At 42.8% G+C, this 72089-nt stretch overlaps 1 protein-coding gene across 4 annotated transcripts; it reads right to left on the minus strand.

Annotated features, from left to right (window-relative positions):
* Nucleotides 1-13618: 13618 nt before the first annotated feature.
* Nucleotides 13619-52579, minus strand: Zkscan1 (zinc finger with KRAB and SCAN domains 1). 4 transcript variants are annotated; one of them, XM_013509464.1, is made up of 9 exons: nucleotides 52453-52579; nucleotides 45573-45765; nucleotides 44109-44619; nucleotides 43547-43700; nucleotides 40609-40700; nucleotides 40195-40321; nucleotides 37177-37997; nucleotides 17532-17535; nucleotides 13619-14612 (listed from the first exon to the last, which is right to left on the minus strand). In XM_013509464.1, exons 3-9 carry the CDS (start codon nucleotides 44529-44531, stop codon nucleotides 14008-14010), a joined length of 2226 nt encoding a protein of 741 aa, XP_013364918.1. In that variant the 5' UTR covers nucleotides 44532-44619; nucleotides 45573-45765; nucleotides 52453-52579; the 3' UTR covers nucleotides 13619-14007. The 4 variants fall into 4 exon arrangements, with proteins under 4 accessions (XP_013364918.1, XP_013364917.1, XP_013364915.1 ...); XM_013509461.1 differs by lacking the exons at nucleotides 13619-14612; nucleotides 17532-17535 and having other exon boundaries at nucleotides 31035-37997; nucleotides 45573-45761; XM_013509462.1 differs by lacking the exons at nucleotides 13619-14612; nucleotides 17532-17535; nucleotides 45573-45765 and having other exon boundaries at nucleotides 31035-37997.
* Between the last annotated feature and the right edge of the window lie 19510 nt (nucleotides 52580-72089).

Consider the following 72089-nt stretch of genomic DNA (forward strand, 5'->3'; position numbering starts at 1 on the left):
CTCAGACAGGATACAACTTATTAGCACAGACATATTATATGTTTTAGTCAGCTTAGTCTGAGTGATTGGTTAATTAACTGATTTTGGTGGTGATGCTGGGGTTTGAAGCCAGAGCCTTGCATATGCTCTACCACTAGGCTACCTGCCCAGCGCAAGCCTAGATGGCTTTAAAAATAGGTTTAGTGCATGCAGAACAGACATTTCTGGGAGAGGAAGCCATTCTCTGTAGTCTGAGCGTGCCTGAGCGGGTAAGTGAAGGAGACAGGCCTGAGTTGTTAAGGAGTCAAGTTGAGGTGCGAGTTCCAACACTCAGGCAAGGCCCGCATGATTTCAACCTCTGGCTTCCACCAAAGATGGGGCACCAGGTTTCTTAATCAAAGACTGAGGAGAAAGAGGACTTAAAAGCTATCAGTAGTCACACACCAAAAATCTAGTCAGGGCACACACTTGTAGTCCTAGCTATGCAGGAGGCCGAGGCATGAGGATCAAAAGTTTAAGGCCAGAGCGAGACTCTGTCTCAAAATAAAAAGGGCTGGGGATGCAGCTCCGTAGCAGAGCACTTGCCTCACATGTTCAGGCTTAGCTTTAATCCTCAGTAATGGGAAAATAAAAACTAGTCAGACTGTTCAGTATGCATTAAAAAATCCAGAATTGTGGTGTGGATTTGGGGGCAGGGTTAATTTGACAAGCTGATGCTACAATTAACACCAGAGAAACATTGAAATTTTAAAATTTAGGAAACAAATAAGCAATTTTGTGGTCAGAAGTATTAAAAAGAAGTGCATGAAGAAGGAAAATCCTCATGAAATTTAATACCTGCATTTAACCTCTCTGTCACTGCCATTTGAGCTGCATGTGGTGGCACACGCCTGTAATCCTAACACTTGGGAGGCTGAGGCAGGAGGATCGCTGAGTTCGAGGCCAGCTTGGGCTACATAGTGAGTTTAAAGCCACCTTGAACTACAGTGAGACTTTTGTCTAAAAAAAAAAAAAAAAAAAAAAAAAGCATCATTGAAATCAAAGAGAATCATAGTAAACACGGGAAAATATATACCAACACAAGATTCAGGTGTACATTTGAAATAAAAGGAAGCCAGGATCATCTTCAGAACAGAATGGGACCCTAATGTTTGCTCAAGGGGTTAAAGCACAGTGAGAATGAAAAGCAAATACTGAGAGAGGCTTACAACACACGCGTCTGACAGTTCACAGACCTGAACTGCAAAAATAAATCTGGCCTGGAAGTCCAGGCTCAGCCCAGCTTCTTACTAGAGCTTTGCCTCCCATTTGGTTCTTAGTTTTGTCGCTCTATACAATAAGGGGATTGGGTTACAGGACTGTCAAAGGACTATCTTGAAACAGTAATTATTATCTAATTATGAAATGCCCATATTTATGAGTATTGTTCCCAGTTGTGTACTGTGGATAGTGAAAGTTCTACAGGGTCACATTGCAGGGAATCAAATCTTTATTCTGCCACTTACTAGCTGGGAGTATTTATTTATTTATTTTTAAATTTATTGGTGAGAGTCTGTAGGGAGAATACTTACTTTCCGCATGAGTGTTTCTTCATCATAAAATAAGGAATATCAAGCTGGGCATGGTGGTACGCACCTATAATCCCAGTATTCTGGGAGGCTGAGGCAGGAAGACTGCAAATTCAAGTCTTATCTGGGCAATTTAGCAAGATCCTTTCTCAAAATAAAAAAATAAAGAGGAGTGGGGATGTAACTCAATGATAAAAGCCCTGGTTCAATCCCCAGTACCACACACACACACACACGGATAATACTAAATCAAATCGTGTAGATAAAGTGTTTAGCACAGTGCCCAGCACCTAATAAGAGCTCAAAAGATGTCATTTTCATGTCATCATAATTATTACTACTGTGAAAAAGGATTATTTCCATTAAACGTATAAAATTGGTGCTCTGTGACTTTTTTTCACTAATGTCCCATCTAATATTTTTTAGAAGAAAGAATCTTGAAAGAAGGATCACTGAGAACTTGTCATCTGCTCTTTGGTCAAAATTCATATTTTCTATTTATAACACTTCTATGCTGAACATTAAGCACTGGCCCTGATAGACAAAAAAACATTTTGAAGATTCATTTTCTCTTTATGGAGGCCTATATAACCTCCTCAGTAAGATGCTTAAAATATTAGTTTCTGTGGTTTTCTTAAGTGATTTCCCCCGAAATATAAAGAATTTCTACTTAACAGACATCTGAAAGGGAAAATAGGTAGATGCCCAGGTAGGCAATTTAAAGGACTGTGAATGACCAAAAAAAAGTATCAAAAACTGCCCAGTCTCAAAAGCAAGTAGGAACACAGAAAAGGCAGTCCATTCTATAATCATCTAGAGCAAAAACTATATAAAGTCTGGCAGTAGGTGGAAGGAAAGGTAAGCTGGAACTACAGTCACGGCCACACAGGCCTGTGCTACTTGTGGATCCCCAAGAGACACGGGAGACAGCCTCTGGGGGAGAAGGAAAAGGGTAGTCAAAGCTAGCTCAGAGCCGGATAGAGGCGCCTTCCTTCTCAAATCTCTACCTCAACATGTGCAAGGGCTTTCACTGCAAGGGAGAGGGATGGAATACAACGAGACAATAGACAAGTAAATTCCTGCCCTTGCTTTATCTGCCCCCAACCCCTTCCTGTGGAAACAAAACTGGCCCCTGACCTCCTGGGGCAGCATCTGCATATTCCATTCAGACAGATACACTCGTTTGCTAACAGAGGCACTACTTTCTGTCCATACAGCTGAGCTTAAGAGATGGGGGGTGGCAGTTTACACTCTCAGATGAGTGAGTCTGGGGAAACAGTTTGTCTCTAAAAAAAAAAATTCTAATTTTTAAACATCCATTTTACCCCCTCAGTTACACCATCGCTCTGAACAGGCGGGGTACTTACCTAAGCAAACCGAAGCTACTCATGTGCTGACTTGTCCAGCAACTGTCCTCAGTACTACAGACACGCAAAGGACACGTGGAGACACAGACACGCTCACAGCATTGTTGGGGGCAAGGCGAGTGGAGAAGGAAATAAGCTAAATGTCAATAAAAGAATGAGCAAATTGTGTAGTGCTACCCAAGGAACCCGAGTGTATCAGCATGATTAAAATACTCAGTAATAAATGAAAAAAAAAAAAAAAAAACAAGTTTGGAAAAAATATATTTACTGCAAGTTTTAAAACCTTCAGAGCAAAGAGATATAGACTGTGTGTATACACTTAGCAAAAATGCAAAATAATGCATAAAAATGAGAAACAGAATTTGCGGTACTGGAGATAGGACAGGTTCAGGGTTATACAGGGACAAGGATGCTAAACTTTTAGTTTCATTTCTAAAAGGGTGGGAAGAAGTAGCAAGAATCTAAAGCAAAGGGCATAATTTTAAAAGATTTGATAAAAATAGGTGATAGGCACATTTATTTTAAGCATTCAGGATAAAGAGAATAACATCTTATTTTATTGAGTAGAACCCCAACAGCACAAGAAATAATACTGAAAATCAAGAAATAAGATCATAGCAAATTAAAAACCTTCTGCACAGTAAAGGAAACCACCAACAGAGTGAAGAGACAATCTACAGAATTTTTCCCAACTATTGCTCAGAGGTCTCCATTATACAAAGAACTGAAAAAAGTAGACCTCCCAATAGAAGATCCAATCAAAAAATGGGCAACCAAAATGAACAGACACTTCTCAGAAGTACAAATGGCCAACAGATGTGAAAAAATGTTCAACATCACCGGCCATTTGAGAAAAGCAAATTAAAACAACACTGAGGTTCCATCTTACTCCAGAAAGAATGACTATCATCAAGAAATCAATGACAAATACTGACAAGGAAATAGGAGAAAAGGAACTCTTCTACATTGTTGGTGGGAAGGTCAACTAGTACAACCACTATGGAAATCAGTGTGGAGATTCCTCAGAAAACTAAAACCAGAAATTCCATTGGACCCAGCTATCCTCCTTCAAGATATCTTCCCGAAAGAGTTAAAAGATACCGTATCACAGGGATATATGCATTCCCATATTTACAGCAGCACCACTGATCATAGCTAGATCTGGGAAATGGCATAAATGCCCACCAACAGATGAACGGGTAAAGAAAACGTGGTATTCATACACAGCTGAGTACTACCGTGCCATAAGGAGAAACTTGAGGCATCTGTAGGCAAATGGATGCAACCTGACAACGTAATGTTAAATGAAATAAGTCAGACACACAAACTTAAATAGCACATGGCTTCTCTTAGATAAGAATCTGTTTCTCTCTGATATGGGAGATCTGATATGGGAGATCTGATATGGGAGATCTTTTTCAAATGGATTGGGGAACAAGAGATGAAGTGAGGAGGAAGGAAGGGGAGGGGAAGGAGTTGGAAAAAAGAAATGAAGGGGAGAAATGATGATGTAAAATAGAGCTTTTGCAGATGAAAAGGGGACCAAGAGTCGGAGGGAGCAGGATGGGAGGCAAGGGCTAGGAGACGAAAAAAAAAAAGAAAGAAAAATTAAGATGTATTATGCACATGTACCCATGTCCCATGAAAATGTAATCATTAGATACTGTGAACATGTACTAATAAAATAATGATAATAATATCTTATTTTAAAAAATGAAGACACAGGGCCAGGCATAGTAGTGCACATCTGAAAACTCAGCTATTCAAGAGGCTGAGGCAGGAGGATTAAGTTCTGAGTTGAGTCAGTCATGGTGGTGCATGCCTGTAATCCCAGCGCTCAGGAGGCTGAGGCAGGAGGATCACCATGAGTTTGAAGCCAGCCTAAACTACACAGCCAGACCCTGTCTCAAAAGGAAAGATAGATACAAAGATGACAGAAAGAAGGGAGGGAAAGACAGCAAGAAAGAAAAAAGAAAGTTAATTCAAGGCCAGGTGAGGCAACTAAGAAAGACCCTGTCTGAAAAAATAAAAAGTCTGGGATGTAGCTCAGGGGCAGAGTGCTTATCTAGCATATGCAAGGGCCTGGATTCAATACCCAATGCAAAAAAAGAAAAAAGTTAATGGCATTTTAGGGTAAAAGCTCTGACTCCAGGGGTCCTAACAGACCAAGTTTGACCATTTACCCAAAGACACTAAGCAAGGACAAGAGTAGTGGTGAAGGGCCAGAAAGATTTAATCAGCGTGACCATGCTGGGAAGACAGACTACATTTGATCTTAGCCAAAAGGCTGAGAAGCGATTTGGGAAGGGAGATAAAGAGGTTCAAGATCTATCTTGTAGGGACTGACAGAAACCTTGGGGTTTTCTAGAAAAGGGAGCAAAGGCGAGCGTCGCAGGTATGCAAAGCTGGGGGTCTGCATAGGTGGCAGAGTAGGTAATCCTGGTCAAGTCACGGTCTGGCTGACGGTTATCCCAGGACTGGTTCTGGGAGACCCATCATTGTTTGGGGGTCAGTTTGGGTCCTAGTTAAGGGGCAGCCTCAGTTCAGTCACGGGGCAATTCCTCTGGTTTCAGGAGGATGACTTCCTCCTGCAGCGGTCTGCCAGGCTCTGCTTTTCCTGGAATCCATGGCAGCTGCAGGTTTAGGAAAACAGCTGAGACTTCTAGGGATGTAAGTAGGATTTAGTGGTTTGTTTTTTTTTTTTTTTTTTGTACTGGGAATTGAACTCAGGACCTTGCACTTGCCAGGCAGGCAGTTGTGCCGCTGAGCTATATCCCCGGCCCTACGGAGGGATCTGACCCAAAGGGTTTTTTTGTTTTTTTCTTTCTTTTTTTGAGGCAGGGTCTTGCTATGTAATTCAGGCTAGCCTCGAACTCATGGCAATCGTCCTGCTTCAGCCTCCTGAGTGCTGGGATCACCATACCCAGCTGATCCAAAGTTTTAAGGTAATAAAGGAGACATTTAAAAATGGAGGCAGAGTTACCAAACATAATTCTGCTTTTATTTACTGCAGGCTTGGCCTTGAAGTCCCTCTTACAAAGACCAAAGGTGGAAAAAGATAACTGCTGCATATTTTTTTATTCTAGCAAGGGGAAAGCTTTTCTAAACACAAAATCCTCATAGTGGGAATGAAGTAGACAGTACACAATTCCACTTTGAAGGGGCTGGGGATTTAGCTCAGCGGCGCAGTGCCTGCCTGGCAAGCACAAGGTTGTGAGTTCGATTCCTGGTACTGGAAACAAAAAAACAAAACAAAACAAAAAAACAATTTCACTCTGAGGAATTTGTAGTACTAAAAAATTTCTGTAAGTTTGCAAAGAAAAAAAAGCCTTTGGTAGTCATACAGAATTGGTAAAAATCCAGATGTTAACCACAGGTAACAGGTTAAATTATATGATCACTAAAACAGGATTTGATCCACATATATTAACATGCAAAGGTATCTAATACACAGACCACACAGTTTTACTTTTAAAATGCAGAGTCCAAATGGGTGTGGTGCCACATACCTATAATTGAAGCACCCAGGGAGGTTGAGGCAGGAGCAAACTTGATACCAAGTTTGAGGCCAGCCTGGGCAATTTGGTGACTTAGCAAGATGCTGGCTCAAAGTAAAGAAATAATAGAAAAGAGCTGAGGATATATCTCAGCTTGAAGGTTCTGGGTCAATTCCTAGTACTGAGAGCGAGAAAGAGAGAAAGACAGGAGGTTGAGGCTGGAGGATCACTATGAGCTTGAGGCCAGCCTGGGCTACAAAGTGAGCTCAAGGCCAGCCTGAACTGCATAGTGAGACCCAGTGTCAAAAAAAAAAAAAAAAAAAAGGAGAGAGACAGAGACAGAGTCCCGAGCAGCATATATAACACAATATCATTTTTTAGAATATGCATATATATGTATAATATTAAATTGTTTGACAAAGTCTGTAAGAACCAGTGTTAGCAAATATTAAGCATGCGACTATATTTATTATGCAAGTAAATATCTGCACTAGTCAAATCTTTTAAAAACATGCATCAATTTAGGCTATTGGAAAAAAATTAGGTTTCAATTCAAACAAGCGATGAACTCTGTAATAAGGAACAATTTTTGTAACCATCAAGAGCACTCAACCAGGCAAGACTTCTCAGAGGGTTTGGGATCCAGTCCTAACTTGCAGGCTTTGACTTCTGTGCTTTTATGCATCATACCTTTGACTCTGGACTCAGAATCTTGAGTAACTGGGTTAAGTGGCTTAATCGGCCACAGCGCTCACCTGCAATATTAAAAACACATGCCCTGACCCCCCAACCACTTTTTTCTCTGCTCAGGTATCACACGGACTTAAGGGGTTGCCCAATGGTAACTAAAAGCAGGATGAGGTTGGTATCTCTGCTCTCATTTTATAGCTGTTTCCTTTACCTTAAAGACTGGGTCAGATCATGTATGCAAATACGTCAATCTCTTGAGGAATGTCTGTCTAAAAACTGGTAATGCAAAGTTTATTTCCTCTAAATCTACCTAAATTACCTTTAACTGAAGACACCCAGATCCGTGATACTAAGTACGTTATTCGCAAGAACCCAGGGACATTCAATTGCCAGTTTTTACAATGTCCTGGCCTAGACTCCCTGCAATGGTGCCTAGAAGTCTCCACTGCCTAAACCTGCAGTCACCTGATATTAAGGAAAAGCCAAATCTCTACCCCACAAAAGCAAGTCAACCCCCACCTCCCTCAGAGGAAACAATCTCTTGGGAACTGGATTGCCCCTTTAAGCAGTAAGGACTTCTCCGGAGCCACCTTTCAGAACCAGTCCCGAGACAACTATCAACTGGACAGGGATTACCTTTCCCACCAGTCGTGCGAACCCCCAACCCTTGCCTTTGTTCCCCTCTTCTAAAACCTCAAAGGTTCTGCAAGTCTCTTGTATTTGTCCTTTCCAGTTGTGGCCATGTTGATTAAAGATCCTCCACGCCCTTCACCACTGTTCATGTCCTTAACTGGCACGTTAGGGCTTTTTGTTTGTTTTTGTTTTTCTTCCGGTACCAGGAATCGAACTCACGACCTTGCGCTTGCCAGGCAGGCACTTTGCCGCTGAGCTAAATCCCCAGCCCTTTAACTGGCACTTTGGGACGGACGGCCGAGGCCGCTCTTTTGGGACCCCTAGTTCCAGGGCTTTTGCTCTACAACTCCGGTATCGGAGGGACCTAGGCCGTGGCCAACAGAAGTCCTGCAACAGAACACAAACGCCTTCCGCAGCCCAGAGCTCTGGGCTCTCCCGACCCGGAGGGCGCCAGCCCCGCTACCCTCGTCCGTCTCTGGCTCAGACGCTGCTGTAGTCTCTCCCAGCCCCCATAGGCCAACACCTTTTCCTGTCCCCTCCGGGGAGGCCTTAGGGTCAAGAACTAAACGACCCGGACGAGCCCAGGTGCAGCCGCTGGGAACCAATCGCAGGATCCCCGGGCTCTTTACCCGCTTCCGGCAAGACCCGGCCCCAGGAGATCCTTGAGCTCCCGAACTTCCGGCCCCTCTAGGAAGTCGCAGGCTTAGCCAACTTGGTGATCCTTACTTTGGGGATTGAGAAGTCAGGAAGAGAAGGGACAGCAGGGGGAGGGGAGGCGGTAGCCGTTCACCCGCCCTGGCCAGGATTTCTTCTGGGGTGTGGCGTTAAGGTGGCGCTCTCCGCTTTCATCCTTGGGCAGTCGGAGAGGTAGCGGGGTGGGAGGAGCACGCGATACTCGGTCTAACAACTGGTAATGGAAAGTTTTTTGCATTTGTCTTAACCGAGGGATTAAAAAAGTCATATTGAGAATGCAGTTTTTGGCCTTTACCCCCAGTGAGTATTACAAATTAGGTTATTGTGTTCTGATCATGAGAAATTTCAAATAAACGAAAACCGAACGCTTGTAGATTAGAGTCAGGGATGGCCGCAAGGTTTATGCTAAAAGCACTGCATGGGCTCAGAAACGCCTCAAACGTCAGAAAACTGATCCCTACAGCCAGGTAGATCCCTGAGTAACAGCCTGGTTCGTTCCACCTTCTAAGTCTAGACCAGACCTTGACTGTAGCGTTCCTTGTGCTCAGTTTTCTCATGCTTTCTCAGGGGGCTTCTTGTACCCTCAAGTACCAAAGGCAGACGTGGTTCGCTCAACACCAGCCAGGGCTTTTGCACAGATCTACATCCCCAGCCCTTTCTTTTTCTTTTCTTTCTTTCTTTCTTTCTTTCTTTCTTTCTTTCTTTCTTTCTTTCTTTCTTTCTTTCTTTCTTTCTTTCTTTCTTTCTTTTTCTTTCTTTCATCTTTCTTTTTCTTTCTTTCTTTCTCTTTCCTTTTCTTTCTTTTTTCCTTCCTTTCTTTTCCTCCCTTCCTTCTTCTTGAGACAGGGTCTCACTTTGCAGTTCAGGATGGTTTTGAACTCACTTTGTAGCCCAGGCTGGCCTCGAACTCCCAACAATCCTCCTGCCTCAGCCTCCTGAGTGCTGGGATTACAGGCATGTGCCACCATGCCCGGCCCTTTCTTTATTTTTTAAATGTGAGACAAGGTCTTGCTACATTACTAAGATGCCCAGGCTGGGCTTGAACTGGTGACTCTCCTGCCTCAGTCCCCTAAGAGTGCTAAGATTACAGGCCTGCACCACCACACCAGGTTCTAGGCTTTAGTCTTTAGGACAGCTTTACATTCACAGCAATACAGTACTGAACAAAAGGCAGAGACTTCCCCATTTACATCCCCTGTCCTCTCACACGTGTAACTTCCCTATCTTTAACATCCCCTAACAGAGTGGTACATTTATTTATTATAGTTGTTGAGCCTGCACTGACATATCATCATCCAAAGTCCACAGGTTATATTATGAGTTCACTTTTGGTGTACAGTCTATGGATTTAGGCAATTTATGACATGTATCCACCATTATAGTCTCAGACAGGGTAGTTTTACTGGCTGAAAATCCTCAGGGCTCCACCTTTCATCCCTGCCTCGCAAACCCTGGCAATGACAAATCTTTTGGTTGTCTCCATAGCTTTGCCCTTTCTAGAATATTGCAGAGATGAAATCTTGTAGTATGTAAACTTTCTGGTTTGGCTCCATTCACTTACTAAAATGCATTTAAGTTTTCTCCAAGTCTTTTAATAGCTTGATAACTCATTTCTCCTTTTCCCACTTGACCCTTGTTTTTGAAACAGTCTGGCTGTGTAGCTTAGGCTGGTCTTGAATTTATAATCCTTCCACCTCAGCCTCCTGAGTGCTAGGATTATAGATAAATGCCATCACACCCAGCTACTCATTTCTTCATAGAGGTGAATGATAGTCTATTGTGTGGAAGTACCACAGCCTATCTGTTCGCTTGCCAGAGGACACTGTGGTGTTCCTAAGTGTTGGGAAGTACGGATAAAGGTGCTACAAACATCGGTGTGGATGTAAGTTTTCAACTCCTTGGGATAAACACCAGAACGTGACTGCTGGATTGTATGGAAAGAGTATCTTTAGGTTTTGTGAGAAACCATCAAACTGCCTTCTAAAATGGCTGTACACAGAGTACAAGCCATTTTTAATTTTTTTTTTAAAAATAAAGAGATAGGATCTTGCTATGTTGCTGAGGCTAGCCTTGAACTCACAATCTTCCACTTCAGCATTCCAAATAGCTGCGATTATAGGCATGTGCCACAGTGCCTGGGTAAAAATCTTAATTTTAATTAAATTCAGTTTATCAATTATTTCATGGGTGGTGCTTTTGGTTGTGCATCCTTAAAGTCATTGCCAAACACAGGGTCATCTAGATGTCCTCCTGTGATCTTCTAGCACTTTATAGTTGTTTTACCTTTAGGTTACTTTGTGAAGGTTTTACTTTTGAGTTTTTTGTGAATGGTATAAGGTCTGTGTCTATAGTCTTTCTTTTTTTGCATACGGACATCCAGTTATTCCAGGATCATTTATTGAAAATAACAGCATCATTACATGTGGTTCTGATGTTATAATTTAATGCCTTCATTGGTTTTAGTTGGGATGGTACGGCGGGTACTGGGACTGAACCTAGGGCCTTTGTACTGAAGTACATCCCTAACCCTTTTGAGACAAAGTCTCAATAAACTGCCCAGATTGGACTCAAATTTGTGATCATCCCTGCCTCTGCCTCCTGGTGTGTTGGGATTACAAGCACGCACCACCATACCTGGCTGTCCTTATTGTTAATATTCATCTCCTTGGATTTCTATCCAGGTCATCTGTTTTTGCCCACTTTCTTTCCTTAAGGGCTTCCAGATTTAACAAGTAAAAATTACAAGGCATCCAATAAATTTGAAATTTGAATAAACAATAATCTAATGCCCAATTTTCCTGAAACCCATGGTTTAGCAGATGCATTCTTCTCCCCCATACTAGGAGAGAGCAGCAGCCTTTTTCTTTTTTTCTTTTTCTTGGAGACTGTGCAGAGATCTCACCGGGGATAATCCTTCCCACGATAATGCGTGTCCTCAAGGCATTAAGGAGGTCCTCAAGGAGGACATAAGGTCCTCAAGGAGACACCTGTCCCCATCTCCCTGATGCATATGAAACAACTCAGATTAGGTCTCAGCACAGTCCCAGTGGCTTCTCAGTGGTGCAAGAAAATGGCTTTCCCCTGGAGTGTTGTGGCGCCTCACCGGTAGTCCATGGGGAAGCAGCTCCTGAACCACAGGACTGGGAGAGGGAGTTGTACTGTTGGAGTGCAGAGTTAAGCTGGGGTAGGGGAGACAGAATACTGACAGGGAGAACCGTGTCAGAGTTGAATGTCTTGCAAGCACATCTGGAGACAGTGTGTGGTAAGCAGGATAATGGCTCCAAAGATTGCTAGATCCTAACCCTGGAATTTGGGGAATGAAGTTGCTAACCCTGAAGATAGTGAGATTATCCAGGTGGCTCCACTGTAAGAGAGCTCTTTAAATGGAAGGAGGCGGCAGAAGAGAGCCAGAGGTTAGATCTGACAATGCAAGAATGGCCAGAGATGTCACATGGCTGGTTCTGAAGATGGAGCGATAAGACTAGCGTGTGGAGGCCTCTTGGAGCTGGAAAAGGTAAGGAGAGAGTCTAAGAGTCTCCACAAAAGGACACGTCCCTGCTGCCTTGATTTTAGCCCACTGAGACCCACTTCAAAATTCCAATCTACAGAACTATAACGAAATAGTTGTCTTAAAAACACCAAATTTGTGGTACTTTATTGTGGCAACAGCAGAAAAGAATATCCTTGCAATTTACTCAGTGAGACCTTGTCTCAAAATGAAATTAAGGGCTGGGTATGTAGCCAAAACAAAACAAATCCCTAACTCTTTAAAACTGGGCTGTGAATATATGAACACAGCCTGTGGTAAAAGACTAGAGATGCTACAACTATCAGCAGATTGCATGAGACCTGAAAACCCAACACGAAACTATGTCACCTTAGAGCAGAAGTCTCAAACTTTTTTGGCACAAAGGACCAGTTTTATGGAAGGTAAGTTTTGCCTGCGGGGTTCACAATAGAGTTCACGCTCCTGTGAGAATCCAGTGCCCCTGCTGATCTGACAGGAGGCAGAGCTGAGGCCATGATGCAAGCAGTGGGGAGCAGCTGCAAACATGGAAGCTTTGTTCCTCACCCCTGGCTCATCTGCTGTGCGGTCTGGTTCCTAACAGGCCCTAGACCGGTACTGGTGTACAGTCCAGGAATGCGGACTCCTGCCCCAGAGGACCCACAAACTCATTTACTAATCAGGGATGCACCAGGATGGGAGCAATCAGTGTCGCCCAGGTCAGTGGCCACTGTCACTGAGGTTAGGATTAGCAGTAGTGATGATGATTTGGCCGTGGAACTATTCCCTAGTGTCAGTGGGGATGACCGAGTTCTGCATTAGCAGGTGAGGTGGTGGCATTTAGCTGCGAGACGTAAAGTAACTTAACTATCATGATAGCCAACAAAGGTGCTGCCTGGTGATGAGATTCTCTTTTGGGAGAGAACTTCTGTTGACAGGTCAGGTCACCATAAAATATACTGAGTTTTAATGTGTTGACGGTACATCCAGATCTTTAGCAAGCTACTGTAAGAAAATTTATTTTCAATTTTAATAATGACACCTCCCACCCCCACCTATATGTGGTCAGTGAAGACTCACCTGTGGCCCAATCTGATCCCCGATTACAGAGGGCAGTTTCTAGGGGTCACACCCGGCACTGAACATGAAACTTGACTGCTACCTATCCTCGCATGTCAGGCTCAGCAGCAGGAAAAAAGGTATTTCAGTGAGTATAAGTACCTGTCATAATGTGAAGGCAGGCAGGGGATAAAGGAAGTAGTTGGGTTTCCAGTAAGCAGGAGAAAATGGCCAAAAGACAGAAGCCAGAGAGAGGAACTGCCTCAAGAGATCACAGGGAAAGGTAAGGTGGATTTAAGGTAATCACTGTGGTGACTCTGCGAGTTTCAAAAGCAAGCTGCTCCGGAAGTCACTTTTCATAGACTTTTAACAGACAGGAAAAACACACAAGGCTGACAAAATGATCCTCGCTGTAGAAAAAAAAAAGCTCATTATGTAGGGAGGGAAAATACAGACCAATATGAGCTACCTGACACATTACAACTTCCTCACTCACACACAGTATTCCCAAGCATCAAAATCTTACCTACCTATATGTTCTAAAAGCTGAAGAAGTAGGAATAGTTTTATCTCAGTGTTCAGTAAGCAACACGCCGTGTATCAAAATATCAGTCCCGAGGCATTACATATTTTTAAATCTGTTTTGAATTTTATTAAATTCTATTCAGTATGGCTCAATTCTTTACAAATTACAATTCTAGAATACAACAGCTAAACAAACTTTTATACTGGATACACATCAATTTAACTACGCAGAAGGCAATGCTGGCATGGTTCACAGGGTCCTGCAGTGGAGGAAGGGGACTTGCCTTGGGAGGTGGCCAGGGCAGAGCCCACTACTGCTCTCTGCGGACCTCCTGTGTACCCTAGCCCTGTGAAGCGCTCTCCATGGGTGACCTTTGATGCGACTGGAACAAAATCTATTAGCGTTATTGCATTACAGGACTTCTCCCTAACGTTCACATTCTAATGTTTACAAAAAACAAAACCAAACAGCCAAGGGGCATATGTGACAATTACAGCACTTCTCCCTCTCCAGTATGCACTCTCTGATGTTTGGAAAGATTCGACTTGCTACAGAAGGTTTTTCCACAATGATTACACCAATAGGGCTTTTCCCCAGTATGGATTCGATGGTGTTTATTAAAATTTGAGCTGTGGTTGAAGGCCTTCCCACATTCCTTACATTTATAGGGCTTCTCTCCAGTGTGGAGGCGCTGATGTGAACTGAGACCTGCATGCTGACTAAAGCTCTTCCCACACTCATTACACTGATAGGGCTTCTCCCCAGTGTGGATGCGGTAGTGTCGAATGAGGCTACCTTTGCCACTGAAAGCCTTTCCACAATCTTTACATTGGTATGGCGCCTCTTCTGTGTGCATTTTCTGATGTTTAAGGAGGTCTGAGCTGTGCCCAAAGGCTTTCCCACACTTACAATCATAGGGCCTATCCACCAAGTGGGTTCTGTAATGCAGGGTAAGGTTGGAGCTATGGCTGAAAGCCTTCCCACACTTGGTGCATACATAAGGTTTCTCCCCAGTGTGTATTCGCCGGTGTTTGGTAAGATTTGAGCTATTACTAAAGGCTTTTCCACACTCAGCACATATATAACGTCTCTCTCCTGCGGTGGGTTTAGAAGCAACTGATTCTGCCCTTTTCTTGGAACCTGTTTCTTGAAGAGTAGTTTTTACTCCTCTTTGCTTTTCAACATTTACCCACTGCCTCTCTGACCTGGCCTCACACTTATTGGCAATAATCACAGGAATGATATCTCTCTCAAATCCATCGGCGCCAGACTCTTCTTTAGAGCTGTTCTGTTCATCTGCTGATTCCTCATTTTGGGGATTGGATTTATAATCTGAAACAAGAAGCAGAGTAAGCCCACAACCATTGTTTCTTGGTCTGAGGAGGAAACTGTTACAGGAGAAACAGGATCAGCACATGAGACCGATGAATTCTGAAGGGTGACTAAATACAGCTCTATGAGAGGTCACATCAGAGCCAAACAAGTAAATCATTAAATCTAGTTACACTGCACTTTCTGAGCCCCTCACCAGAAACTATTGCAGTATGCTGACTACATGGCCTTTTCTGCCAAGAGCTCTATAGATGCCACGCAAAAAACAAGCATATCTGGACAGGAGCAAACGAGACCGATGGTGGTCAGGCAGAAGCAAACAAGGCCAAAGTTGACTAAGGAAAACCTCAATAATAATTAAGGGAAAGGAGGCTGTGTGGCAAACCTGCATAACCTATATTCCCACAGAACTGAAAACAAATGCTATCAAGGACTGTCAGTCCCTTTGTGATCAGTCCGGCACCAGATGCTTACAAACTTGAATGAAAGCACTTGACTGCCACAGAAGTTTAATTCTTATCATTTAGATTTTGTTGGTTATATATTTTTTAAAGGATTAAACCCAGGGGCGCTGGGGATTTAGCTCAGCGGCACAGTGCCTGCCTGGCAAGCCTGAGGTCGTGAGTTCGATTCCCAGTACCGGAAAAAACCAAAAACAAACAAACAAACAAAAAAAGAACAAAAAGAAAAAAAAAAACGAACGAACAAAAAAAAAAGGATTAAACCCGGAGTTGAGCTACATCCCCAGCCCTTTTAAAATTTTGAGACATTGTGTTATTAAGTGGGGAAGTTGCCCAGGCAGGGTTCCAATTTGGGATCCTCCCACCTCAGCCTCTCAGAACACTGGGATTACAGGTGTGAACCCCAGGCCTGCTGTCTTATCACTCTTAGTTATAAAGTGATTGCTGAAGGTTGTTTTTTTTTTTTTTTTGGCCTTTTTAAGACAGGCTCTCACTATGCAGTTCAGGCTGGCCTTGAGCTCACTTTGTAGCTCAGGCTGGTCTCAAATTCAAAAGAATCCTCCTGCCTCAGCTTCCTTAGTGCTGGGATTACAGGCATGCATCCCCACGCCTGGCTGATTGTTGAAATCTAAAGGAACAAGTTCACCCTTTTAAAAACCTCTTAGTAGGCAGTCACAATTTCTAAAAGTCCTTCTCAATACACGCATGGAAATCACTCTGAAAAGCAGAAGACTTCATCCCTCCAGAGTTAAGGAAGCGTCAGTCAGCAAGGTGCTTTCTCTACCAGCCCTGTCTCTTTCCCAGGACTGTCACTCCTGTTTCCCTCCACCTGATCACCTCTCTCCTTTCTCTGCCAGTAGCTGCTTCAAGCCCCACGGTCTACACACTGGGTGCCCTTGAGCAGAGCTGCAGCACCTAAAATCCTCTCCACTCTCCATGATGAGCAACTACTTGCTTACACACGGGGACATCTAATTTCTGCACAGACAAGAACCACAAGTGGGGCTGGGGATTTAGCTCAGCGGCAAAGCGCCTGCCTGGCAAGCGCAAGGTCGTGAGTTCGGTTCCCGGAGAAAAACCAAAAAAAAAAAAAGAACCACAAGTGTGGGAAGAAGAACTTGTAACAGTTTACAATTAAAAATTAGTCTACCCAGACATCAGCTGAGAAAGAATCTATCAGAAACCATTTATTTCACTGTTTTCCCACCTGCACTGCTACAGTTCACAAGTTTATTTGCTCTTACTGTAATTACCATTCTTCCTGTGGGTTACTTGTCTTCTATCTTGGTTCCTTTTAAGACATTCCATAAAATTTTTGGTTCTGCAGCTTTTTGATATCTAGATTCTTTTTTTTTTTGGGGGGGGGGGGACAGGGTCTATGTACCCCAGGCTGGCCTTGACCTCATGGTGATCCTCCTGCCTCAGCCTCCAATATACTGGGATAAGAATCCGATTTTTAACAAGGCTCAAAGTCTTATTTCCAAGATTGAATTTCACATGTCCAGGAGATAGTGAACACCAAAAGAAGAAGGCTACTGAAGGCCACTGTCTGTGCTCATGAATGCCTATCATGTGCATGAATGCTGCTCTACACCATTTACACATTCAGCCTGTCTTACTCTGTGCCCCAGGAAGCCAACCTCAGTGATACACTGCCTTGGTTTTCCTATCCTCTGGCTGCCCACTGGTTTGCTCCGGTAATGAGCAGAAGATGTGTGGGCAGGAGCAATGTAAAACCGGGGTTAGCTATCCCCTCCATCCTCTCCTTTCCTGATGGCAGGGCCCATAACCACAGGCCCTGGTGAGTGAGTCCTCTTTCACTATCAAAGCTAGAGCTCTCGTAACAGTTCCTCTCTGCTGATCCTTGAGGCTCACAAGCAGTGGTACCTTTTCACTTCTGCCTAATGCAGTGCTATCTCTTATTGACTTACCCACCCATCCACACCTCTGCAGATAGTCCCTTTGCTGAACTCAGTTCAATCAACCCCTCCAAGAGTACTCCATGTGCTTTCAAGCTGGGACCCTGCCTGAGGCAGCTGTATCTGGGGGAGCAAAGGGAACCACTTCACCTAGGCCATCTGACCAGGTAAGTTAATCTAGGGGTCACCTCAGACCAGAATTACGGATTATTTTGCTGCTTCAACTGCAGAGGCTGGAGGCACTGAGACATGATCCTCACCTCGACTCTTCCTTGGACGGCGAGTGAAATCCTCTTCCTCACCGGTCTCTTGGATGTACAGGGGCCCCCAGGATTCATACTTGGGACTGCCCTCCAGAGACTGCACGCTGCTCGGGGACTCCTTTGCAGCTCCTGATGATGACATCTCCCACACTTGTTTCTGTTCATTTGGAGGAGTTGAGACCTAGAGATAATAAAAAAAAAGGCTAAGTTTATGCACAGCTCATTTTAAGAACAAGAATGAGAAGAAAATCTCAGGAGAGATATGCAGAACCTCTAGGAAAGAAAGAAAAACATCCATTTTGTTCAAGTCCCAAGGCTAATGGTAATTTAGAGCAGGAAAACAACAATAACAAATAAAACAAATGTAAAGAAACATGGCCTAACTAATTAGAAACTTCCATTCTGCTAATCTTTTTCAACAGACAAACCCTCCGCCCTCAGGGAATGCTGTGTTCCCAATCTCCAGGGATAAAAAAGGCTTCTCCTGCCTACCTGAAGTCCTGGTTCATCCAGTTCCTGCTCCAGATCCTCCAGGAGGGTGACAGCTTCTTCAGCGCTCTCGGGGCAGTGTTCCTGTACCCAGGCCTGGAGCTCGGGGGGCAGGATGGTAAGGAACTGCTCCAGCACCAGCAGCTCCAGGATCTGCTCCTTGGTGTGCAGCTCAGGCCGCAGCCACTCACAGCAGAGCACCCGAAGCTGGCTCAGGGCCTCCCTGGGCCCCGGGGTGTCATGGTACCCAAACTGCCTGAAGCGCTGGCGAAATATCTCCAGGCTAGGGAGGCACTTCCCTTTCTCTTCCTCCTCCTCCACTTTCAAAATCACAGGACCAAGCTGCTGCTGAGGTGGCCTGGGGCCCAGAACTGTAGCCATTCCCACCACCTTGGTCATCACACAGATTCTTAAACAGTCTCTCCAAGGTCAGGTTCTGCGGAGCAGGAGATGGGTTCTTTGGGTTCCTGGCTCTTTAGGACCACACGTTAAACCTAAGGAAATATGGTTGCCATAAAGTTACCAAAACCAAAAACTTTTCGGTTTCTTTGGCCCTTATAGCCATAATTTTAGCAAAGGAAACTGGAAATTTCAATCGCCATAAAACTGCCATATAAAATTTACTGTTCAGGGGCTGGGGATTTAGCTCAGCGGCAAAGCGCCTGCCTGGCAAGCGCAAGGTCGTGAGTTCGGTTCCCGGTACCGGAGAAAAACCAAAAAAAAAAAAAAAAAAAAAAAAACCAAACAAAATTTACTGTTCAAAACCTTACTGAAGTCATCTTAGGAAGCCTTCAATTTTACTGTGTTGTCTCCATTTGGCTAAAAAGCACAATAAGGCATTATTTTAAAATTAACTTTGTTCCAAAGACTGTTTTATGACCTTGTAACTACAGATATCTTTGTTTTTGAGAATTCAACAAGTCATGTATTGGCCAAATACTGTGTATTTGAACTTAAGACATTTAGCGTGAATATTAGATATTTACTAGTCAAGTGACTAGGTTTGCCAGTTACCAAATATCAGGCTAGAATTAACTAGTACATATTTAACAATACTGAAGTACAATTAGCAGTATACTTTTTAGTTTCACTTTTATCTGTTTTTAGAATATGTAGTACTCAGCTTTGTTTTGACTTTTTAGAGACAGGGTCTTTCTATACAGTTCAGGCTGGCTTCAAATTTGTGGCAATCTTCCTGCCTCAGCTTCTTGAGTTTTGGGATTACAGGCATGTACCACTATGCCTGGCTTGTGATGCAAATTCTTAGAGTAGTATTCATTTTGATAAACTATGCAATACTGAGAAGAAATTGAGGGGGAAATTCAAAGTAGATAAAACAAACAAAAAATAAAATATTTTTTTCTTTTAACATTTCAAATCGCCTAAATCTTTGTCAGGTGATACATTAGAATACTGAAACATACATAGCAGTAGTTACGGTACATTAGAATACTGAAACATACACAGCAGTAGTTACCGGCTGGGGATTTAGCTCAGCGGCAAAAGCGCCTGCCTGGCAAGCGCAAGGTCGTGAGTTCGGTTCCCGGTACCGGAGAAAAACATAAAAAAACCCAAACAAACATAACAGTAGTTAGTTCAGTTTTTTTCATTTCATTTGTCACATAGTGAAGTCCATTCATTAAACACTGACTAAACAGCCACCACGTGGGCAGTGCCAAGGCTACAGTGCGAGTAAGAGAGGCCGCATCCCCACATCAGGGAGCTTTCAGGGTTGTGGAGAAATGGAAAATGAATGAGCAAAAAGGCATGAGAATCAGCGTATCATGACTGATACTTGCTAAATACATTCTGGAAGAAAAATACTTAAGTTAACGAAACTCTTATGCTATGACTGGCCTTCCTGAGCATGCTTTCAAATTGTAAGCAGCATCTTTTCCATCACCTTAGTATCCTATGTTGGATTTGGATAATGTAGAGCAGCAAAAATCCAATAAAGTCTCAATAAAGGGAACTACATACCTATCAACATGAATTTATATTGGTGACAATGGTAAAACTATAAAGATCTACAAGTGCAGATGATCTTAATTTAGGGCATTTAAAAACCCAATTAAGCTAATTTTGAACACCTGCCCACCCCCATGGAGCTGGGTCACAAATATACACATAGCACATACATAATGATGGGGAAAGACCGAAACTTAACTGTTCATAGAATTATAGAATTAATTACAGAATTATAGAAAACTTAACTGGGTTATAGAATTACAGATTGGTTTTAAGCTTCATGCTTCTTTGGATTTCTTTCTTTTCTTTTTTTAAAAATTACTATGTCTTTAGTAATCAGATTTTTTTTCTTTTTTTTGAGACTGGGTCTTGGTATGTGGTCCAGGCTTGCCTTGAACTATGTTGCCCAGGCTGGCCTCAAACTCATGATCCTCCTGCCTCATCCCTGAGTGCTATTATTATAGGCATGTACCGTCACACTAGCTAAGAAATCTTCAAAGGGATCATAAGAAGTCTTTTGACAAGCAAAACAGATTTTTTTGCTAACATTTTTTAGAGAAGGCTCATGTTTATGAAGTTAATGCTGAAGTGCTCAGAAATGGAATTACAAACATCAGCAAGCAACTCAAAGCAGGAAGAGGGAAACTATGGCACAGAAAGAAAAACTTACACAAGTATTTCACAAAATGTATCCAAATCAGAACAAAGAAATTTTTGGTCAAATAAGTCTGAGAAACAAGTGGATAGTCAATGCTAAACACGTCTACTTATTTCATTTTATTTCTTAAATTGTAAGACTTGTTAGGGTATTCTGAATGCTATTGCGCCCTCAATGAACAGTTTGGGAAATAGCAGTCAAGATTCTTGGAACATCTGTGAGAAAAAGAATATGGAGTGTCTGTTTCAATGTAGTTAAGTGCATTCTGACCAACCAAGAAAGTTATTTTGAAACAATGGAAGTATTAGGACTGCTTAGGATCTGTAAATAAACAATCTTGACTATGTGCTAGGGAATAACTAAAGGGTACAGTGCTGGAGAGGTTAAAATTCAGGACAGCCAACCTAGAGACTCTGAAGAGATTACTGAAAAGCAGAAAATTTGGGCTGTAAATCAGAATTGATTTTTTTTTTACCTTTTTTTGGGTACCAGGAATCAAACTCAGGACCTTGCAATTGCCAGGCAGGCGCTTGTGCCACTGAGCTGTATCTCTGGCCCAGTAAATCAGAATTGAGAGTAGGGGCTGGGGATTTAGCTCAGCAGCAAAGCGCCTGCCTGGCAAGCACAAGGTCGTGAGTTCGATTCCTGGTACCAGAAGAAAAACCAACCAACCAAAAAAAAAAAAAGTTGAAAGTAAAACAACCTAAAAAAAAACAACATAAGCTGGAAGGACAGCAGGGTCCCTTGTGTACTATGCACATTCAAAGTGAACAGAATGGAGTTTAGGACTCACCTAGTATACAAGTGCAGAATAATCACTTATGCTGGAGGGGAGGCTGAGGCAGAAGAACTCGTTGAGCCCAAGAGTTCAGGCCAGCCTGAGCAACATTTAGGACTGTCTGACCATTTATTCATTCATTCATGTGGCACTGGGGATTGAACCCTGGGCCTCCCCACTGAGCTACATCCCAGTACTTTATTTTTAATTTTGCAATCCCACACTTGATCTTAGCCAAAAGGCCGACAAGTGATGTAATTTTGCAATCCCTAAATTGCCCAGTCTGGGCCTGAACTTGCAATCCTCCTGTCTCAGCCTCCTAAAGTGCTGGTATTAAGATATGCTCCACTAAATCTGGCTAAGACCTTGGCATTAAAAGAAAAAAATTATTATGGCATGAATGAAAGAATGAATGGGACTTAAAAGAACTACAAATATCCTCTGTAGTGAGGTAGAAGATGGCTCTGGGTTTTGAAAGCAGTAATTATTGAGAACACACGAGATCTAGAAACAAGATCAGAGTTTATCCAGTGTCTTTCTGTGTAAGCCCTGGACAAGGCAGACTGTTACTGAACAGGGCAGCCTGACCCGACTCACTCATCCATGACGACAGGTGATTTATTAATTACCACCCTTATTCTACAGGGTGGCCAACTCAAAGCCCAAACTTGTAAGATTATAACTATTTCTTGGTCACAAAGACTTGGTATCGAGAAAATCAATGCACCAGTGAGTTATGTTTGGTATTAGTACGTTAGAAAGAACAGTATATGGCCAAATGAAGCCTGGTCCTGGAACTGAATTCACATCTCAACATGGAGGCTCCATAAACGTAGACTCATTTATTTGCTTTCCTCTTAGTTCAGTGGGACAGATAACTAGAATGCATAGATGTCATTCCCATTTATGATCTCTGCTCTTATAATTTAAAAATCTTTAATAAGGCCCTATGTTAATATTTACTGACCACATTAAACAAGCCCACTGGAAACATGGAAAGAGTCATGGAGCACTATCATTCATCCTTGCTTTCAAAGATCTTCAGAGGCATTTATTTACTTAAATTTGGTTCTTAAGATTTGTCAGTTAAGCAACCCCACTTTTGCATGTACTTCAAAGCTTCTTGGCAAAGGGAAAAATACCCAGGATGGCTACAATAAGCTCTGTTAGGAAAAAAAAAGTTATTCCAAAGTCTAAATTTCATGGCTGCCATAAAACAACCCACCCACCCTCAACAACAAGCCCATGTGAAGCCTACGCCTCTAACAGAGGTGCATTTCTGTTCTGGTGTTTGTACGTGCTACTTAGTTTCATATATTTAGTAAATATTTATTAAAATGGGTTTCTAGATATGGGACCCCAATTTATAAGCTTGCGCTTATTAGAAATCCAATAATTACCAGCTGCTAAGTAGGTCACAAATGCAGAGATTATAAGTTATTGAATTCCTCTCTACTGCAGTGACATCCTGAAGCATCCTAAGAGATGCCAACTGATATTCCAACAGGGTGGATCAGAATCAGTAGCCTCATGCTGGCCTCTGCACTCAGTAACTACTGGACTAAGTTCAGGACTACTAGAAAACTAAGGGAAGGAATAGTGCCATCTAATCTCCTAGAATAAAGGCATATGCATTTGCATGATTACAGTCATGATCTCCCTTAGGTTTCTCCCTTCCATTTCATTCCTCTTCTCATTCTTATGCTTTACCTGCAATCACAGCTACTCGGGAGGCTGAGGTATGAGTGCTTCCAGGGTAGCGTCGGGTGACGTAGTTCACTGGCAGAGCCTTTGCCTGCTACCAAGTGCAATTCCTGTGTTCAATCCCTAGCACTGCAAAATAAATAAAATAAGAATTACAAGTTAAAGCATCAATGAAATGCTTCCACCTATGCAACCAGCAAGATAAGAAAGAAAGAAAGAAAGAAAGAAAGAAAGAAAGAAAGAAAAAGAAACCCGATAATGAACTGTCTTTGACACTTTTCACCTCCCTGAAGAAAGCCAGTCATTTCACATTTGGTTATGCTGAGTTTGTCTAAGGGTTCATTTAGGGATGTTCTCAGGGCCTTGGTTTCTGAATTTTCCTTAATAAAATAAAAGACTTCATTCATATTACCTTCAACTACAGGGAACTACTTTTCTGAAGCTAATGAGATAGTTTTGTGCCCAAAGGACCACCAAGCAGAAGTTCATGGTCCATCACTATCAAGGTCTTTGAGCTAGAAGTGATGGGGCACATCTGTTTGTAATCCCAGAACTCTGGGAGGCTGAGGCAGGAGGATCGTAAGTTTGAGCCCAGCCAGGGCAACTTAACAAGACTGCCTCAAAATAAAAAATAAAGGCTGGGACTGTAGGTTAGTACGAAGGCCTTGCCTTCAATCTCTAATACTAACAACAAAAAAAGGTCTTTGTTTTGTGTCCATAGTGTTTTTCCCCCTTTTCTAACGATTTCCCCAAGTTTACATGCCCCTATTAAGTAAGAAGCGCCCCAAATCTACACGATGAAACACATAGAAAGCAAATTATCACAGGCCCCAACAATTCAACAGCATTTATCACCTAATGCTAGAATATCTTTAATACATCTTACGTGTAAACACCTACGCAGGCAAATTAGGTAATCTTTGAGGTGTAGAATTCTGTTGGACAGTTTTAATTGTTACAAAATCTCCTTTAAAACAAACCAAATTCTGCAACGCTTCAGTGAATTCTGGCAGGGCCCTTGACCAATACTTTTTTCTCCATTGTAGCCTTCCAATACTTGAAAAACAACTTTCTTGCCCCTTAACGCTTCTCCTTTTCACAGATACTTTACCTTTTTAAAAAGATAGGGATTTATTACTGTACCCTTCCCCGTTCCCACCTATCACCTTTCTCTTTAAGGTGGTCCTCTAAAAATGTTTCCAAGCTGGAGCAGATCCGTTATGCGGATGCTTCCTAGTCCGGTCAAAACCCAGGGGGATTACTGTTTCTCTCGGACTGGACACGACCCCAGACCTCCGAGGTTCAGTTTTTCCCAGGAGGTTCCCAACCATTAGCTTTGAGTTGAAACCTAATTTAAGAGCCAGCGAAGAAGGAGAAGGCAGCCCCACTCAGTCTAACAGACGGTTCGGCTCCGGGAGCGCAGAGGAAAGCTTTTCTGAGACGCAAAACAGACAAAAGTTTCATTCGTTAAGCCCTACAGACTAGAAAAGGCTTTCCAGAGAGTCGCCGCCTCCACCAGCTGGGGCTGGGCAAAGATGGGGCGCCTCCTCACAGCCCTCCCAGGGACCAATGGCGGGGTTCCCGGAAACCACAGTTGTTAAACCCCCCTCCTCTCTCCCCAAAACCTTCGGGCCGGGGTTCCCTCTTCCGCCGTCACGGGAACCGGCCACCAACAAGCTCACGGCGAGTCCCACTCGCTGCAGGCGCTGAGAGACCTCGCCGCGCACCCCCGGACGGCGCAATCGGAAGTGCGTCATAGCTCCGCCCATGGGAGGGGCTCTGGAGCCACAGGGGCCCTTCTAGGAATCCGGGAGGCCTTGGAATCTTGGTTTCGGCCCGTACGGGAAAAGCGATCTGGCTGCTGAACCTGAACGGGCGCGGACAACCCCCCTCCCCGTTTAAAACCAAGGACGGCCCTTGGTTTAGCAAGGTCCTAATTAACCAAGGACTGCGAACGTTTCGGCAGTCCCCCATGGCTCCCGATATCCTGTATCGGGGAGTCAAGGGCTGGGCGCGGTGACTTCGCAGATTTCGGAGTCCGGTTCACCTGTGCACCCTCAGGCCCATCACCTCGAGAGAACTTGGTCCATATTAATGACCAGGGAGTCGCACGGTTAGCCACCTGCAGACACGGGTCACGGTGGCATCAATCTCAAGTAGCCATGTGTTTTGGAGGGACCTAAACTTCCTGGGCAGAAAACCTAGGGGCTGCGCTCCCCCTAATGCTGTGGGATATAATAAAGGGAGTCCTCATGCCTTTCCTAGCTGTCGTCCAGCTGCAGGTTGCAGACCAAAGATTCTGTGTTTTCCTTCTCAGTCCTACTCCCTGTGGCTCCAGTGAATTTGCTTTTGTCGTGTGTTGCCAAAGTCAACACATGCTGAGGGACAGGAGGATGCTTGCACACAGAATTCCCTGTCTAAATGCCCCGTAACTATAAAAACGACATCATTTTCCCTTGATATTTTCTAGGGTCATTTTTTAAAAGTGTATTTTCAGAGACAAAAGCAGAGAATATAATGTAATGAACTTCCATGTACCCACCTAGCAGTTGGCCAACAATTGGTTAGTCTCATTTTTAAAATGTCTTCATAGATTTCTCAGTCCCCACTGGATTATTTTGCAGAAAACTTAAGGTATAACTACTGTGCTCCTAGAATTTAAAATTAAACCGAGCCTTTCTACATTGCTCAGAAGTCTAGAACGGGCTGTTGTGGAAGGCATAGGGTGAGTGTTTTAAAGCTAACCGTCATCCATAAATGAGCAAATCCAAATGTGTGAGGCCTGCACACCTTGCTGTTCAGTCTATGAGAACTTAAGGATTCTTTTCCTTATCTTAGGTAGTAGAAGACTAGGAAAGAACAAAGGATAAAGCAGTATTAGTTTTCCAATGTGTGTGAGGTGTTGTCATTTGAAAAGTTTGTCTTGTGGGATCCCAGAAAATAGAATGAAACCAATGAATAGAAACGACGGAGAAGGTCAACAAGGGCAAAAACAGTTTCAAAGTTAAAGTCGCTCAAAAGTGGTATCTTCTGCATCACTTTATGCTATTTGAAGATTGGGGGACCACTGACGATAAGGATGGGAGTTTTGCAAAATGAATGGTTGGCCTAGACAGCCTTCAGTGTTTCCTTCCTGTAGCACACCCCAGACCCCTACTTGCTTTTCCCCTATCTGCCAACGTTTTTATAACTGTTCACCATTGTCATTTCCTCCATATACCTTCTTTGAGTACTTTATCATGGGCCAGGTTCTGTGTTAAACGTTTTGTTATGGTTCCTATTGCTACATAAAAACAACCTAAAAACTTAGTGCCTTAATAGAACAATTGTTCAACACTTTTCACAGCACCTCTTAAAGCTGTGCATTGGCTGGGCTGTTCTGCATCCCATGGGGTCAGCTGAAGAGCTGGGATGACTGCCAGGGAGTGCTGGCCCATAGCCAACCCCGTCAGCTAGGATGCTTCCCTGGGGCCTTGGTTCTCCTTCACATCAGTCTTTCAGCAGGGCTGCCTGGGCTTCTTTGTGTCATGATGGCTGGATTGCCCCAAAGCATCGTTTTAACAGGTGAAGGTGGAACTTGTACATGTTCTAGGGCCCAGCCTTGGAAGTTTCACAGCATATTTTTTGCCGCTTTCAGAAGACTGCAAGTTCAAGTGTAGCCCAGAACCTGAATTTAGCCACTTAGCAAGGCCCTGTCTCAATATGGAAAAAAAGGGGGATGAGCTGAGGATGTAACCCAGTGAGACCTGAACTCATTGAAATGGTTGTCTTTGGGGGCTGGGGATTTAGCTCAGCGGCACAGCACCTGCCTGGCAAGCATAAGGTTGTGAGTTTGATTCCTGGTACCAGAAAAAAACGAAAAACAAAAAACAAAAAGTTGTCTTTGGACTTTTCCACTTTATTTTCTCTCCATATTTCCATTCTCTATTGTCTTGGGAGATTATTTATCTGGCTTGACAAAAGGAGAATTACTGTCTTTTGCAGCAGAAATCTAGAAGGGTAAAAGCTATCGGTGTTTACTGTCATTACTGGCTTCCTCCATCCTTTTCTAGCAAAGTGGTCAGGTTTCCCTCTAAAATGGTTCTTGATTTTCCACATTCTTGCTCATTTTTGCGGCTAGAAGCATGTTTTGCCAGTAGAGGGAGCTCAAGGCTTGATTGCTCATAGAGCATGGGGTGGGGGTGGGGGAAAGCTTTCTGCTCCTTACAAGAGAACACTTCCTTTTCCTTCCCAGATGGAGTTTGCTTGTGCAACACACTGGACAGCTGCAAAGACATTTGCTAAAGAAAATGAAGAGAGTAAAACTGAAGTGGCAAAGGTCGATAACCGCTAAAGAAAAAGAAATATTGCTAAAGCACAGCAAGGAAGACCTTGTTTAAGATCTGATCAGTGTAGGGACCACTGCAATAGGATTTTTGCAGTAGGGGGCAGAGAAATGGAGCCTAACTCCAAAGACAACTCAGCCAAGTTGGAATTTATAGATAAGGGTCAGGGTGTGGGTCAGTGGGTAGAAAATTACTAAGAAGAAATGGGTAAGATTCTGGTTAAATCAACCTTCCATGATTCTTGATAAAGACAGGCCAAGGTGCTCAGATATCACCTGAGGGGTGTTGGAAGGTGAGGAACCAAATCATATTATCAGTGGTGATCCGATACGTAGAGGGAGGGGGGTCTTGCTAAGCTGATTGGAAGGGTTCATTGCTCTAACTGAATTTTACAACAAATGCATAGATGGGCCTAGGAGGAGGTTCAGGGACCAGACTAAAGTCTGGTCAAGTAAAGTGTCTTTGCCCCAACCTTGTACCTTAGAGCCCCAGAGCTGTGTGGCCAATAGGCCTTGGGAGATTTGGATATGCAACTTGTCTGGAAAATGGGCACATTAATCTTGCTTTGAGATTCAATTATAATGTATGTGAGAGTAATCTAGCTTTGTGAACTAGCTTGGTTAAAAAAAAAAAATCTCACAAAATGTAAGAGATTTTTAATGCTGAAAACAGTATTACTTCTAAACTACGTGCAGTGTGTGTGTGTGTGTGTGTGTACATGTTCTGGGGATGGAAGCCAGGGGCTTACATGTGCTAGGTAAGCGCTCTCCCACTTAGCTACACTCTCAAACCAACTTCCTTTTTATTTGTCAGTCTCCTAGGGATAGCTACAGCTCTGTCTATCACAGATCCCTCCTCGGTTTTGCCCTCTTTGGAAAGCACCACCTGCCTTTTGAGTAAGGGAGGGTAAGAAGCCCTGCCAACACCTTGTCTTTCTATAATAGTAGACTGCTAGCTTGTTCACTTTTCTTTGTGAAAGAACCCCGGAAAGGTTTGCATAAGCTCAGGATGGAAGATCAAAAGGGTGTCTGGCTCAGCCCTCCTTCATGCAAACTACCTTCCTTCATAGGACCCCCAAATGGTCCTAGAGATATCTGAATGCCTGAATTGATACATCTCCAGGTGCCTGTGTGCTTAACTATTATGCTGGGATGCTCCATAAACATAATTATGGGGTCACATTAGTGGTGGATGAAAAATGAGGGAATAATTGGGCTTATAAAGGAGGACAAGGGACAATAAAGCAATGGCAAGAACCTCGTTGCTGGAATCAGACTGACCTAGTTTTAAAATCCAGGTCTGTCACTTACTGAGTAAGCTACTTTACTTCCAGGGCCTCCATTTCTGCATCTGTAAAATGGGCCTACAGTCTCTGCAAAGTTAATGTATGGCTTGGAGACAATTCATGGTTGTTATTCATGAATAAAGCAGGAAGAGCGGTGAGCTAAAGAACAGTGTAATGCGAACAACTGACAAGATTTCAAGGAGGTTCAAAGAAAAAAAAGGCAAGAAAAAAATGCTTTCGTCAAGAACACTGGTGACCTGTAACAGTGCCATGCAATTTTGAGGGAGTAAAAGCTGAGTTACAGAGTCTGTAAAAGGGAGATAGGTCAGCAGCCGGGACATGACAACAGTGGTTAGTGGAGGAATTTTGGTGGACCAAAGAAACATTTTCAAATGAAAGCTTTAAAAGTTTGCTTTAAGCTGGGCGTGGTGGTGCACACCTGTAATCCCAGCACTCAGGAGGCTGAGGCAGGAGGATCGCTGTGAGTTCAAGGCCAGCCTGAACTGTATAGCGAGACCCTGTCTCAAAAAGACAAAAAAAAAAAAAAAAGTTTGCCTTTATGCCTTAAAGCCATAGGTTTGTGCTTAGTAGTTGATGAAAAAATGCTCAAGGCTGAGGAGTCTGGAGGCTCTAGAGAGGGAGGCCCTATGTGTGGCAGGCAGCAGGGGAGGCTGGAGTGCACAGACTAGAGGCAGGAATGTCACGACAGCCTGAGGCCTGGGAAAGAATATTGACAGACATCTACTAAGACAAAGAGAGGCAAGGCTATGGCAGGCATGGAATTTGGGGGGGAAGGAGATATCCAGGTTGCCAAGGGGACACTGCACCTAGGAATATGGTGGAGACTTGAATTATCTAGCAGAAGCAAGAGGAAGCAGGAGGGCGGCCTAACACTGTAGGCTCTGTGTATATTTTCCGCTTGCAGCTATCTGGAACAGGCCCAAGAATGGAAGAAGTGGAGGAAACCATCAGGGTTTGCACTAGACAGGACAGAGCATAAGGCTGAAAAGGAAGGGTCTGGGAGGTTAACCTTTACCCTTATGACTCAAGGTCTCTTATATGCAATGTCTAAATGATTTAAAGTCATGCTTACACAATGAAAGCTCCAGAAAGCCTCCTAAATCCCGGGGTTTGTGGAGCTTCCTGGTGAACAATGAAGAGCTGGGAGGATGGCCTACCCAGGCAAGGAATGGAAGCAAGCCCCACGCGTCTCTCCACTGCCACCCCATACCTTGCCTGTAGTACCATTAGTAGGGTGCTAAAAGCATTTTCTCAAGTTCTGTGAGCCAGTCTAGCATGTTGTCAAACCTGAAGAGGGTAGTGGAAACTCCTGATTCACAGCTGCTCACCAGAGGCAGCTTGAAACTTGCAGCTGGCCTCTGAAGTGGGGAGTCTTGTGGGACTGAGCCTCAACCCGTGGGGTCTGTGTTACAGTGGACTTGAGCATTCAGTTGCTATGCTGGTGTGGGGAAAATCCCACACATTTGGTGTCAGAACTGTTGTGAATACAGCGCACAGATACACTTTGGGCCCTGGTGGACCCTGCCTCGCATCCCCGCGGCTCACTGTTCACTCAAGCTGCTGTGGTGAGCAGCAGTGGCCAGTGGCATCCAGCTACTTTTCATGGCTTGTGTGCAGGCCCGGCGTGGCAGTTACTGCTTAGGGGGGCAACCCTTGAATAAAATGCTCCCCACTTCAGTTCCCAGAGCAAACTGAACATTTAATCAAGGGCGGGGACTCAATTGTCTACAAGTGACTAAGTTCAGGATTGCATGTACCTCTGATTTCCTCCGGATCCCTCATTTTCTGTCCTCTGGAATCACTGCCTGAAACAAATCATCAGCCTTTCCTTATTTCAGGTTCTGCTCTCTGGGGAACCTCAGGTAAGGTACTGGAGAAGACGGGCTGAATTCCCCTGAACCAGCACTTGGTTGTGAAGATTAACAGAGGAAAAAAAAATTCTCCACTCCCACACAGGTGCTTTTATTTCATTTTCTTGAAACAAGGCAAAGCGGCAGGAATATTCTAATCTTTAGGGTACCCAAAGAGGAAACCAGGGCATTTTCACTGTGTTCAAGGTAACAGTGAATACATCCATTATTTAAATGAGACAAATACAACTGAATTGTGTGTGAAAATTTTGTGGGTTGCAGCTCGTTAATTTTGAGGTTATATATTTACTTTTTCTCAAAACCTGTGCAATGGGCCGGGATATAGCTCAGCGGCACAGCACCTACCTGGCAAGTGTGAAGTTGAGTTTGATTCCCGGTACCAAAAAAAATCCTAAAACCTGTGCATCTATGTAGCCAAGGATGACAAAAACCAAATACAAATGTTGCCACTTAGAGATGATAATTTATTGTTTTACCATGACCCAGAAGAGAAACAACATAAAGAGAATATTACAATCTCCAAGACTTCCTTCCGCAACTTCACTATTCTCTATCATTTCTCTGTCAGACATCACAGGCTTCCTAAAATGGACCACTGACTATAAATTTTATTGTGCTGCCATCTCTCTTACTATTGAAACCTTAGCTCTTAAGGTTTCACTTTTAGTGAAGGAGTTTCCCCAGCTTTAAAAATAAACACCTTTTGTCTAAGATTCCAAAATTCAGTGTAAGCTTTTCTAGAAATGTACATGAGGGTTTTCAACAAATTCAATTTAGAAATCATTTACTGACCATCTACGAAGCATCTGGACTCTTCAGAGGCTAGTAAAATGAAAACCCGAGTTTTTAACAGCAATAACTTAATTGTGTGGGTATACAAAGACAAGTTTCTTCTTTTGGTCTAATTTACCCTAAAAGAAGCTGGGAACTAACAAAAACAGGACAGGTTGTTTTAGCTAGAAAATGAACAAGACAATGCCTGAGTTAGCTCTCTCTATAGATTTAGGCTTATCATGTTGACCTGGTTGTAATAATCTATACTTAACTAAAAGTTTAATAAAAATACATTATGCTCATCTTAAAATAATTACTGATTTTGTCTGCATAACACAACCCTTATCCCTCCACTCATGTATTTTTTGGACATGATTTTTCTGCATAATCACAATCTGCTTCCTCCCACCCCACCCACCTCATATGTGATCAAGTAACTCCTGCTGCCAGCAGAAGCATCTCTAAGTCTAACATGCTTTGCTAGGGCAGACTAGAAATTTCAAGCAGCAGCTCTACGCTGTTACTTGGTTGAGGTGAGGAGGAAGGCAACGAGCACTAAGCCACCTCACCCTCAAATTTCTCTTCTCCCCACTCCAGGCTCATCGTGCTTCCTCAGGTGACAGGACGGTGTGTGGGGTGTTACAACACCTCCCGCTTCTCCTTCCCTTCGCACCTGAGAGGGGACAACAGGATGCTGACTCAGGGTAACTGCAGCTGCCCCGCCCCCTTCCTGGACCAATCGAATTTAAAACCCAAATCTGAAACTGGAACAAAACCCAAGTTTCAGTACCGCCTCTTTCACTCACTCAGATCTCATTCTGTGTATCTCCAAGCACCAAGCCTCACTGCTTAACGAGTGCTTGCTGAAGGGAGAAATTTTACTTTTAAAGACCAATGAACTTTCCGGTTAATGTTTAACTTGAAGTGAGTCATGATTCATTTACTAAACAGTGGTGTGAGAATCTCCAAGGTTTAAAAAAAAAAAAAAAAGTGTTAAAATGAGAGCAGACCATGGTTTAGAAATCACCTAATGCCCCTTTCTCCTTTCCACTGTTTAGGGTAATAGAGAAAGACAGGAGATTGGTGGTGTCCCCTAGTAAACAGAGTCACACAGTGTGAAACTAAGTGCTCACGTTAAGACGTTCTGTTTATGGGATGTCCAAAGTATTTCTCCAACTTTTGTTTGACCTGCAGAATTGGAGATGGCTTACCTCCTTATAACTTCAAGTTTGTTTTACAAAGCTTTGAAAAGTAAAAGATAATTTAATTTCAGATACAATAAAAAATTAATCTGGATAGCAAAATAAGTAACTGCTTTTAAATGTACAGTAGTATGCTTAGAACGAAACCTAAATCTACATTAGGAAAACTTTTCAAATAATAATGCTATTATATTCTCCAGTAGTAGCTGAAATAAAAATCTACCCTAACCCCTATGAAATGATCTATTTATACCACTTCATTTGCTTTTCTGAGTTTGTATTTCATTTACTCTGTAGACCTTCACTTGGTTTCCATAATGGAAACCTCAGCTCCTTCAAATATTTCTGAGATTGCTCAGAGAGGAATGCACAAAAACAGAGCAAGTATTACTGTTAATGATTACATTTCAATACTGCTATCCCAGTTCACACCATCGGTCTCCCAAGAGGATGGCAGGTGGAACCTGGTGAGTTGGTTTCAGATAAGTAGATCAGCATGTCTATCTGGAACAAAGGTGACCTAGGATTAAAGAAAAAAAATCTTCCACAGCTACGACTCTTCACAAACTCTTTCTCCTAATAAGCATATAAGAGGGAAAGAAAGCAGGAGCAGGGAAGGTATACAGGAGCACAGCCACAAGCCTGCAAGTTTTTCGAGCCTCATCAGACAACTCTCATAGTATCACAGACGTGTCCAGCCCTACACCCTGGGAAACAGCCCACCTTGGTGTTTTCCGAAGTTTTATAGCATGAAGATTAAAATTCAGTGCGGGAGCAGGACTACGGTTTACAGATCTGGTCAGGTTAAGCCGGTCCCACTAGCCATCCCAGGACACTTCCTACTCTCAATTCATGGAGACCCTCCTTCCCGGGCAAGCCCACAGAATCCACGCATTCCTTTGCTCACAATGACCTGGCAGCTCAGAGGTCAGCTTCTAGGGAATGAGAAGAAACTCTCAAGAAGCTCCTGTTTACGGGAGTTGTTCCATTTTAGTGCCCTATTAATGTGTGTGTCTCCACAATTTTATTGATCTCTCAATTCAAGAAGCACCAAACCAATGAAGGTTTGTTTTCTTCTGATTTTTTCCCCTCCTCAGTTCTGTGAAGTAACTTTTTATCTATCACTGTATCACTATGTTCACTATTCACTCCAAAATTTCACTTTTTGGAGTGATGTGCTCTGTCAAATACATTAAAATAAAATGCAAAATCTTGTTTCGGGGGGACTATACAGAATAACGGGTTTTAAAGGTACAAAACACACCAACATTATGGCCATATAAAATATAAAGAAGTACCCAACATTAACAGGTTTGTATGAAGTTGTACATTTTGCTATTTCTTTAGTATTTCCTCACATTGTTTTCTTCTTTGGAGCGAAGACTGAGCTCCCTCTGCAGTGTTTTTGAAATTAACCAATGACTGGAACATACTGAGGGAATTCGTATCTGTCCAAAGCAACGAGTGCTATGCATGAAAGTTTTCTTCACATATAATAATATTAATAAGCTTTATTTACAGTGTAAGCTTTCTGATGCTAAGGGCTGAGATGTGATTAAAGGCTTTGCCATATTTATCACATTCAAGAGGCTCCTTTCTGGAGTAAATTCTCGGATGTCTATAAGATGTGAATAGTCCCACATGTCAAACACATCCATCTCTATACACATTTAGCAGTTTCACTTTTATGCCTTTAGTATTAAGTGCCGTACACACCAACATGTCTCATACATCTATATTCTCAGGTTTAGCCCTGCCTGCCAGGCTGGATTAGAAACAAATACCTTATAGCCTGAAGAATTTTACTTCTCTTCCTGGCAAGGTTAAGGTATTATTTTTAAAGACTCTTCAGAAAGTTCCATTAGGTCAACTCGCATGCTAATGGTTAACTACAGAGTACTTAAACTGTCCCGCCAGTCACAACTTTTGAATGACTATCCTGAGCACTAATTAGGTGTTGCCGGTGTTTCTGACCATGGTCCAATGACACTTCACACCGAGCATCTGATACATCTATGGTTTTAATAACCAGTTGTAGCCTGTTTTCCTCAGAAAACACATCTTCAAATAGCTGCCTCCAGCAGTGCATCTGCTGAAGATCTGAAGCAACCCCAGCAGCTAGCCAGCAAAGTCAGTTAGGTACCCCAATAAAATGGGAACCTAATGCCAGGGCACAAGTCATATATAAATTTCATTTAAAAACAAACCCTAAGATGTCAGCATGTAGTTGCGGCTTTAAAAAAAAGGAAAAAGAAAAAAAACCAATGTGGAACTGACTGAAGTCCTTTCCTTAAGAACAAAGTCAGTGTTTGCATGAGTGCTTGGAGTTATATACTTCACCATGTCTTTTTTAGTGGGCAAAGAGCTTCTCAAAAGCAGCGGCAATTTTGTAAGCAACCGTCACCATGCCTCATTCTTTCAGGAAAATTCTTAAAGCATTTCTACCTCCATATCACCACAGAAAGTGAATGAGGTATACTCTTCTGGAGTATCTCTTCTGTTTTTCTTAAATTGAATGGATAGAAGTACTCTGGTAGCTGACTAACCTGCTATGTGGCTTTCCCAGGAAGAAACTGAAGAAAATGCTATAGGGGAAGTTGTGGTTGGTCCAAGCAATGAAGCCAAAAAATGACTGGTGTTTAGAATTTTAGTTTGGTCTGCAGCTGCGGCCTTATGCATCCCTTCCTCATTTGTTCAGCCATATCATCTCCTGAACTTTAACTGTTGGTCAGAACGACTGATGAACGACGGTTTTAGTTGTTTCTTTAGAGAAAAGTCTCAAACTGTATGTGGGGTTTTCCCATTACATGGTGATTACACTGTCAGTGTTCAGGTTTGCTTTACACTTTAGGTTTTTGCAGGGCTGACCATTGCCATTTGAATGCTCTCATGAACACAGCCATCTCCACCCCAAGCTCTTGATACCTAGAGAACCTGCAACACTCAGTTGTCTCCCGTACGTGTGACACAGTCTTCATCAACTTCTGTGAAGCCATCTGTATCCTCCTGCACAGATGATGGGAGAGACTGGAGTTCCATAACCTCACCTTGGTCTTGAGCAACGAGAAACAGAAGTACACTGTGCACTGTTACTGTGATACAATCAACCACATTAGTACGCTGGTGAACTTAGAGCAACCACACACCTGCAGTAATTGCCAGCTAATGATGACAAGTGCTTTTGCATCTCTGGAAAGTATGTTCCATTTTCCTTTTTCTGAAAAGCAATAAAAAAATCACCTCTTCTGAACTATATCACCGGTACTTCAGTTACAAATGATTCAGGAAGTGTCCCCATCATCATACTGTCCAGCAGCTGACTGGAGTGAGTTCTGGTTAGTACCACTGCCATGGAGAAATGTCAAAAAACAACTTTAAGTCAGTGTTCATACCTTCATTAAGATGCTAAGAATAGTCACTTGACATTTTGTTGTTTACTCCTGAACCATGTTTAGAAAAATCTACACAAGTTCTTTTTGTTTATATTTAAGACACAAATACCATCAAACCCCAGAGGTTTTAGTATACCTCCTCTTACTGGCTCTGAAGGTCCTCTTTGAGAGATGGGCCAGGCTACTGTACTTCAGGAACTTGTGATTCACAAGGCTTTCTCATAAATATTAAAGTTCCATTAGAAGTCAGTCATAAGGAGTGCCTCTTACGTGCTCAGCACTATGTGCAGTGCTGTGCTATAGAACATAAAACTACATCTCTTGACAACAGAAACATCTTTTTTTTGGGGGGGGTGATAAAATCTCATAGACAAAACAATGGAAGATTAAAAGACAGTATATCATCAAGTGCTAACTTGTGAAGAAATGCCTTTAGGAGTGCTAGAGTGCTTCAGGAACTTCAAGAAGGGGGAGAAGTGTTTGACTCATTGCTATTTCAGTAGAACTGATCTCAGTGATGAGGATAGAGCCATCTACATTTGTTGAAGTCCTTTGGAACTGTAGACTGGTGCACATACCCTCTCTTTCAGGAAGAGATAGAAATCTTTGGTTTGAGATTGGTCAGTACAGTCCTAGATTTCTATTGCTTTGGTAGGCTACCAGTGATCAGATACACATCACTTATGGGGTATATAACTAGCTGGAGCAGCACGTCCCTCTTTTTAAAGAAACAAACAAGATGTTGGCCAAGCAGGACTTGTTTGCAGCAAGTGGCTTCTTAATCTCAAAGGTCATGTTCACAGAGCAATCTGCATCTTTCAAGTATGTGCTATGGTTACTGTGAGTCCAACAGTGCCTTAAAGGTATCCTCATTATGGAAAAGTCTGATATTTTACTATGTGTGTGCTTTCACCGTGTGTGGAATATCATGTGGATTATTTGTATGACCAGTTTTTCCCTGCGGGGGCTGTGTGGAAGAATTACATGCCCAAAGGTAGAACACTGCCAATGTAATTCTAAGGATGCTTGAGTGTGATTTTTAAAAATCTACTGAAGCCTTTTCTTTTCCCCTCAGTGGGCACATATCTCTGAAATAATTTTAGGAATGAAAGGGGGTAATGGTTTGACGACAAATTCCTGTTTTACACACAACCTTTTAGGAATGCTCCAAATGCATCCAGGGAGGCTGGGCTGTACTCTGAGGCTCGCTCTCTGGCATGGATTCTGTGATGCAGTGTAAGGGTTGAGCTCCGGGTGAAGGCCTTGCCACACTTAGTGCATTTGTAAGGTTTTTCTCGAGTGTGAATTCTCCGATGCAAAATAAGGTATGAGTTTCGGTTGAAAGCTTTTCCACATTCGCTACATTCATAGGGTTTCTCCCCTGTGTGTATTCTCTGATGCTTAGTGAGGTCTGAGCTCTGGCTGAAGGCCTTCCCGCATTCATTACATTCATAGGGCTTCTCTCCAGAGTGGATGCGCTGGTGCAGAATGAGATTTGAGCTGTGACTGAAGGCTTTCCCACATTCATTACATTCATGAGGTTTCTCCCCTGTGTGGATTCGCTGATGCAGGACAAGGTTCGAGTTGAGACTGAAGGCTTTCCCACACTCACTACATTCATAGGGCTTTTCTCCAGTGTGGATTATCTTATGGCGGATAAGGCTTGAGCTTCTTGTGAAGCATTTACCACATTCATCACATCTATGAGACTTTGCTCCTGTTGGAACCTCTTCAGGGGTATTATTAAAGTTTGAACTCAGACTGAAGCTTCTTCCCAACCCTTTGCCCTTCTCCCTTGGAGCTCTCTCTCCTGTGGTGGTTTTTTTCTCCTTGGCTGCAGCTGGCCCTGACTCTTTCTTGTCTTTTCCAGTTTTCTCTTCAGGGTTTCTCTGTTGCTTTTCTACTACTCTGCCTGGCTGTTCACGTTTCTCTCCCAAATCCTTCTGGAATCTTCCTGCTGTCTCCCCCCGGGATGCCGAGTCCTCTTTGTCTTCCGCCTTTGAGGTCGACTCCTTGTTCTCACTCCTGTTTTCACAACCTGACATAATAGAAAATACAAATAGCATCTTTTCCTTTTGCAAATCTGGGTTAATCAAGTGACATTATTTTCCAGGACATTCTGTATGCTTGCAAAATAACTTCATAGTATTAACTGAAGATAAAAGAGGAGTACAACAAAGGAAAAACTGAGAAAACAGGGAACAGACTTGGAAAATGAGAGGGCAGGCAGAGAGTAGAAAAGAGAAAGTAACAACAAAGGGTGTATGGAGAGAGAATATGAATAATCAGGCATGGTGGGAAGTCAGAGGAGGGAAGAGACCAGTCAAGGAAGGGATTTAATTAAAGGATGTCAGAAGTCATAATTCCATTATTTGATCACCAATAAGTAATTTAAAGGCTTACATATGTTCTTTTTTCAGCAAGTATTTGTAAGCTTTTAAAAGAGAACAGGAGAACAGACAGGTCCTTGCTAGAAAATAGTGGTATTAGAAAAACAGGAATACAGTTTCAGAAAGAAAAACAAATACACCTCCAGTTCTGTTAGTGTTTTATCAACAAGGTGATGGTTAATAGGCAAAACAAGCAGCTCTGAACCGGGCAGGTTACAGGGACCTTCAGACACAGGAAACAATTTCCCTCTGGCACGGAGAGCAGCATGGAGCTGACTGTTCAAGTACCAGATGGGGTGAAGGTGCTGGTGAGGGCAATTCACTAGCCACAAAACGAAGCCCTCCAAACAAAAGGAGAATCTTCAGAACACAACAAAAAAGAAACTCAAAACCACTCTAAATCCCTTCATGTAGCAATATATTAAAACACTGGAGTTTAGGTTTTATTACACATTGCTATACTCTGTGTGTCACTTTACTTTTAAGCTGTGTCACTTTTACCTGTATTTGTCTGTGAAAAAGAACTGAGGTATCTCTACTCTGTTCTTTATTTTCTTGGGCCTGAAAACACCTTTCCAAGTGGGCTTGCATGATTCCAACAGGTTCTTGAATGTAATGATCTGAAAGGCTGAAAAATATCCAACCGCCAACTAGCGATAAAATTATAAATACTGACCAGTTGTGAGGAAGAGAAAATTGGTCCATTTGTTTTGTATTTTAAGCCAACGCTCTTGACTGTTTGTGCAGTTCCCAGTTCCTATTTTTTTTCTATTATCAGCTCATAAAGATTAGCTCTTTGACTTTATTTCATTCTATTAGTACAAAGAGCAAGTAGCTACAAACCACACGTCATATTTATACCTACGGTTTATTTATTTATTTGTTTGTTTTTGAGAAAGTGTCTCACTATGTAGTTCAGGTTGGCTTTGAATTTGTGCAATCCTCCTGCTGCCTCAGTCTCCCAAGCACTGGGATTACAGGCATGCGCCACCACGCCTGGCTTACACCTATGGTTCTAAACGAACTTGAATTTCTTAAGTAATACCCTTTTGCAGACTCACTCTGTGCACACTTCCACTGCTTTCCCCAGGTGCAATCTCCCTGTGCACTCTCTGTCACTGTACATATCTGTGGACTTCTTGGCAGCACTGTCTCCTCGAGGGTAAGCTCTAACGGACCAATGCAAATGGCTGCCAGCTGGGGCACCTTGTATTACCTGGCTGATCCCTCTTGCACTTCTTTGTTCTTACTACACACTCAAGACCCAGAGCTCTTTCTGAAGATCACTGTTACTTTTGTGAACTGGGAACCTGACCCATAGGGAGGTCCAGGTGCACATTCATGGGGTCACACAAAGCAGTCTCTGAGCAGTGCTGACAGGATGGAAGAAGTCAGACACCCGTGGAGGGACGCTTGGTAGGCTCAAGAATGTGGTGCCAGGACAGAAGGCTGGGATTAGACTGATAGTCAGTTTGCCTGGACATCTCCACTAGGAAAAAGATGATCTCCTGACGGAGGCACCCACAGTGGAACATACTATGGGGAAATGAAGCTGAATCCTCCCAGGTAACTAAGCAGTTGAAGAGGTGACCACAACAATTTATTTTCAAAGAGTCAAAAGTACCTCTACCAAAAGTAAACAAAACCAAACCAAACACAACACAACAACAACAAATCCCCATCAAGAATTAAGGAGTCACAGTTCAATGAACACAAAAATGTTCTGCCACTCTGTTCTGAAGAAAGGGGTTCAGTAGCCTTTAAATCCTTATCAACTGAATATATCAGAGGTCCAACTGCTAACAGAGGCATAATCATCAGACAAGAATCCTGTGTCCATCTTACCCTGGGAAAATACGTTCCCATAATTCTCCTGCCTGCTGTCCCTACTGAGATTCCTCCGAGCCAGGTTCTGACAGCCCCATTCCTCCAGGATGAGGGACACGGCCATGTCCTCGATCTTCACCATTGCCTGAAATAACAGGAGAGTCCCCACACTCAGTTCCCCCAAAACTCAGGGACTGCCCCATTGCCCAAACCTGGAGTCAGGGACAGTGTTGCCTGCAGTCACAGGATGCTGGGGAAGACGTGACCAAGCCTGAAAGACTGAGGGGGTCTGTGGTAGGAAGATCTATGGGAGAGGGAATGGGCCTCTATGGGTGGGGCATCGAGAGTGAGTGGCCTGGTGGAGGCTTCGACAAGGAGCTCCAGGAAGAGGTAGACATGGGGACTCAGGAGGGCACAGGGTGCACAGCTCACCTGGGAATCTGCGGTCAGTAGGGCAGATGCCATCGCCTGGTCTCTGGGACTCCCCTCATGAGCAGGGGCAGGAACGTGGGTGGCAGGGACAGCTGACGGAGGAGAAAGGAGCTGTGAGTAAATCAGCTCTGCCCTGAGCTTCACTCAAAGAAGGGTTTGGGGCACTCGCCTTCCTGCATCAGCTCATTTACTGTTCCATGTTTAACTCCAGAGGACCCAGAGAAGAGACAGCAGGACCTATACTCTTCTCACGATCTCTACTTTTAAGCAAAAGCCACAGGAGCCATAAAATGGTCCTTAAAATCATGAGGTCCAACCCCTTTGCTTTACAAAAGGGGACCTTGTGGCTCTGAGAAGCTAAATGAGTTGTCTGATGTCACCCAGGAATGGCAGAGGCAGATCTAGAACCCAGGTTCCTATTTTCAGCAAGAAAATGGGCAACATTAGCCTATACTTCTGGCTCTTATGTTTCTCCAGCTCAGATACAGTACTAGGACATTAGAACCCATTTGTGCTGACACTTGTGAAAATGTAGCACAGCTTTAAATGTTTTACATTAAACCCAGAAAGGCAGGATAGGAAGGAGATCTTCTGACCTCTAAGCAAGTATCTTCCATTGGGGGCGAGGGGTTACTGACGATTGCACCCAGGGCCTTCTCACTGAGCTACAACTCTGGTCCTTTTTTTTTTTTTTTTCGGTCTTTTTTGTTCCTCTACTTTCCTCCCTCACTTGGCCACAATAAACAATTTTTTGATCAAATGTATATATGATTGAAACATTGGTGAAACATTTACAAATGTATGGAGGTAGGGGTTGACATATAAGACATCCATAACACAACATATGATCACATCAAATATATATACATGTATATATATATATATATTTTTTTGGTATCAGGAATCAAACTCAGGACCTTCCACTTGCCAGGCAGGTGCTTGTGCCACTGAGCTACATCCCCGGCCCCACATCAACTGTAGTATGTAAGATGAACTGGAGAAATTTTAAACTGCAAAATTAAAATTCACACCTGTCCTCTCTTCCCTTGCCAAAGACTCTTACAGTTGGAAGTGTTACAATAAACAGATGATCGTACAGAAGTACAAATGTAGTAGAGAAATGAATTTGAAACTGAATTACATGGGGCTGGGCGTTTAGCTCAGTGGTGCAGCGCTTGCCTGACAAGCATGAGGTCCTGAGTTCGATTCCCATACCCCTCCCCAAAAAACAAAACAAAAAACTCAATTACAAAACTTGTAGCTATTTCCACCTGTACAAGAAGATGGGCTGAGCTCTCATGCCTCTTCACCACAGCCACTATACTTTAGAGCCATGATGAACCTTTCAGAGACAAGTGCCCAAACTGTGACCCAAAACCCACTTACTGCAAAGTGCCAACACTACAATTAAACCTGAAGACTGAGGTTTTAGTTTAGAAAAAAACAACTCATACATTAACATCTTTTGTCTTAAAGAAAAACAACACATGTGCCACAGGTTTGCCACCACTGTTTTAGGGTGTCATTTTTTTTCCCCTCCCTTTTTACTTGGCCCAAGCTCACTGTGCACAGCCCACTGGTTTTTGGCCCCTACCTTTCAGTTTTCCCTACCTTTAATAAATGTGAAACTGCCACTCTTTTAAAAAAAAAAAGGCCTAAAACAAAACGCACAAAAAGATCAAGTACCTAGCACTTACATCTGAGAGTTAGGAAACACTGCAAGATGAACAGGACAAAGAATAAATTGAAAACAAATGTATATTCCTCAATTCATTCAAGAATGATTTACTAAGTAACAACTCTTACAACCTAAAACACTAATCTGGTGCACAGACCATGAACATTCTATTTCTTAATGCCATCCTCTGTGACTTCTGCTTGTGCAGTGTGGAAAAACCTCCCAAGCCCTCAAAGGACATCAATAGTGTTGGGGTTAAACATCACAGTGCATGGGTTTGCATGGATGTCTCCAGCATTTATTGTCAGGCTGATATCTAGGATGCATGGCAGAAAGAATGCTCCCTTAAGTGCTATGATCTAATATTCCTAGCAAATGTTATTGTAAATAAACATGCTGGAGAAAGAAGCTGTCTTGATCAACTATATTTTCTTTTTTGGTACCGGAAATCAAACTCAGGACCTCCTGCTTGCCAGGCAGGTGCTGTGCTGCTGAGCTGTAGCTCTAGCCCCCCCACTTTTTTTTAGAAACAGGGTCTTGCTATGTAGTCCAGGCTGGACTTGAGCTTGTGGCAGGTCTCCTGCCTCAGCCGCCCAAGTGCTGGGATTACAGGCCTGCATCACTATACCCGGCTAAACAACTGTATTTTCAATATTTCATGATTTTTACTGACATTCTTCACACCTACTTTCACAAAAATATGTCCTTTCCCAAAGAGGGAAAAACCCAATGAAACAGATTTTTATTTATATGCCTGTGAATTGATATTTTTTCATTTCTTCAACAAAAAAGCCCCCCAAAACCACTTTTGCATTGCTTTCTTCTAAAGTTTTTGACAGTAACGTAGAAAGCAGCAATGTTAAATAGTATTTTTATACATTTTAAATAAAATGAATCTTTAAAAAATTTATAGTCCTCTGAAAGATCATACTACAGTATTTAAAAACCCAGGCTGGAAATAATATATCATCTGCTCCCTATACCTTCCTGTTAGAAATCTACTAAATATCTGAAGTGCTAACACTTCAATAAATAATGTCTACCAAGTTTAGTAGTCATGGTTCACTTACCTTCTTGGTATTATCATTTAACTCCTGAGATTGGGCTGAGTTATATTCGCCTAGTGTTAGTAACAATGATCACTATACATAATAACAAAAACAGGCATGCTTTTTAAATCTCAGGCGCTGAGAAACATGGAGAGGGCATTACCATCCTGAATAATTCACTTCTTTTCCCCATGTGAAACCTGCTTCTTACCTCGGGATTGCAAGAGGCGGGGTTTCTGAGATGAATGCTTGAAATGTGACTGGGTGGCCTCGTGATGGAGATCAAAGCTTGAGGACTCCTGAGCTGGATCCAGAGGCACCATCCCTCTGGCGAGCATCTCAGGCCCATGAACCTGACCTGGGACCTGAGGACAATCAGGCTGGACTTGTAAATGAATCATTTTTAAAACAGGAATTAAAATATTACACGATTTGACAGTGGATGCAGGAGGTCAGAACACTTTGGGTGGGTGAGTGGGGGTCTTGAGCCTGAGTCCTTGTAAATGCTAGTAAGTCCACACTCTACACTGAGCTACACCCCCAGCCCCCAGATCACTTTATGAACCCAACCCCTCAGAAGAACAGGTAGAATAACCATAAGGATTTGTAATACTAGCTCTAAATCAGTGACTTTCCTTTTTTAGTACCAGGAATTGAACTCAACCTCATGCTTGCCAGGCCGGCACTATGCCACTGAGCTATATCCCCAGCCCCACTGACTTTCTCCTATCCACAAAGTTCATGCCTTCTCACATGTAAGCTTCGCTTTTTACCTGCTGTCCTGACAGATCAAGCTCCAAGTCTTCCAGGAGTGTCACAGCCTCCTCTCCGCTATCAGGCCGGTACTCCTGTAGCCAGACTTGGAGCTCTTTGGGCAGAATGGAAAGGAACTGCTCCAGCACCAGCAGCTCCAGGATCTGCTCCTTGGTGTTTATTTCTGGTCGTAGCCACTGATGACAAAGTTCCTTTAGTCGACTCAGTGCCTCTCGAGGCCCAAAAGTGTTCTGGTAACAGAAGCGCCTAAAACGCTGGCGGAAAATCTCTGGGTCGGGAGGTGGCGTCTCCTGCAGGGTGGAATCCTGCCCCCACATATGGTCTTCCTCATCCTCCTCTTCTACCTTCACTATTACAATGCCGTCCTTCTCCTGTGCAGCATGGGGGGACAGACCTGTGGCTTCCCTTGACTCAGCAGTCATTGTTCAGGCTCACTGAATTGGCGTGATCCAAATGGGGTCTCTGCTAGCCTTTCTGGCTAGAGGTTTTAGACCTGTTCCTGTACTATTCCTGAAAAGCAGTAAAAAAAATTATTAGTACGTTTACAAAAAGTGACCGTGGTGCTACTGCTACACAACAAAGCACGAAGAATACCTCAGAATAAAAACATTCAGAGCTCTAGTGTCTCCCTGTCACTTCATGCATTAAGGTCTGCAAACAGAAACCTCAAACAGGTAACCTTCATCCTCAGAGTGTTAGCCTGCAGCCAGAGAAACTTGCCTCCAGCTGCACAGCAGGTTATAAGATGGCATACAGTGTTTACAATACTTAGCCCAGTGAGAGCTTCAATATTTGCAGGGCACCAAGCACCAGGCTGAGTGCAGTATGTGCACATTCTTTTTTGCCCACAACAACCCTAGTGGGTAGGAAGAACTATTAGTGCCACTTCAGAGATGATGCAATGGGGCCATGGATAGCTGAAGCAGTTCGTGTGGTAGCAGATGACTACCCAGAAGTCAACAATGAAGCCAAATTTGAAGCTCCAAGACTTGATAATGTATCACTTACCTACTTTTCTTATTTTTATGGGTATACTAGGCAGTCTAAAGAGGTGGTTTCCAAGGTATAAGATAATCCTCCAGGGATAATGAATGAATATATCTGAATGTGTTTTAGAAGTGAAGAAATGAAGGGGCTGGGGATTTGGCTCAGTGGCACACGCCTGCCTGGCAAGCACAAGGTCGTGAGTTCAATTCCCGGCACCAGAAAAAAAACCAAAAAACCCGAAAAAACAAAACAAAAAGAAGTGAAGAAATGAAATCTCATTTAACTGTAAATCGAGACTAACACCCTCACCGGGGCTACATCTTGAACTGTCACATGTCACATCGGGTATTCTCAGAGGAACGAGTGCAAGCACTCCCCCGCCACATTCACTTCCAGATTCTGACATACACCCTGGCTTAGCTATGCCCAGTTATGTGACATGGTGGAGGATTCTAACTAGCTTTATCTAATCTCACCTTCATAAACGAGGCCAGCAGCTAAAAAAGATTCTTGCAGAGACAATGACAGGAAATATGGACGATGCAAACACAAGTGGACAACAATGAAAAGGCAGAGCTGAAGCTTCTCTTGAACACGAGGTCTTAGCCAGATTAAGAGGTAAAAATCAATGTCCCTCTAAAAGTCGCCAATGAGTGAAAAAGTACCTAGCTTAAAAAGAAGAGGAAACAGCAATTACAAATGATACAAGAAGTATTTCCATCATTCTGTAATTCTGCCAAAAATGATACTATGTCCCTTAGAAAAACCCTTATATGTACATTTTTTAAAAATCTGCAACTATTTCCTAACAATTAAAATTTTTCCAAATGAAGCATTTTAGAATTTAAACCTGTTTAAAAAACATAGTAAAAAGCAACTTCTCATTAGTTTGTAAGAACTGGTGATTCAAGTTCAGGCAAAATAAAAATGTACTCTGAGTTTCAGCCACAAACATTGAGCATGAAAACTGGTTCCTGAGTTACTGAATCAAACTGCCAACACGATTATTCCGTTTGAACTTTTAAATCTTTGTGAAGCATCCTTTTTAACCTTTATAGCTATTAAAACTAAGCATCAAGTTGATGTTTTAGAAACAAACCACCCAATTCCTATATCATAGTGAATTAGTTTTAAACTAGCAAAGTATTTTTTATTTGTTTGCAGTGCTGGGGATCAAACCCAGGGCCTTGTACCTGCCAGGCAAGCACTCTGCCATTGAATGACATCCCCATCCTCTAGCAAAGTATTTTTAATTACACGGCTTTCCCTAAAAAAAAAAAAAAAAAAAGTAATTTTGATGGAAAAGGGATCATGTTCATTAACACAAAAATAGAGTAATTTAATAGTAAAATTTAATACTGTACTTTTATTACATAAAATACTGGTAGAATAGTACGTCTGTAACTTTTTTTTAAAGTTGTTTTTAACTAATAGGAATGTACAGTAGGATTCTTTCATCTGCTGTTTTACTTTCTGTGGCTTTGGATACCTGCAGTCAACTGTGGTCTGAAAGTACTAAATGGAAAATTCCAGAAATAATTAATTAAGCGTTTTGTTTGTTTTATTTGAGATAGGATCTTGCTATGTACTCCAGGCTGGCCTTGAATTCAGTATGTAGCACAGCCTGGCTTCAAACACAATCCTTCTGTCTCAGCTGAGTGCTGGGATCACAGGCATGTACCACCTCACCCAGCTCCACGTTGTTTTATATAACTTTTATTACAGTATATAACTGTTCTATTTTAAGTTATCGTTATCTGTTACTGTGCCTAATTTATAAAATGAATTTTATCATAGATTATGTATATGTAACAAAGAAAAAAAATACACGGGATAGTTCTATCTGTGGTTTCAGGCATCTTTGGAATGTCCTGCAACAGATCCCCTGAGAATGATGGGGGGGCACTACTACTACTGTATGTATAGTTTTAAACAGAAAGGTTATCATTATTTTAATCTGAAATTTATTACAGGATTACTGTTTCTACCTCATTTTTGTATCCTTAATGAAAAATGGAAATTCTTATTAAAAATAATGGCCTATAATAAAAATAATGCACATTACAGTAAAAAAGGGCTTTCCTGATAAAGGAAACCTTGGAATTAAGTCATTCCTCCACTGATTTCAAAGTGGTAAATGCTCTACTGCAAACCACCCCTATGTAGGCAAATGGATGCACCTTGAGACCATAACGTTAAGTGAAATAAATCAGATACACAAACTTAAATATTGGTTTCTCTTATATGAAAAACTGAAACTATAAATAAATTAAAGCACAAAATAAAAGATAGTAGAAAACAGATCTTCTGCAAATGGGAAGGGGACCAAGATGTGGGAAGGGGACTGAGACATAGGAAGGGAGGTAGAAAGAATTAAGAGACTTAAGAGGTATTATGTACATGTACCAACTCCCCACAATGAATGTGATCTTTATGTATGCAAACATGTATTAATAAAAATTTTAAAAATCTGGCTCTTCCCGTACATTCTTTCAGACTTGTTCTGTATCCCACCTTCCTTGCTGGGGTAAGTATGTTTGGGTTTCAACTTCAGATCAGTTTTACCTCTGAAGTCCTAACAACTACAATTACTCCATTTCCTAAACATTTTCTGTGTATCTGCAAACTGCAAGATGTTCTGTAAGGCTGATGGGAATAGAATGGTGCTAAACATGAGCTACACTTTTATGCAAATAATTATAGCACAAAGCAGAGTATTCTAAGAAAGTCTCAAAAGAAGTGCTACAGGAACCCTGAGAAGTCAGTAACGGGTGAACAAGGAGCTGGGACATCCAGGACAGACAGGCCCTCCTAGGACCAGGTAGGGACTAGAGTGGCCCAAGATCATACCTTTTGTTACCTTTTCCCTTAGAAGTCTTGGTTTCTTCCTCAATTTGTTTGGAAAATCAGAATCAATCTGTCTGTCGGTCCATCCTTCTGTCCACCCATCCATCCATCCTCTACCTGGCACAATTACTTTCTACTACCCTAATTTAGGTTCCCCACCAGGATTAGAGCCACAGCCCTATATAGCTTCTCTAGCTCCAGTTTTTCCCTCCCACTAAACGAAACATACCAAGGTCAGTGTAGCATTGCCTATTTGCTTGTGGTCATTCCCTCCTTCCCCTCAACTACTGTAAACAAATGCCTGATATCTACCAATTCAATGTTCAAGACGTTTTGCCTTCACAACATACTTACTCTTCTTCAATCTCAACCTCTCCTGTATTTCAGTCTACTTAGTCCATCAATGTTCCCAAACTTGGGGCATGACCTTTCACCTCCACTCACCTTTGCAAGAGACATCTCCTCCTGTATCAACTCTACTGGTTAAATTTTTAGTTACTCTTCAAGATTGACTCTTTCCTGAAATCCCAAATTAAATAAGGTATTTTCTTCCTTTGAACATGCCTTAGTAGTATTTTATGGCACTTACCACATTCTCAATATTTGGGTTACAGTTCCTGTCTTCCAACCTCCCAGGGACAGGTACTCATGTTTCTTTGTACTTATCTCCCAGAGAACCTGGCTATTTAGCCATTAACATGCACAGATGCAATGAACTACCCGTACTACTCCAGGTCCCCCTTCATCCTCTCAGTGCCTATAGTGTGGTGGTAAGTAAATACTACAGATATTCCACTAATTTGTTAATTTCTCAGGCTGAACACCTTACCTGTTTTTTTTTTTTTTGTTTTTTTCCGGTACCAGGAATTGAACTCATGACCTTGCACTGCCAGGCAGGCGCTGTGCCGCTGAGCTAAATCCCCAGCCCTACATCTTACCTTCTTGGATTCCTTCCACTTTATGTGTATTCAGTCTTCAAGTACCAGGGAGAAATAATTCTTTGTTCCTATCTGTTATTTGGTCTAATCTCATCAGGTCCAGGTTCCTCTTTGTTTCCTGGCCTGCATTTGCTCCCCACCTTCCTACAATTCATGTTACCTTACTTTCCCTAAAACTCTACAGCCTTAAAGAGAGTATGCTCCAGTACTTGTTTCCAGTTTCCCCAAACCTGCATTTCCCATTCATCTTCTCACTCCTAGAACCCTATCAAGCAAAAGTATGAGTCTAATCAGTATCTCCTGAAGATGCTTTGTATTTCTGATACCCATCCTTTTTTCAAATCATACTCAATGCCTGAGATTTCCTCCCCAGTGTTGTGTCTTTTCAAATCCTACTTATCCTTCAATGCTAAGCTAAATACATTTGCCTTACCTTGATGTTCAAGATCACTTTAGTGGGTATAACAGAGCCAACATCTGTTCAGCAATTTCTAGGCACTAGGCTTATATTAAGGACTTCACTTGACCATATAACAATCTTAGGTGGTAGCTACAATTACCATCTCACTTTCTAATGATAAAGTGGAGGTTTACTAACATTGAATGACTCACCTGAGGCCACAGAGCAAGCAAATGGTAGTCAGGATTTGTAATTAATTCAGTGACTCCTTAGAGCAAGCTCTTATACCATTACATATATGAGGTAAAGAAAGGCTTCTGGATATAGATTCTTCTTAAAATGAAAAGTGACTAAGAATGACCACTCAGGAATGGACCTCATCTAGCATCCACTGTGTTCACCCATGGCACTGTGAGTAAAGCCCTTCCTGGGAAAGGGAGTCACAACAGGAGATCCAAGTGGAGACTGTCTACAACCTAACCAGCTGGAGCCTTCAAACAGCACAACTGAGCAGAACTAGTGTGGTGGTCAGCCCAGTCATCAGAAATCTTTTGTGCTAGTTTTGTATTCTGCCAGGTACGGGACAGGACACCCCTGAGAGTGGGAATCAACACAAAGAAGATTCTGAGGAACAAATGAAAATCAAAGAACAGAGACAAAGGCATATACACATTCCCTAATTGGGACAGGTCCTCCTACCTCTCCTCAACATTTTCCTGCTCTTACTCTGGGCCAGAGTCAACAACAGTAGAAAGGCTAGGTTTTAATCTTAGGGTCCCCAGATGATCTGAGTATACAATCTTCTCCCTTGACTCAAAGGGCCTAAATTCTGTACCAAACATTTGCCATATAATTACTTAAACTGCTTCTTTCTCTGTAATTTGATTTTTCATGTGGTCTCCCTCCATTAGACTATTGTTAAGGTTTAGTATACTTAGGTCACTTACCAATATTCCTTACAAGCATTAGTTGTTTTTTTTTTTTTAAGTACTTGTCTATACTTACGTTACTATTTTTTCCTATTTATTTTGCATTCCATCTTGCCCTCAAATTTGTTCTAAAAGATACTTGGAATAGTTTCCTTTAGCATTAAAGCTGTTGGACCACTTACTAGTTGGTGACCTTAGGCAAGTTAACTTCTCTATGCCATCAGTTTCATTTATATAATGGGAATGCAGAAACAGTATTTGCCCCACAGAGTTGTTACAAGGCTTAAGTAAGTTAACACATATAAAGCACTTAAAACTGTGTCTGCCACTTAGTAGGCACTGGAGAAAAGTTTCAGTTTTTCAAATAAACAAGAGCTCTCAATGTATGTTCTTTCAGTTCACTTCAAAGATTAACAGTGGGAGAAATCCTGTAACAATGAAAGCAGCATAGGTAAGAAGAGTGAATTGTAGTCTCCCACAAATAAATTACACATTTCTGGATGAATTATTCAACTTGTCTGCCATTCAGGATGTTTTATCAAATAAAGTAACCGCAATGAGGGAAAACCAAAAATAACTACTTTTGCAGTCTCTCTAAGATGAAAAACAATTTAACATACCATCCACTTTACCCCAGCGAAGTTATCACTAAGGATGAAAATAAATGTTTTGAGATTACAAGCTCAGTTTATTTCAAAGCGTATTTTCTTGATGGCCCAGTATTTTTCTTCAGGGACCACTCTTGATAGTTTAAATAAATTGTAGCTCCATCCTTATATTTTAAAAAAATATGAAAAAGCTGTACCTAAAACACAGCTACCAAAAGACTACTGATACCATAGAATGAAAAGGCGTGATTTCCCATTATTATTCTATTTGTATTTAGATACAATATAACAACACTGGAAAAAATATAAATGCTTCAGTCAAGTAAAGAATCACCAAAAGATGATGGTATTAAGTAGCTGGCTGCCCTGTTCATATTTTAAGATTGGTAAAAATTGCCTGAAATAGAGTTTTGCCTAGTAATTCAGACAGGACACAAATCTAGAGAAACATTCTGGGACAAATCTTATGGTTCCTTATCTAATAAAATTATTTCTCCACGTTTAGTCAGCGTATCTAGTAACAGTGCTTTGTTGATGTGGTTACAATAAATTTTCCACAACTCAACAAGTATTTATTGACCGCCTCCAATCTGCCTCGCACTGGCCCGTACAATAAATGCTTTCTTTGGTCCTAGGCCATGTAACAGCCACTCTTTATAATGAAAGTATCTTTTTGTGTACTGGAGGCACTGCAGGAAAGGGAGTGGGTAGTGTCAGGCTAAACTGTAGCTTAATTTTTTCAATTATGTTGACCAAATCTAATCTTTTTGAAGTTGAAAGGGCCTTTTGAAGGAAGTGTCCTTACTTTTGTAGATGATAAAATTCAGAGTTGGTGTCTCATCCAAGGTCACTTTGCTAATCTCCCTTAATGGCCCAGTGCCATTTCTGCAAACTCCGTTCACTCCTGACCCACTGTAAACCAAGCAAGGTGAACTGAAAAGAATCCACCTAATCTCATGGACGGCTCATTTTTAAAAGCCTTCAAAACAGTCTATAAAGCTAAGAGAGAGAGAGGTGTCTACAAACTCTACCAGATCTTTAGGCACTATGACAAGGCTTCAAATACTCTTTAATCACAGATCAACGTTGCGGGGAGGAAAAGCTAGTGACCTGGAACCATGCAGAGGCACCGCAAAACGTGCCCATCTTTCGCCCTCCGCATTTTTTTTTTTTTTTTTTTTAACCTCGAGCTTCTCAAGGACCCGGAGAGGGGGAAGCACACAAAAAACACCTCACCGGAATGAAAGCAAATGGCGACAGGAGAGCAGAAAAAGGAGACAGGGGTCAGTTTGCTAGCGACTCTGCAACGTCAAATGACAATGACAACACTAGGTGATGAAGCCGGAAGGGGCAGCAAATGGTTTCTCCCCAAGCGTCCAAGCACCGGGGGTCCACTGAGACCCGTCTGGACCCGGGGGTGGGAGTGAGGCGGGCTCTCCCCGGGAGATGGCGTTTCCTCCCGCCAAACCCTGAGAGGAGGGACGGGCAGGGACTCTCTCTGCCTCGGTCGGGGCCACCTGCAAGGGCCACCTGCACGGGGTCCCCGCGGCCGCAGCTGCAGAGCCCACACTCCCCCACACACCCCTGCGGCCAGCCCGCCCGCCCCCTCCCCTGAGGCCAGCCCCAAGTCTCACCGTGAGCCCCGGGAGCGGCCTGGGGATGCTGGGAGAGAAAAGGGAGCTGACGCTAGGGCTCAGGCCGGCCGAAGGGCACCGAAAACGGACCTAGGCCCTCCCGACGCCTCGACACAGACACAATGAGTCACAAAGGCCGGAAGTATGTCAGCACCTGGCCTTCCGGGACCGCGCTGCGCTTCCGTGTCCTCTCTAGGAGCGCGGGAGGACTTCGCATCTCGGTTACCGAATCTTTGGATTTAGCCTTTACCTTAAGACGGTCAACCCTTCACCAGCGGTCCTTAGCTTGTTCGCTCCCAGTTAGTTCAGGAACCGACGAGAGGAGAGTTCAGGCTTTTCCTGATTGATACAGATTCTCTAGCTCAGATACCAGTCCATATAAGAATTCGATTTGTCCTCTCTTTTCCGTCGTGGGCAGTCTATTTAGTAATTATAGTAATTACCAAGCAATGATATTTAGAATTATATGTCTCTGGCAGAGAAGCTGAAGCAAGGGTTTAGACAGACAAAGATCAAAGTGAAACCACGGGTAGCTGGTTTCTCAAACCTGCCCTGGGGAGCTTCTCCCAGGGTCCTGCAGAGAGATGCCAATTGAGTGGGTGGTATTTTCAAATACTTGGCCTGTGCACAAAGGACATCTTTCCACAAACAAACTAGTTAGAAGGTTCTGTGCTTTGCTCTGTGGCATATGCTATTATAGCAATTTAAAAAGGAGTTTTCAGAATGATCACAGACCCTTTTACCTTCAAGGTGGTTTCCCAACCTACAATGGTTATAGATCTCACTTTTACCTTGCAGGATAAAGCAGGAATAAAGCTCCACCTTGTGCACGGATGACCGCAGCCTTCCATGCTTGTGAACGTCCCGTATATTCCAAGACAAGTTTGTGGGAGAGACTGAACTGAATAGCTTGGTGGCATAACTGCCACAGCTTGGGGAGGTAACTATACAAAATACTACAAAGCTAAAACCCAATTACAGTACCATTAAAGGAGATTTGCAAAATGAAGGCACAGAATCACCTATAATTCCTTCCCTGTAACACAACTGCAATGGCTTAAATTTACCCTTCTCCTGTGTATTTCTGTTATTTTACACACTGTTGAAAACCTGAGAGGTTTAGTGTGATGAAGCTGCTTCTTCTGTTGCCTTCTGCTATCTTTGTGTCTCCTGGCTTCTTCAGTTTACCAAAAGATACATTAATAGAAATATGTTGTGCATATTAGATGTTATCCTTGCTTTCTGAATAAATGAGGAAGATTATAATGGCACACAACAGAATTCAACCTCAACATCTACAAAATTTTCAGCTATCTCCACCATAGGGAATATATTCCTGGCCAGCTTCCTAATGCTTATTCCCTCTTTTCCACCCCCTGCAGCCCTCTGCTTCCTTGCTTCCTCACATCCTAACAATCTCTTGGAGCTTTTAGTCTATTAAATGTTCATTTCTTTTAAAATTTGTCAATCCTCCCAACCTGTAATGGTTTGGGGGATATTTTTGCAAGAAGAAACAATATGATATACAGGACACACATTTTACAATATTATTTCTAATAGTCACCCAAAGGATGGTATACAAAAAAGTGCAAGAAATCTGTCCACACACCAAGACAAGGAATCTAGCCGAGAGCCTGGATCCCACAGTAATGTCCCACAATGAGTCTAGCTGAATATCTACAGCTCATAGCAATGCCTCCCACGAATCCAACTGGAGGCCCAGAGCCCACAACAATGTCTCATGCAAACCTGTTTCACAGGTCTGCGCCAGGAAGGTCCAAAGGTCAGTGGTGGAATCTAGGAAGTCTTTGCCAGCAGGATGAAGGGTCTGTGCTAGCAGGCTGAGAGCTCTATACTGGAGCCAGAAAGCGACGCTCAGAAGAACCAGAGCTCCCCCGAAAGGTACTACAGCCATCCTCATAAACAATGAGGTCCCAAGTTCGCATCAGGGAAGCCAACACAGAAAGTTTCTCCTGGAGACCAGCAGTGCACCATCTTCCCCTCCGGAGCCAGGAAACGATGCTCAGAGTAAGGACCAGAGCTCCCCAAAAGTAAACCAAAGCTATTCTCAGTACCAACAAGGTCCCAAGCTTCTCGAAGGATGAAAACAGCCAAGTTCATCAGGAAAGCCAGCGTGACAAGCTCCTCCAACAGAACCAACAGCTCTTTAAGCTTCCATCTGCTCCAACAGCCTTTCTCTGCTCCCAACAGCCTAGTCTCTCCTTCTCTAGTTCTGCCTCTTATGCTGCTGGCAACAATCCCCAGGTGGGCCTCCCACACCCAGCACCACACTTACTCAGTTCAGCTGGGGGTTATAAGTTGACCACCAGTTATCAATCCACTATACAGCCTCATCCCCAAAATGCCCATAAGGACCAGCCAGACAATGGATGGGATAAATTCAGTTGTTACCTGGGGGTGAGAAGGGGCTGTGGTGAACTGCTGCTCATCTATTAAGCACAGGCCCTGGCTGAGGTAGGCAATCACTGTTTGGGCTCTTGTTGCCTGCAAGGTGAGTGCTGACTGGAATTCCTTTTCTTCCCAGAATAAACTCTTTCTTCATGTTGCATGAAGAAATTCTCCGTGTAATCTAGAGCTGAGCTCACTAGGTCCTCGGGGAAGGAAATTGCCCCTGGATATTGACAGATGTAGCTGGTTGTTATTAATTCTTAGCATTACATCTTAGAATAAAATCTCCCAATAATTTTTGTGGACATCAGCACCATGGGATTGAGTCACACAGGATCCGCTATCTACCTACTGACTCTGACTCTCCTGACTCCTTCTAATAAGGACCCTTGCTATTACACTGAGCCTATGTGGATGATCCAAGATTATCCCTCTACTCAAGATCTTTGACCAAATCTGTAATAAGGTTGTTATTTTTTTAACTAGGAAAAGTAACATATTCCAAAATTTCAGGGTTAGGACATAGACATCTTTGTGGGGCTATTTCTTATTGCCAGAGTTTGAATCCATGCCTGCATGTTGTATGTCCAGTTCCCAGGTCTCAGGCACCTATAAACTTGCATCCCTTAGCTCCTGCTACTGCTGGTGCAGCCACAACCACTGGTTTGCTACTAGCTGTCACCCCTGCATAGTGAGTGACACCAGCATCTCATTGGTGAAGAAGTCTAGAAAGTATAATGTGTAAGGTCTCAGAGTTCTTCAACACAGAACCAATGCAAAGGGAGGAAAATGAGCTGAGAGACCAAAGCAGACAATGACCAGCAACCTCCATCACATGGCTTCTCAGCATCCATTCTCACCCTTTCATCTATTTTTTTTCCTCTTTTTTTTTAGTTTTTTTCCGGTACCGGGAATCGAACTCATGACCTTGCGCTTGCCAGGCAGGTGCTGTGCCGCTGAGCTAAATCCCCAGCCCCTTCACCCTTTCATCTAGATCTATGCTTCACATGGTAATAACACAGCATTATGCTTTCTGTATTAGTTGTTTGTAGTCATTGCTGAAACATAATACCTGACACCTACAGTTTAAAAGTATAGAGACTTATTTGCCTCACAGTTGCAATGGATTCAGTTCATGGTTGATGGGCTCCAAAGCAGAAACAGCATGGTGGAAGGGTATGGCAGAGGGCAGCTGCTCACTTGATGGGAGCCAGGAAGTGGAAAAAGAAAAAAGTGAGTTAGGGACAAGAATCCACACGTTCAGGTCATACCCCCAGTGACCCATCTCCTTAACCAAGCCCCACCTCTTAACAGCACATTCGACTATGAACTCATCAATGCATGAATCTACCGATGAGTATAGTACCCACATGATCCAATCACCTTCCAAAAGTCCCACCTCTGAACACATGAGACGCTTGGGATGTTACAGCAGAAATTCCCCTGGCACAAATTGGGCTGTATTCCACAGCAGACCGGAGTCTATTGAGAACAAAACTAGAGTTTAATTTGAGGCCAGCCACCCTCACTTCCCTTGCCAGTCTGGAAGCGGGGCAATGGCCAACTTTGTTTCACCTTATATACATTTTGGTTTCCATTGGCAACAGATTGGGATGTTACATTCGCTGACCCCGGTGGGCATATGGTGTTTCTCTCAGCCTGTTGGACCCCAGGTCAGTTGCAGGTCACATGTCTAACCATGATAGATGTTTCCCCCATTATATTCCATTTGTCTCCTTTTTTACAACCTATGCATTCCTTTAGGGTTACAATGTTTACCTAGGGTCAGGAGATGGAACTGCCCAGGCAGGGTCACAGAGGGTTACCTAGGCCTAGGTGCCCCCTTATCTTGGGGAGACATTTCCGGGCAGTGTTGATCTGGGGAACTAGTTCTTGCACTGTCCTGGGAGGCTTCCCAAGGCACCATGTAGGCTTTTACCAAAACTATTTTATCTAAAATAATATGCTAAGATTCATTGCCCCCTACAGGGAGACATTTTAGATCTAAACCATAATACTTTCCCTTCTGGTGCTGCAGGAGTGCCCCACATGAAATGAAGTGACTGGCTTTTTCCCATAAAGTACTCTTAGGCATGTGTCTACAATGAATGTTGTTAGTTCTCTTTTAGTCTGCTTACAGGCTTACCTACAGTCCAGTCTGTAATTTAAAGTTTGAATTATAAAACAACTGTTCTTGATGTAAAATCCATAACATTCCTTCTATTAAATAATAGGGAAAACAGAGAGAGGAACAAAGAACTGTTAGTGAACACATAGAAGCACATAAGTATATACTAAGAATGAGGACAAAATATGTATGACGCTACAGGTCTTGTTTCTGTCTTGGCTGAAAATTGGCAAGACAGAAAAATTAGAAGCATGCTTTATACTTACACTGAAATAAATTCCAGGTAGATTAACATTTTGTGTGTTATGAAATTGTCTCTAGGTAAAACAAAACCACGTGAGTAATAGGAGGAAGAGGTATGACTAGTTATACATATTGGGGCATAGTGTGGGTATTTAAACATCATACCTAAAGAGTGAATTCATTAACTTTTCTGCCCAGCAGGTAGGTAGATTTTTAAGTTAAAATCTTCCTCTTTAGCTGGGCATGGTGGCACATACCTATACTCCCAGCATTCTTGGAGATTGAAGCAGGAGGATCATAAGTTTGAGCCCAGCCTGGGCAACTTAATGACTTAGCAAGACTCTGTCTTAAAGTAAAAAATAAAAAGGTCTGAGGAGTATAGCTTGGTACAAAGACCTGGGTTCAATTCCTCGTATAGAAGAAAATTCTTCTGAGGATCTTCTCTCCATTCCTGTCATGTATATGTGATTTGAACAGGTGTCTTCTCATGAGTCTGCCCTGCAGCCACAGTGGCTGGTCTAGAGGTGAATTTTTCTTTCAAGCTGGGATAACCACTCCTCTGCCACCAATCTGAGTCACATAGAGATTCTTTGAATCCCTCTTTGTTCATGAAACTAAAGACATGGGTATTCTGACCCCGCTTTTAGATATAGACAATGAGAAAATAAGGCTGACAAGGACTGAGCCGGCCATGGTAGTACACATCTGTGATTCCAGCACTCGGGAGGCTGAGACAGGAGGATCATTGTGAGTTTGAGGCCAGCCAGGGCTACCTAGTGAGTTCAAGGCCAGTCAGAACTACCTAGTGAAACCCTGTCTCAAAAAGAATTTTTAAAAAGCAAAAAAACCCCAAAAAACAAAAAACAAAGGCTGACAAGGAGAGAAAAGAAGTTGAGAAACAGGGAGGCCTGGTGGTGCCTTATCCTTACTTCCTATAATTACCTGATACCCTTGTCCTTCCTGGTTATGGGATTTAAAAGTTTTCATTTTTGCCTAATTTTGTTCAGTTTCGTCAACTAGAACACAAAATTCCAGTTCAAGCAATACCAGAGACAGAAGCCAAGAAGCAGTAGATGTTAAAGTTAAAATTCCTCTAAAATCACTTTTAAGAAAGAAAAAAGTACCACATATAAGAATGAAATTATAAAATTGCAAGAAAAGTGAGAAAAGTCTGCAGCTCATATGAGAAATGCTTTTTTGGCTGTCTTCTCTCTTGATCCCAAGATGGCTGCCATAGTTCCAGTCAGCTCCTCCTCATAAAGTCATACCTAAGGATAGAAGAAGATTCAGCTGTCTTTCCTCTTACTTTCCGTTTTAAGAGCAAAGAAAAATCTCATAATTCCTGGCTGACCACTTAGCCCTATTTCTAGTAGTGTTCCCCATCTCTTCAGCTAGAATAGCATTCTATAACCATGTCAAGAGCCTTTAATTCATAGAGGAGGATGGGATTAACCATGATTGGCTGAGGCTTATGAAGACTGACTGCCTGGGATAGGGTACTTGTGAGCTATATAGAAAGTAGGAACCTAAACAGAACCAGGGCTCTGCCAGTAGGGGAAAGGGATAATGGATAATGCCTGAGGTCATTCTTGCTAGGAGCACAGATTTAAGTAGATTAACCAACATGCTCCTGCACTAGGTAAGTATTTAACATCTCTTCTCAGAGATACTATCTATTTCTTGGAATGACTTAAGGGACTGGCTAGGATACCCTTAAGCTTCACCATACACCAGACATAGTGCACTTATTCAGAGGATAAAAGTCAAAGTCAAAGAAGCTAAGTTCTAGTCTCAGCTCCACCACTAACTAGTTATGCATTTGGAAGCCTTTTAATACCCTCTGTATATCTTCAGATTCTTCATTTGTAAAAGGTGATGATTAGTAATTGACAATTATCATTAATGGTGGTCAACATACTAGCCTCATAAGGCCTTTTGAGAGTCGAAAAACTTATACGTATAAAGTATGTAGCAAAATGCTTGACATACAGTAAACATTCATATACCCTATCATGTGATCATTATCACTGTTCTTGTCATTACGTTAATTAGCAGAGGAAATGTGTTTACATCCATACAAGGAGAAAAGAGACAATAATTCTATAAGTAATGAAATGAGACAATTTCATAACGGTCCTACGAGAAAGGCATCATGTCTGTACATAATTCTTAGACATCTCTGACCATTTCCTAAGGATAGATTGTAAGAAATGTGGTTGCAGGTCCCACAAATAGTCATAGGGGTTAGAGAAGATAGTGTTGTAACCCCAAGGTTCTAGACCTGTTGGCAAGCAAGTTTAGCTAATGAGGTCAGGCGGCATTCACCCAAGAGTTCTGAGAGAATGCAAAGGTGAAAGTGTTGAAAGAATCATAAAACATAATGATTTGTGATTACAAAGAAATACAGTGCTTAAACAATGGAAAGTTGCCTTGAACAAATTCAAATTCCTGGAAAGCATCCTACCAACCATGAGCTCTTAGTTTTTTCTTCGTTTTGCAAAAGCTAGTGGAGGAGTCAGGTGTGGTGGTGCAGGCCTATAATCCCACTATTCTGGGAGGCTGAGGCAGAAGGATTGCAAGTTCAACCCCAGCCCAGGCAATTGTGAGGCACGTTTCCTAATGTATCCAATGAATTCTCTCATGACTTTCCTAGGGTTCTCTCTATGGGGTCCCACATAGAGAATCTATTTGAGTCTATCGTGCATCCAGGGACATGCATGTCAGGGTCACTATGAGCTGAATTTAGCTAGACATTTTTTGGGATATACAGATCATGTGATCTCAGAAATCAAACCTTTGTAAGGGTGGTGTTGTGGCTCAGGAAGGTCCAGACAGGTGTATATACACATCTTCTTCCTCCTCAGGATGGGTTTTATTCTAATTCACCTAAGAATATTGCCCTTTCAGCTTCCTGGATTTAGGGAGAGGGCTCATTTCAGGTTCCTGGCTTTGTCTTCTGTACCCCTCATGCGTGGACTAGGGAAATCCTTACTCCAGATACCAGAGATGGTTAGAAAACCCAGGGCAAAGGGCTCTCAGGTTTGCTTATCCCCTGGATTTCTTGTCATTCATGGCCTGTGAGGAATTCCCATACTTTCCCATTGGGTCATGCATCCATTACAGAAAGATACCATTTGCACTGATCCCATTATTTTTCACTGTCCTGTATCAGGAAAGTTTCTCTCATTCTCTGCCTGCCATATGGAAAAAAACCAGAAGTCTAAGGGAGTATGTGTTTAAGATTTCTAAGTCTGAAAAATTATGGATGATGTGACTGGGGTAAAACAGGCTTTATCATTTTATTTTAGAACATTAAAATGAAGAAGTCCAAGCATAGTACAAAGGACAAATATCTGGAGATATTACTTTACGTAGAAAATAGTAAGTTTGCTTGCTGTGTCCCTTCTACATATTATGATGCAGCATAAGGCCCTCACCAGATGCCGAACGGATGCTGGTGCACCTCCAAAACTCCTATGCTTTATAAATTAACTCAGTCTCAGGTGTTTTCTATAGCAAAAGAAAACAAATTAAGAATCTAAGCTTGATATAAGCCAAGACTGTAAGTCAGTAAACACGAAATAAATCTTGGGTTCCATGGACAGCAGTACAGAAACTATTCACAATGCGCGATGTGTGCATTTTTTCCTTTGAGATCAGGGCACCTGGGTACAGAGCTTCACCATCTAGACCATGAGAACAAATTGAGGGCCAGCTGGAGAAGAGTTTGTGTCTTGGTCACTTTCTTGTCACTGGGACAAAATCCCCAACACCCATAACTGGAAGGAGGAGAGGTTTATTTTGACTCTTGTTTTCAGTACATGGTTGGCTGGGTCCAAGGCAGGAAACAATGGTGGAAGGGCCTGGGTGGACGAGAGCTGCTCATGGCATGGCGGCCAGGAAGCAGAGAGGGAAGAGCCTGAGAGGGAGACATAGTCTTCCAGGTTCTGCCCCCAGGTTCTGCCCCCATGCATTTTCCAACAAGGCCCTATCTCCTAACAGCAAGTCAGCTATACTCCCCTTATCACTCAGTCATCTTCCAAACTTATGAGGTTTTTGGATCCATTTTATTTATTTATTTATTTATTTCTGGTACCAGGAATTGAACTCACGACCTTGCATTTACCAGGCAGGTGCTGTGTGGCTGAGCTAAATCCCCAGCCCCTGAACCCATTTTAGATGAAACCATAACAACTGCCAACACAGGGAAGGGCAAAGAGACCTTCTCCTCTGGGGCTCAACAAAAGGAGCAGCATGTGTTTATGCTGAGGAGGAGACTGAGAAGGTGCCTGGGTTGTTTCCTACAGTGACCATACAAAGTATCCTAGACTGTACAGCTTAAACAAATTTACTTTACTACAACTCTAGAGTCCAAGATGAAAGTGTTGGTGGTTCAGTCCTGTCTGGAACTTTTCTTCTTAACCTGACCATCTTTCCCCCATGTCTTCACTTGGTCTTTCCTCTGTATGTCTGTGTCCTAAACCCTTTTTGTAAGGACATCAGACATACTGGGCTAGGGCCCACCCCAATGATCTTCTTTTTAACTTGATGATCTCTCTAAAGGCCTTATCTTCAAGTACATGCACACTTTGAAGCACACTTTGAAGTACCAGGGTTAGGGCTTCCACATATGAATTTCAAATGGGTGAACAATTCAGTTGTGCGTGAGCCTTGCCTCTGTGTGGAAAAAGAAATAGAATTCTCCTTTGTGATTCCAGCAAAGTAAAGACGCCATGTGGAAATTATTAGCAACACTAATTCTTGGCTCATTGTAAGGAAATCTTTGTAAAATGTAAGGAAAAGCTTTGTCTTAGGAAAAAATGGTCTCACAGATGGCCAAAGAGAGTGCTTGCCTAGCATGTGTTAGGTTCAATCTCCAGTAACAAAAAAAAGAAAAAGAAAAAGAAAAAGAAAACAAGAGGTGCATTTAGTAGTCTGAAGTTCTTTGAAGCTGAATGGCCCTGGAGTTGATGAATGTAGCTCACAAATTTATAATAGATTGTATAAGAAGCCTACCTGTTTTGAGGATACTTTTTAGTTTTTTAAGGCTATTAAGTGCACAATTATAAAAATATCTCTGGTGCTTCTAATTGTTTATTTGTTTATTTTTGTGGTACTGGGGATTGAACCCAAGGCCTTTGCACCCTTCTTAATTTTGAGACTGGGTCTTGCTAAATCACTAAGTTGCCCAGGCTGGGCTAGAACTTGTGATGCTCTTGCCTCAGCCTCCAGAGTGCTGGTGTCATAGGGTGGTTCCTTTAGAAATGGCTCATCAATCAAAAGTGTCCCAGGTCCTTCTTGCCTCAAAGAAAGAATTGGACAAGCCAAGCCAATTACAGTGCCAAAATTTTATTTGAAAAAGGCGGGGTAAATGGGTACGGGGAAAACCAGCTCTGTTGAGTGAATTTGGGCTGAACAAAGAAAAAAGGGTCAAAAGCAAAAAATAAAAGTACACGCTGTGCATGAGAAATGTGGCGTGAGCTACGGTGCAAACTCACGCACAAGAGCAGATTTCCCTGATGGCCGTTCTTCTTTTATGCCATCCACGTCTTCACGTGAGCTGGCGAGAAGTCTACAAACGGGGTCCTGCATTGCTCTAGGATCTTGTAACTGACAGGTCCGCCTCCCTTCCCCCACCCCGCCAGCTTTGCCACGCCCTATCTCCCAAAACGCTGAGATTGCAGGCTGTACCTGGCTGGTACTTGCTATTAATGGCAGAATATCAGACTTGGAGAATTGTGTTTTTTTTTTTTTAGTCCAGGGTGCTGTTTCTCCTGCTTTTAAGTTTTAAGTAAGGGAATGAGAAGGCACAGTGGCTAGACTGCAGGAAGGTGACTCAGAGGGAGAAGGAAATTCTCTTGGGTCCTCTCCACTGGGGCCATTGGTCTGCCCAAGGTGAGATTGATGGTGCCCGTGGACAGACTCCAGGTCCCTAAGCAGTGCTGTTATAGCCAACCATTTTGAGTTCCACCATGTCCCTGAGATGTAAGGCTGTCTCCTGGGAGGCATCTGAAAGGCAGATCCGTATCAGACAGGCTCTCTGCTTGCCTCACTTCATAGCCAAATGAGGAGGAAGGGTGGCAGAGTGGAGGTGGCATAAAATCTGGAGTCACTCCCAGGCCTTTGCCTCTTGGTGGGTGTGTGGTTTCATTTGAATGACTTGACCTCTCCAAGTTTCATCTCTTCATCTATAAAATGCAGACGATGTTGGAGATAGCTTCCCACCCACCTGTTGTGAAGATCATGTGCTCTTATGAATATGGTAATGATTTGCAAACTGCCAAGTATTTTAGAGCTGCCAACCTCCACCTTCCCCTTTGCCTTCCCTTCTCCTTCCTTCCCTCCCCTCTTTCTTCCTTTCTTTCTCTCCTTCTCTCTTTCTTTCTTTGCTGGGAAAGTAACCTGGGACCTCATGTGTGTTAGGCAAGTGCTGCACCCCTGAGCTACATCCCCAGTTCACATCACCATTCTTTGAAGTGCAGAAAACTGCCTTTCGCATCACTTTGCAAGATAAACCTGGGGAAAACATCCTACACATTTTTTTTGTTCATTTAGGTATGATCAGGAAAAAATGTGTAAATAGACATGGTTTAGCAATTCCCTCAAAACTGTCCACATTTATTCTCAAGGAAGAGATAATCACCTCAGAAAGATCTTGGAGAGAGGAGGCTCCCTCATAGGGTCCCCAGGAGCAGAGGGTTCTTGACCTGCAAATGCTCCACGCTCTGCCAGAGAACAGCCAGATGGCTGCTGCTAACTCCCGCCCTATGCAAACATCTCTCACGCAGCCGAGTAAACAGGCCTCCCTGGGCCCACGGGCTCCTCTGCACTGCTTCTGTGTTGTGCAGCCCCCAAACAAGGTACCCCTGGAGTTTGGCGAATGAATTTCATCCTAGTCCCCAAGCCACAAGGCCCTCTGCCATGGCTCCCTTCCCCCTGTGTAAACAGGGCTGGTGGATCCCTGTGGTTAGAGTACAGCCAGGCCCCAGGTCTCACTCTTCCTTCTGTAAACACATTACAAAGAATCTTTGTAACTGTCCAGGGGAGCAGCCCGCTCGGGAAGAGAGCGCTACAGGAGCGGTGGGGGAGGGGCGCGGGCGGGTGAGGACGGAGGAGCTGTGTGGGAGGGAAGGGGTGGGCTCTATCAATCCCTCTGGTAGGTAGGTGCGCTGCCGAGGTCAGCTCCGCCTGGGGTCTGACCTTGAGCAAGGCAGGTCTTCTGTGACAGGCAGTCGGTCAGAGAGGGGAGGGCCTTATCCCCTAATGTCTCACGGCCTTGATAACTTCCTTACCTTAGCATGTCACATGCAATAAAAAGCAACAAATACTTCCTCTTTAATATAGAAGGAAGCACATTAGAAAGTACAAAGACAAATTGTATTCTTGCTTTTACCTGAAATGAGCTGCGTGCCCTTTGTATGGTGCCTTAAATTCTCCGGGTTTCCTGGTCTGGAGGAATTAGAATGGTAATATCTGCCATTTGTTGCTCATCTTCGATGTAATAGGGACTTTACAAATTCTCAATTATTTATATATTTATTTTGTGGTGCTGGGAACCAAACCTAGGGCTTTGCATATGCGAGCCACATGCTCTGCCACTGAGCCAGACCCCCCAGGGACCTGTTATATGTTACTTTACCAATCCACCCAAACACCAAATTTGGTATTTAGTGCTTGGGACTAGTGTCCCCCCTTTTATAAATAAAGAAATTGAGGCATAGCGTGGAGCACAGACTTGCCCCTAATTTGCAAGAAGCAGCTCTTTTTCTATTCCAAACCAGTGCTCTGTCCTTCTGAGTAGGAAGGTGGGATTTTTCATTTTGAATATTTGAAAGCTGTGACTCAACAGGGACTGGGCTATTAAAAACTTTTTTTTTCTCCGTTTATTTGGTGGTGACAGAGGCCCTGACTTGGATAGACTCAAGGTTAGGAGTCAAAGCTCTATCTCAGAGGCTCCCCTTTCCGGATAATCTCCTCCCACTGGACTCGTTTATCACCTTGGTTAAAATCCAGGGAAAGGGAACAATCAACAGCTTGTTCTATCCATCGCAGAACTTGGCAAGAACTCTCGGAATTGCTCTCACCACCTTTTCCATTCCAAGGCAATTCATAAATGTCTAAATTTCCATGGTACATGGAGGAAGCTGCATGAGGGAGGAAAAAGCAATAACCCTTCTACCTACAGACAAAAAAAAAATGCTGAGAGGTCTTGTGGGAAGCTTCAGAAGGGTCCTGAGGCCTTTGACAATAAACTCCTTGCAATAATGTGCTAGAAGGACCAGGGATATAGCTCAGTGGCACAGCGCCTGCTTGGCAAGTGCATGGAGTTTGATTCCCGGTCCCAAAAAAAGAAAAAGAAAAAAAAAAAAAGTCCTAGGGTAGACATTGGTAAACTACTGCCACTGGGCCATGTGTCACTTGCCACCTATTTTTGTACAGTCAACAATCTAAGAATTTTACATCTTTAAACAGTTGAAAAAATTAAAAGTTAAAAAATAAAAAAAGAAGAATCATTGTTCATGACATGTGAAAATGATATAACCCAATTTTAGCATCTATGAATAAACTTTTTCTTAACACAGCTCTCCTTCTGTGTGTGCATATTTCAGTGGTTGCTTTGGTGCCACAGTGGCAGAGTTGAGTGGTTAGGATATCAACCAGGTGGCTGCAAAGCCTACAATAGTCACTATCTGGACCTTATAGAAAAAGAGTGCTGTGTCCTGTTCTAGGAACAAACATCTGAGCAGGGCTGCGGTGAATGTTTATATGGACCCCTTGTTTTCTGAACAGTACCCACATCTTTTGTGCTGGGATCTCCCAGTCCAGCAGGGTATGGGGACTCTCCTGAGGGGGTGTGGGATCTCAGACTCACACAGATGGGCTAACCTGCTCCTCTCACCTTTGAGAGTCAAGTCCTTTCTTCCATTGACATGCAGAGTAACAACCAGGTTTGGGCTCTCAGCAAGGAGACTGGGGAATTTTCTGCAGGAGAAACTGGCCAGGAACCAAGATGTACAGATTCTGGTAGCTGGTAGGCCAATTCCCACCAGATCATCTCAAGAATGCATAGTGGGCAAAGCTGCTACATACCCAGACCTTTCTGGTCAACCTCCTGGACAGCCCTGCTGTTTGAGCAGAGCCAATATCTTATACATAAGTGTGGTGAATTCAAGGATTTGGGCCTGATCAAAAAAGAGACAAGGCCCCAACATGGCAGTATCATACAGCAGGCTTTATTAAGCAGAGTTTGGAGAGGAGCCCATGAAAGGTGATATACACCTTAGCAAGACACCTTGTAGGAACAGCTGTGGTATATGTTACCCCTCTGAAGAGGTTGAGGACAAGGGAACCCCCAGGGCCCTTGGGAATAGGAGAGGGGGTTCATGTGTCCAGGTGACATTACTCAGCAGCACGGTGGGAAGGCTCTAGATCAGAAAGCTGTTTTGCACAGCAGGTTTAGGGTCTTTATAGCTCCCAGGTTTATCTTATCTATGGCTGGCAGATGTTGGATACATTTTTGCAGGGTGTGCAAAGCCGATCTGGTCTAAATGACTAAAAATAAGCTTCTTTGGGCTATATTTAAAGCAACTGGATTTGTAAGGAATTGAGTTCACCACTGGCTGGTGGGCTTTGAGCTGAAGTTCCTAGCCTGCTGTGAAAAGAAGAAAGAAAAGAAAGGTAGAAAGAAAGAAAAACAAAGAGAAAAAGAAAAGAAAAGCAAAGCAAAGAAAGCACAATGGGGCCACCTTTGGGTCATTTATATAACAGCAGGCCACAAAGAGAAAAGCCAGGAAACCATCACAATGCAAGAAACAGAAAAAAAATTAAGCAAAAGCCAAAGCAGGATGCTCTATACAGGCACCAGTCAGAAAACAAAAGGAGGGCTGGGTATTTAGCTCAGCGGCACAGTGCCTGCCTGGCAAGCGCGAGGTCATGAGTTTGATTCCCAGTACTGGAGAAAAACAAAACAACAACAACAACAAAAGAAAACAAAAGGAATATCTTGGAAAAGGATAGGAGAGCAATGTAAAAAATTTAATAAAAGAGAAGGATAAGGAAACATACCAGTAAATAGAATAAAAGGGGAGAGAGACTAGCAGTATGAGTGAAAAACATGCAAATTAGAGGTTGACATCTGAATTTTAGAAGTTTCACAAAGAACAGAAAAAAATGAAGTAGGCGGTGGGACTGGAGTGTAGCACAGTGCTAAAGTGCTAGCCTAGCGTGCAGGAGAGCCTGTGTTTGATCCCCAGCATCCTCTCCAAAAAATTCAAGAAAATTTCTCAGCATTAAAGTACACGTAGAACCTATTAAATGCCCCTCCAAAACGAATAGGAAAGAAACAAAACAGACTCAGAGATGTGAAATTTCAGAACTTGTAGATTTCCAGAAATTAAAACATAGGTCTCATATATAGGACTATGCATCAGAATGCTGTTGGTCTTAACGCGATGGATATGGAGCAGTGTCATTTTGGTTGGCTTGGGATCCATCTTGGGTATTAGTAAAGTACAATTTCTGTGTACGTTTGGGTGAGTTATAGAGGTATGATGATGGGGTCTCTATCTAGTTCCTCACCTCTTTCTTTCCCCTGCAAAGCACTGTTCCCCTGCTTTGCTTCCTGGCTGCCAGTAATGAGCCACCTTTGCTTCCCATACCTTTCCACCATGCTGTTTCTGCCACTGAGCCAGCTGACCATGGACGAGTCCTCTGAAACCATGAGCAAAAATAAACCTCTCCTCCTTTAAGTCTTGAGCGTCAGGTATTGTGTCTCCGTAATGGGAAAGCTGACACATAAGAGCAAGAAACGTCTATAAATCATTTCTTCTCTGTGAATAAATTTACTACATAAATGGGGTAAGAAAGAGTTGTCTGTAATATAGTTTGAGAAGTAACGACTAGGATGCAGGCAAATGATAGAGTTTGTTTTAAACAGGCTTCTTGTTCCTCTTTGGACATTACAAAGTAAACATCTGTTTAAAAATGGCCATGGAAAGAGTTTTCCAAGGATGGCATTTTATACAAATTTAGACTTCTTGAGTCTAAATTTGAGCAGTGTCATTTTGGAGCAGTGTCATTTTGGTTGGCTTGGGATCCATCTTGGGTATTAGTAAAGTACAATTTCTGTGTACTATTCTTGAGTGTATTCTGTGTACAATTTCTTGAGTCTCTCAGAAATAAATTTACATTTAAAACTCTACAGATTGGGCTGGGGATATAGCTCAGCGGCACAGTGCCTGCCAAGCAAGCGCGAAGTTGTGAGTTCGATTCCTGGTACAAAAAATTAAAACAAAACAAAAACCCTACAGGTAATTGTAATAGTTGACATAAAAGCGGATTTTTTTTGTGTGTGTGTGTGATGCTAGGGATTGAACTCAAGGTCTTGTGCATGCTAAACACGCATTCTGTAGCCAAAGGGTACATTTTTTACTTGGGCAAATTATTTGAGTATCTGAGGATTCTGCTTACTTTTTCTTTCAAATGAAAGGTATAATGAGGATATTTCATGTTGATGTTATGAGGGCCTCATTGGGTGAAGGATGCCTATAATGTTGACTGCATCAGTAAAATGAATTAAAATATGTATGCACAGGAAGGTGTCATGCATTTAAAAAACATTCCCATGAAGAATGAGGGAAATTGTTGCCTCAAAACATTAGCAGGAAGCCAGTAAGTGTGGGTTAAATAGGAAAATTATTTTGCAACAGCAAAACACCAGAGGAGTAAGATACAAACATACAAGATATGACTGAATAAAAAAGGTGTGCATTAAATGAAAAGAATTATTACAGTAAAAGACACATTTCCATTAATCTCCCTGTAAATACCCCTCCTTGTTTAGAATGCATTTATCCCATAGTTTTTTCCACTTTCCAAAGCAGTTGTGGAAGTCCTTTTTCATGAGTGCCTTTAGTTGTGCTGTCCTGGATGTTCTGAATTTTTTTGTTTTGTTTTGTTTTTGTTTTTTTTTCTGGTACCGGGAATCGAACTCAAGACCTTGTGCTTGCCAGGCAGGCGCTGTGCTGCTGAGCTAAATCCCCAGCTCCCGTTCTGAATTGATTTAAAACATTTACCTTTCATAGTTTGACTTTGGGGAAGTGCCAAGAGTCGCAGGGTGCCAGACCTGGTGAGTAAAGTTGAGGATACATTGCAATGGTTTACAAGCCTGCCTTTTCACCGCATGACACTTGGCAGCAGTGTCCACCAAATTTTTGATCACACCTTGTAAAGACACTAATGAAAGAAGACTTTTAGAACTGTTTCATAAAGTGGCAAGAACAGCGGCACGAGTGTGTTCAACGTGAGCAGTATTTTGAGGGACGCAATGTGCCTTTTGCTGTAATATTTACTTAAATGTTCACTAGGTCTTTGGTTACCACTTGCATAAATGGTTTTCTCTGGTGTACAACAGTATTAAGCACAAAAGGAAAATAGTAACTTTGAGTGAGAAACAGTATTTTACTTAATTTGGACAGCTAGACTCAAACAGCAGAGAATTATCCAAGAGTTTATGTCCGTGGGGATTCTGAATGAGGATCCTGGCTTTCAGATGATTAAGATGTTCGTAGTAACCCACGTAATTTCACAACAATGCTTATGACTTTATCTTGGCTTGATGTAGCTATATCTCTGGATTATCGCCAAATGAACCATGATGATTATTTTTTAAGCTCACAAAGTGAAGAGCGTGAGAGGAAAGACAGATTCCTAAGGTAAGTGATGAAAGACAGAGGCTTATGGCAGGCACATGAAGGGCATCCTGTGTACTCATATGGAAGAGGACCTGGATGGAAGAACTGAATAGTGAGCAGGGACAGTTGGAGAAAGGTGGCAAGGGGTTGTTGGATTCCCTGCAGGCCTGGGCAAAGCGAGAGGTGCCAGACCAGACACTGATCCTAAATCTGGGTAACTGGTCAGAGCCTTGAAGGGTGGTGAACTGCAGGGTGCTCAGGGAGGTTGGAGAGAGAAGGCAGTGTGTTGCAACTGGTCATGGTGCTTACAGAATGGTTGTAAACTAGGTGCTTGTAACTTGAAGACTCCTTGCATTGGATACAGTCCAACCTCACACACAGTATCCCATTTCTTCCCTGCTTGGCATCTCTGTCTTTTTGATAACTGTATCTCTGCTATAAAACAAAACTTATTATCCATAGCATAGTCTCTTAACCAAACATATAGCTGGAAGGGTTATAAAAGGACACCAAAAAAACAATGAACAGACACAGTCTGTTTAGCTAGAACATGTGTTTGTGGAGTGTGAATGGGGTGTTGTACACCTGGTCAGCAGGGCAATGGTCTTCAAGTAATGCGAAGTCCTGCTGTTTCACACACAAGCATTCTCAATATGTTCATGTTTTGTGCCACAAAGCAACAGTATCTGAAAGCAGAGTGGACCAACGTGGCTGAATTCAGCAAGCTCTGGGGCACTTACTTTTTCCCTCCTGGCAAACCGGGGGGTCACATGCTGCATTGTGGAAAATTTACTGCATCCTTCTCCAGAGGATGGCACCAGAGACTGGTTTTGTGAAAGAATTTTGCACAGATGGGGGAGTGACAGAGGAATGGTTTGGAGATGATTTAAATGCATTATATTGATTGCACACTTTATTTCCATTATTATAATATTTTCATCAGGAATGCATGGTCTAGTTTCTTTGCCTGTGTGGGTCATAGTGCAGTTTGTGTTCCTTTGAGAATCTGACAGGAGGCTGAGCTCAGGGAGCGATTGTTACGGTTTGTGTCTGTGTGTCCCCCCAAAGCCTCAGGCAGTCATGGGGCAGGCTTTTAGAGTTTGATTGATTATGGGTGTGAGAGCTACACCGCCCTGGGGTGGATAGTTTGCATATGTAAGGGACAGGAAGAGGCTGCTCGCAGCCATTCCTCCCTTTTATTGTTTGTTGATTCTGCTGTGTTCTGTCGCCATGAGCTGTAGCGCTCTGTCATGTGCCACTCTGCCTTGTAACCTGTCAAGTATGTACTGAAACCTCCACAAACTGTAAGTGAAATATACCTTTCCTTCCCTAATTTTGGGTGTCAAGTGTTTTGTCCAAGCAACGAGAGAAAAGTAACCAAGATAGCGATTTAGAGGATGGGGAGTGGCTATAAATACAGATGAAGCTTTGCTGGCTCAATGCTGCTCACCTCCAGCTGTGTGGCCTGGTTCCTAATAAGCCATGGACAGCCACCTCGCTGACTGCTCCGGGGGTTTTTAACTCAGACTTGAGACTTATCCATACTGAATCCCCAGGAATTCATCAGTTAAAGTGGAGACAGGGCTACCTGTTCATGGCTGGGGTTTGCGGACCCCTGGCTTATTGCACAGCTGCCCCAATCTTTGTGTATATGTTCATGTCCCCTTATCTTAATAAGCAGGCTTTTCCACACAGTTTTAGCATCAAGCTGCCGTCTTTTGTCTTTAAGGAAAAGTCCAGTATACTGTGGCATTCTTTTACTTATGAGGAGTTAAATGTCTCTTTAAATGTGTTAATATTTTAATTAGGATTATTTTTTCTTGAAATTCTAGCTACTATATTATATAGCTTTGTGTGGTCTGTGCCAGACTTTTCAGTCTTGGTCTTATTTTGACTGCTGGGTAGGAGCTTCTAGAGGAATGTGCTTCACTGGTAAAATGGGTTAAATAATTGTTTATAGGGGAAAAAAGATCTACCTGATTCTCTCTTGCACCTCTCCCCTGAGAAAAATCCAGAGATAGCAAAGAAAGGAAGAAGAGAAAATACTTCGATTCCCAAGAAGGTGAAAACAGGGCAAGAGAATCTAAAAATGGAGGCTACACTCGTTGTCTCAGTGATTTTGAGAATATTTTCTTTTTTTTTTTTCTGGTACCGGGAATCGAACT

This window comes from Chinchilla lanigera, unplaced genomic scaffold, assembly GCF_000276665.1.
Source record: "Chinchilla lanigera isolate Chin_1 unplaced genomic scaffold, ChiLan1.0 scaffold00172, whole genome shotgun sequence".
Lineage (NCBI taxonomy): Eukaryota > Metazoa > Chordata > Mammalia > Rodentia > Chinchillidae > Chinchilla > Chinchilla lanigera.

Coding starts and splice junctions, on each gene's coding strand:
- Zkscan1 (XM_013509464.1), bottom strand. CDS start 44,531: ATGACTGCTGAGTCAAGGGAAGCCACAGGTCTGTCCCCCCATGCTGCA. Junction 40,701..43,546: donor CCGCCTCTTGCAATCCCGAG/GTAAGAAGCAGG, acceptor CTCCTCCGTCAG/CTGTCCCTGCCACCCACGTT. Junction 37,998..40,194: donor TGGGAACGTATTTTCCCAGG/GTAAGATGGACA, acceptor CTATTATGTCAG/GTTGTGAAAACAGGAGTGAG.